Source organism: Cibotium barometz, chromosome 29 (assembly GCF_041138505.1).
Source record: "Cibotium barometz isolate CiBa-2024 chromosome 29, ASM4113850v1, whole genome shotgun sequence".
NCBI classification, from domain to species: Eukaryota; Viridiplantae; Streptophyta; class Polypodiopsida; order Cyatheales; family Cibotiaceae; genus Cibotium; species Cibotium barometz.
Genome location: NC_141074.1, coordinates 52158224 through 52230312, shown reverse-complemented (window position 1 = coordinate 52230312; position 72089 = coordinate 52158224). Strand labels below are relative to the sequence as shown.

The 72089-nt window shown below is 41.7% G+C and overlaps 1 protein-coding gene across 2 annotated transcripts; it reads left to right on the top strand.

Annotated features, from left to right (window-relative positions):
• The first annotated feature begins 14331 nt into the window (after positions 1 to 14331).
• Positions 14332 to 49518, top strand: LOC147622345 (14-3-3 protein 7-like). Of its 2 annotated transcripts, none has more exons than XM_086823451.1 (7): positions 14332 to 14527; positions 15023 to 15329; positions 15420 to 15507; positions 48095 to 48204; positions 48442 to 48590; positions 48902 to 48948; positions 49129 to 49518. In XM_086823451.1, the coding sequence occupies exons 1-7, from the start codon at positions 14455 to 14457 to the stop codon at positions 49129 to 49131; spliced, it is 777 nt and encodes a 258-aa protein (XP_086679577.1). In that variant the 5' UTR covers positions 14332 to 14454; the 3' UTR covers positions 49132 to 49518. The 2 variants fall into 2 exon arrangements, with proteins under 2 accessions (XP_086679577.1, XP_086679576.1); XM_086823450.1 differs by having other exon boundaries at positions 49126 to 49518.
• Positions 49519 to 72089: the final 22571 nt, after the last annotated feature.

The following is a 72089-nucleotide window of genomic DNA, read 5'->3' as shown; positions in this document are numbered from 1 at the left end:
GCGGCGGCAAAGAAAAAAAATCGGGTACGGTTTTTTTTCGGGAACCTGTTGGTTAGATGGACCTTAAGTTGTTGAAAATTCATGGAGGAATCGCCTATGTCTTGCGGCGGCAAAGAAAAAAAAACCAGGTACGGTTTCAGGATGAGCCGCTGGACTAGTCTCTTGCTGCCCAGACATTCGTGGGAGAGACCCCCGAGTGAGATGCTATAAACGTTGGTCTCAAAGAAAGGATCAAGGATCAATGAAATAACGAGGTGATCATCCTTAGAATGGCCGAGAATCGTACTGGAATGATGGCCGTGTTGTTATCCTCACTGAATGATCGAGAAACCACTTGGATCAAATGGAAAATATAAAGGGCTGATGTCGATGACGTGGTTGGTCAATCCTCTTGGGTTAAACGGATAGATATGGTGCACATCATGGACCTCTGATGTTGATATAGTAGCTCCTGGGTTGAAGGGAAAACTCGTAAGTCCATCCTCATGACCGAAATGCAAATCTGGCATCCATGGTGTTAACCAAATGTAGTCATCACTCATGGTCAGAATGTGGAATGGTCCTGGCACAGAAGAATCATCGTGTAGGCCAAGTCAAAGGTGTGTCGCAAAAGTGCATCTGAGTGTTGTGCCACATAATCATCCACCACCATACATCTCAAGTGGCATAGAACGCACCCAAAGATAAATATCCTGGATCTGAAGGACATAGGATCATGTAGACACCCATGGGAGCCAAATGAACTCATCTCAAGGCCGGCCTCATGTAGGATCAAATGGGAACCCATGCCATCATCCCACATAGCTCCACTTGAAAATTTGAAGGCACGATCCAATGCATCTATATGTGCATGAGTGTGATCCAACCCATGAACTATATTCTCATGTGCAAGACACTCTAGATGTGTGTGAAACCCTAAGACAACGGTATGGTCACTGTTAAGATGATCATTGAATACTGACAAAGTATCTACACATGAAAGATAAGTGGTATCCTCCATAAAATCACTATCCCCAAAATCTCAAAGGTCACTAACATAGGTAGGGTCTATCTCCATCAATACTAGATCTAAGAAAATGTCAAAGACAAATGCAAAGCTATCTAGATCCATATACAAAATCCTACCTCAGTAAAGTCATCACCATCCTCATGTGCATGTTGTGATGCACATATGCTAATGCTCTCTCACCAGCTCTGCCTAAGTCAATCTACTAAGTGCTCAACTTAACTCAGAGATGCACGCTGTGATGCGCATGGTCTGATGCTCTCTGTGTGCTGCAGTAATGTAGACACTCTTTGTGTGCTGCATTAAATCTGTGCTTAGAGCTAAACTAACAGGCACCAATAGTTTGATGATGCCAATTGAGCTGATTCTTTCATGTTATACTCCGAGCTGGCTTGCTATGATCTGGGCACCCGAACCAATCGATCGCCTCTACTGCTAAGCAGTGCTAGACGAATGGTAATGAAAGGCCGAACTAAAGTTAATAATGCTATGCTTTTGCACAATGATAGGATCCCGTCTCTTGTGCTGAGCCTTTGAAGGTGATGAAGTCTTAGTTAAGTTGAATTGAAATGAAGATCTTCTAAAAACAATCATGCAATGATTGTTAACCTTGCAAATGACGATGTTTGCAACCCTTTGTTGGGACTAGATCCTGGCCAACCATGATCATTCTACAGTGAATTGTGTGAGTTGTGGTCATCTAAGAGTATACTTCATCATGCCAATCTATTATGCAAGCTCCCCAATGTGATCAATGCAATGTAGATTCTAGAGTATGATGCACAAATTGCCTATGTTTCCTCTTCTCCACATCTCCTACCTCGAAGTCATGAGGTTGGAAATCTGTCTACTATTGTGTTAAAACCCTAAGATCTCTCTAGATAATTGTTATGCATAAACATGCATAAATCAAGCATAAACTCAACCACCCAACCACCCCCGAGCCCAAGGGATGCACACATGAATCATAAATGAAACACATCATACCTCTACCTTGATGTCCCATACCATCAAGAGGTATAACTCCAATCCAATAGCATGTAGCTATAGTGTGAAATGGTAGATGAGTAGATATGGACCTCTACACAAGAGACCATAGCATAAGCCTCCAAGCCCCCCAGCCCCCCTTGAGTGTGCCCCATGTCCCTATTATATAGGAGGGCCCTCAAGTGACTCTTGACTTTCTATTTCCCATGTGTGACCCTTGGATGCCTGACCCTAACCTTAACCCTCAAGGTTAGTCCTAACCCATGCTCTACTAGAGCTTGTTCCCATGCTCCCATGCTCACAAGCCTAATGTGGGTTAGCCTCCTAGTATATGCACACATAATGTGCATATAACATAGCACACATAATGTACATATAATATACTTCCCCTCTCTCAAAACATTGCACTCTTGCAATGAAAAGAAGGAGAATTGCGCTGAATAATCTCAACCGACTCCCAAGTCAAATCCACTATTTCCCTATCTTTCCACCTAATTTTAACCTCAGGGATAAGTCAACTACAAAGTTTCCTTTCCCTGAATTCATGTACCTTATCAGGTTCATGTGGAACATAGGATAAATCTTCAACTTCAACGAGTTCTTGAGGAGTAACTGTGTTATCCTCACCTCCCAGTTTCCCTTTCAATCTATTGATATGAAAGACTGGATGAATTCTAACATGTGGAGGTAGTTTTAAGTTCAAACGCAACCGTGCCAATCCGATGTATAACTCGAAAATGGACCACAATATCTAGGAGATAAATTCGAGCATTTTTCTATTGATGACAAAGTCTGAGAATCTTTAGGAACATTAAAATAAACCAATGCTCCTGGTTCAAAAGACCGAGATGAGCGTCCCCTATCAGCAAAAACCGTGCCCTATCTTGAGCACTCCTGATAGAATCCCGAGCTTTGGTCAGCATTTCCTGCATATCACGCAAGAAATCCCTCGATGCATCAAGCTCGATGTCCTTAAGACCGACATCAATAGGTGCCTTGGGTTGATACCCATACATAAGTATGCACGGACTAAAACCAATAGCCGTATATTTAAAACTGTTATAGGCAAATTCCATCATTGGAAGATATTTTTTTCAATATGATGATTTTCTAGAGACATATGCACGAAGCATATACACTATAATCTAATTCATACGCTCTGTTTTCTCGTCAGACTGCGGATGATCAGAGCAATTCACATTCAAAGTAACTTCCTCGTTGTAAACCATTTGGAATAAAGTAGGAAAACATGGCATTATAATAGCAGAAACCAGGGATTCATCGGCACCCCGACGTACCCACATCTGCATATGGAATAATCGACGTCCCGAATCACCCATATCAACATAGAGAGTCATCAGCGTCTCGATGAGTCACATATGTCCATCCGTAAACAATCAGGTTGCCTACCTAAAGTACGGAACTAGAGAAAGAAATGCCAACAAAGGAAGAATCCAAATTTCCTTATCCGAACACAACAAGATAAACTTGTTTGAACTCTAAAGAAAGAGATTTCAACAAGTGAAAATGCCGACGAGATTACCCTCACATCAAAACATGCAGGTTATAGATAAAAGAAGTTTATCTAGAGAATGCCCACAATATAACTTCTAGTGAATTTAGAAAATAAGATTGTCTTTGAATGTTAAGGTCAACATGCTAAGTGATGTAAGCAAAGCAACAATCTTGAGCCCAAATTATCCCATAAGATAATATATGTGAGGGATCACTAGCGTCCCATACCACCATAATACCACCCATACATACCTTAACAATTTGAAACTCCCTAGTATGCCATCTAGGAAATATGAATAAAATCCTGTATAAAAGGAATAAGATGGCCTTATCCAAACTTTCACATACTAAAACCTGTCTCTATATACCTGAGACTACATCAAAGAATAACCCTTATCGAGTACATCATTAGAAAAGAATTTTGAATTATTGGTGCCTTTCTAATGATAACTACCCAAAACACAATAAAGTTAGGGTAGAAAAATAACTCACCTAGATATATAAGCAACTAGGTATCTGAGTTGGAATATGTACAAGAGTACAAGGAACATAGTCCAAAATTACGTGCAAAAAATGAAGGCAAATGCTACCTTCAAAGCACATGTAATTATTCAAAAGATCAAAAGATCCTTATAAAACCATGGATAAAAGCATAGGAGCTCCTTAAATCCATGAAAACCATAGCTGATCATAAAAATCAATGCATACCATCTAATGGACATTAATCATGCCAAAAGAAGCATTAAAATTGGTGGCCAACTCATCAATCCGGAGTATATGAACATTGTGTCGTTCAAGCAAACTCCAAAGTAAGCAAGTGAAACACGTGTGTGTAGCACTTAATAAAAAACCCCTAGACACAAGTGATCTAGGCAGAACCTAATGAGCCCATATAAAACTTGGACATGAAAACCATAGCTGATCATAAAAATCAATGCATACCATCTAATGGACATTAATCATGCCAAAAGAAGCATTAAAATTGGTGGCTAACTCATCAATCCGGAGTATATGAACATTATGTCGTTCAAGCAAACTCCAAAGTAAGCAAGTGAAACACATGTGTGTAGCACTTAATAAAAAACCCCTAGACACAAGTGATCTAGGCAGAACCTAATGAGCCCATATAAAACTTGGAATACATCCAATAAAAATCCACCAAAACAAATCGATCAACTAACCCATGATAGATTTTGTCTTAGGCTTAAGAAATTAAGCACAAACCACACTTAAACAAGTGCAAAATAAGTTATCATGGAAAAGTGTCAAAGGTGAAACACACTTTGAACGCAAATTATAGCTATCGAAAGAAATTAAGGAACATGTCCAAAAATAATGGCTAAATAATGGTAAAAAATCATGAATACATCGTTTAGAATTAATCCAAACATAAATATTCATTAATACAAGGTATAATCATATTAATAATATACGAATAACCCGCATCTATCTAATGTTAGCACGAGAAAACGTACTTCAACATTAAATAACCCTCGAAAATATTAAATTCTTGAGAAAAAAATTATCATGATTTTTTTTCTAATTTTTCCTAATTTTATAGAGCCTCAAAATATGATAATTTTAAATTCCACCAAATCTATCTTATGGCATTCCAAACCTATATTTTTCCAGAATATTTTTAGCAATTTAATTTGCCAAAATACCATTGATATTTTAAAAATACCAATTTTTAGGATTTTTAAAAATAATATCTAGAATATTCCTAATTTTTCTTGAGAATCCCATTGTTCACGAAATTTTCAATTCCGCCCGACAATTCTCAAATCCAATGAAATTTTTTAATTTTAATGGATTTTTAAAATTTTTGGGTCAAAAAATATATTTTTAATGGAATTTGAATGGTCACGGGCCCTCGAATGGACACACCACATGCCAAACACCAACCCCACATTTTTCCAAAATTTAAAATAACCTTTATCTAATTTTCCACTAATTTTTAAGAATTTTTTGAAATTTTTAAATTACCCCGAACGCGTTTAGAATACGAACGGTCAAAAAATTTTGGAATTCCAACGGTTTTCCCAGAATACGGAAAGCCAAAAGTTTTGGAAAAATGAAGACCAAAAAAAAAATCAGAATGTGAAAGGTCAAAGGTTTTCGGAATACGGAAGGTCAAAAGTTTTTTCGGAATTCGGAAAGCCAAAAGGTTTCGAGAAAACGGAAAGCCAAAGGTTTTCCGGAAGATGAAAAGCCAAAAAGTTTCAAGGAGAAAATTTCAGAGATTTTTTATCTCAAATTTCACATTTTTTTGGCTTTTTTCCAAGCTTTTTTTGAAAAAGATTTCAAAAGCTTTTTTTTATAATAAAAAACTCATCATTTTTTTAAATTAAAAAAAAAAGCTTTTAATTAAGCTTATATCCTTTTGATTTTTTTAAGGGGGGTGTTTTTTTCCCGCCGGCTGCTGCGCAACCCCCCACCCCCGCCATCTGTGCGCAAGGAAGGAGAGAGAGAGGGAGTAAAAAAAAACTCCCTCCTCTCCTTCTTCTCTCCTCTTTCCTCTCCTTCTTCTCCCTTCCATTCTCTTTCCTCCCCTCTCTTCTCTCGATGTTAATTAGAGAGATTAACTTTAATCTTTGATTAAAGTTTGTTAATTAAACAATACTTAATCATAATTAACATTAATTATGATTAATGTTTAAAAAATCATTTTAAGAGAATTTCTCACGGAAAAAAGAAGAAAAAATCAGATTTGAAAGGCAGAGAGGACCCCACACTCACGGGAGAGCATTTCATGCATGAACACGCTGCCCCCTACTGAATTTCAGTGTGGTTTCCCCTACTTTGTAGACTTTCCTATCGACTCCCTTTGCAACTAAGGAGCCAGCAGAGGCTTTAGTGAAACTCCCTAGGGGAAAATCATTAGGAGCAGACGGACTTCCAGTCTCCTTTTTTCTTTTTCAATAGGATCTCATGGAAGGCGGCCCTAGAGTAGACTTCAATGAGATTATGAGTACGGGCACCATGCCAGAGAGGCTTTCAGAGGGTCTGACACACCTAATTCCCAAAGAGAGTGATGATAGATTTGAGATTCGGTAGTAAACACCCATCACCCTCCTCGAGAATGCTTTACAAGATTTTGGCCAAGGCCATCAGCTAGAGACTTTAGCCGAAAATCGATAGAAATTTGATCGCAAACCCGCGGAAAAACCTGCAAAAATGTATTTTTAATCATAAAAATGCTCAAAAAATTCCTTAAAAATTAGGAAAAATTTTCTAAAATTCTAGAAATTCAAGGAATACATTCTACCATAAATATCCACCATAAAATATGTGGTATTTTTGTTAAAAAATCCATTAATGCTTATTTTAAACCATAAAAATAGAGAAAAATATCATTAAACTCACGGAATTCCCCCGCAATGTCGATTCGTCCATTGAATTGTAGTAACACGCATTCCAATCGCCATATCCACGTGCAATTCATCAACACAAATCAACAAAATAATATTTTTGTTAGTAAATATTAAAATTTACTAAAAAAATCAACAACAATTAAATAGAGATTGCTCTGATGCCAATGTTAAACCCTAAGATCTCTCTAGACAATCGTTATGCATAAACATGCATAAATCAGGCATAAACTCAACCACCCAACCACCCCGAGCCCAAGGGATGCACACATGAATCATAAATGAAATACATCATACCTCTACCTTGATGTCCCATACCATCAAGAGGTATAACTCCAATCCAATAGCATGTAGCTATAGTGTGAAATGGTAGATGAGTAGATATGGTCCTCTACACAAGAGACCATAGCATAAGCCTCCAAGCCCCCAAGCCCCCCTTGTGAGTGTGCCCCATGTCCCTATTATATAGGAGGGCCCTCAAGTGACTCTTGACTTTCCATTTCCCATGTGTGACCCTTGGATGCCTGACCCTAACCTTAATCCTTAAGGTTAGTCCTAACCCATGCTCCACTAGAACTTGTTCCCATGCTCCCATGCTCACAGCCTAATGTGGGTTAGCCTCCTAGTATATGCACACATAATGTGCATATAACATAGCACACATAATGTACATATAACATATTGGACTAAGCTCCACATGTGTTTTTTTCTCGCAAACAAGTACATCATTATATAAGTGCACCATACCCCAGCAAGAACATGCACACCATTATATAAGTGCACCATACCCCAGCAAGAACATGCACACCGCCTTTTACCACACTACCTACGTGTGAACCAAACTCTTTATCTTCAATTCACACCACTTATAATCATTGCATTTGGATTATGCATCCTCTTGTTCAGCATCAAAGTTGATGTAGATTATTGCAACTGCATCTTGCACTTTGTTCAGTGTTACTTTGATGTAATTTTTTTTTCTATTCAGATTTCTTTCCAAAAATGGTTCTAACACTTTGTATTGTAGGTTAGGCAGCCTTGTAGGGTATGATGCATATTGGTCCAACTAGTTAATTATATAGTTCCACAATTGTATCGTGTTGTCTAGCTCTTTTATTATAATGGCTAGTGCAAATACACAAGCCTAGAAGAGATAACTAAGAAGGTTTTTGTATAAACCAAAGGCAATTACTTATAAGTTGAATGTCATTGAGTTTTCAAAGGGATTTGCTTCAATGTTGAATGCCATTGAGTTTTCAAAGGGATTTGCTTCAATGTTTCTCCTTTCCTATATTAATGTACGTGTTCTCCAAGGAAAAATTGTTTCGATCTTCAACCACCTTATAAGAAAGTGTTTTGCCTATGCACTTAACGGATAACTCAAACCATAGTTACCTTATCCCATAGGCCCTCCATTTGCTTGTACACATCCATTCAAGTTTCAAATATGTTAATGCTTGTCTAGAATGGGAGGGAGACATTATAGATGTCTTTATTCTTGTCATACTTTGTCCTTGGATGTGCTTTACCCCACAATCCCCCCACCACACACACACACACACCCCCACCCTTCCCACAAGACCTACTTTGCAATGGTTAGGATAATGTTGAGGATTGTAGTAGTTAATAGATGAGCAATATGAGTAGAATGTAGCACGATGCTCCTCAAATAGCACAAGTAGGATCTTGCAAATGGTTTTTTTAAGGCCAAAGCCCTTGTGATTAAATTGACTTTGTCGCATGATGTTTTTGTAGTGTGTGCGAAGGTGAGCCTAAGACTACAAAGGAACATCTAGATTGGATATGTAAGAATAATGCTAACATGTAGGTCTTCAAATTGTTGGACGGGTTAAACCACTCTCCTCTAGTTGGTGTCCCATGCATAGACTAGGATAGTTTGGAAACTAAAGGAGATGAATTAAATGCTCATCTCTCATTGGTTAATTTTGGCAAGACTCGGTAAGTTTCACCATTTGCAGCCATACTTTCAAATGGGAGATTGGCATTTATTTAAAGTTAGCTTTTTTTTAAGTCCCCTAAATCACACTATGGGGGACACATGCCTAAATACAACTAATCGGTTTCCACACCTAACGGCTTCCAATTCTTTTGATAGCAATGATATAATTGACAGAAGACAAAGATGCTATTTCTTAAAGACGATGTGCCTTTACTGTAGATTGTCTTATGGTGTCCTCATTTTTTATTTGCGACATCTTATGCATACACCCTATGTGGGTCTTTGTCCCACCTCGTTGTTTTTAATAGCATCTCGTGAGTGTAATGATAGAGGATTAAGTCCAATCAAAAGTCATATTCGCTATGCTAAGATTGTTTTATGGAGTGCTCCTTACCTTAGGCCTAGGGGGTCTCTAAAATATGACTTCTCAAATGGTGTCCCTAACTTTTTGCCTTAGAGACTCGTCTATAGACACCTTCCATGTTGGCCCACAACAAATACTGACTTGGACGTCCGCCCGCCAGAGCAAATTCAGTTGGTGCTCCTAAGTAGGTTAAACATGACACTCGCTCAGTGGGGTCAGAGGCAAGTGCATCCTCAAACAACCAAACTCAGGAGGAAACCACTTTGGTGAGATCCTTTTGATGATATGACTTGAAAAGTTGTTGTCCTCGGTGAAAATGGTGGAGGAAACTGCCTCCTGTTTGGCAAAAGTTTTTTTTTTTTGTTGCAAAGAAAGTATGACATTATATTATATAGAAGTTTGAGTTACAAAAAGGATGAAAACTTCCCGTGAATACATGTCCTTATTACCAGAGCAGGACTTTCTTGGCACTATTCATAACAATTTTGGAACTAAAAGGACTAGGAAGAACTCTAAGTTCAGACAGGAAATACTCCAGTTGCAACACCGGATGGTGGGTACTTGGACACCATTGGAATACTAAACCGATGCGAGTAGTCCATAGCTGATTTATGACATGAAAGCAAATCCATTGCCAAATACTCAGGAGGCCAGATTTAGGTTCTAGCTTTTCCCTAAAAGGGCTTGTTTCCATGTGAATCAGTCTTGCGTGCCATCCACCTTGAGGCACCTTTTAAGTCCATTCCATAGAGTTTGGGCATGGGAGCATGCCTAGAACAAGCGAAATGTTGATTCTTTGTGCATCTTGCAAAGTAGGCACAAGTGTAAAACTGGAGTCCATTTAGCAAGCTTGTCCCGAGTAGCTAGCTTTTGGTGTAGCACCCTCCATAGGAACATGTTGACCTTGAAGCATGGTGTGGCCTTCCAAACTTTAGCGGTTTGGCAGAACCATTGTGTCACCAAATCCTGAGTGCCACAACATTGGGAAACTCTGCCCAATTTGTATGGCTATTATAAGGTCCGTTCCTTTCATCATCGTTAGCAATTTCCCTATGGTGGCAAAGGCCCAATTTGCCATCCAATTTGATAGATTTAGATATGTTGCTATGGGCCATGCTGGTGGGGCTCTAGAGCGTATGTAACCCATTGAAGAATTGGCAGCATAGCTCGGTTGAACTCATATTGCACAGTGATGACATCCCAACGTGCCATGTGCGTATTCCTTTGTTGTGAAGCTTGTGGGCTTGATGCATGTTTACCAGTGCCAGGAGTCAGCCTCCTTTGGCATTGCATCGTGAGACCACCAACCATACACTTTCCCTAAGTGCTCCATCACCGGTATAAGCGGGCGTTGTCTAACCCACTGAAGAGAGTCAAGAATCTCCTTCCATCTGGAGACCAATTCGTGAACTAAGGGAGATTCTTTGATCTGGCATTTGCCTGCCATGGCTAGTCAGTGTCTCCAGGTTAGGCCCTGCCACCACTAGCTGGGAAGGCCCTTAGCCTATTGGAGCAAGAGCTTGGTTATTATGCCCCATGGACGATTTGTCTCACCACTCTGTAGCCATTTAAGGGCGAGAGCTTTAGCATGCTGAGCAAGGCTAGTTATCCCCAGCCCCCTATCTACTAGGGGGGAACAAACTTGATCCCATGAGATTGCATGCCAACTTCTTTTCTCACGATTTCCCCATAAGAAATCTCTGAATAACTTCTTTGCTTTATTCCAGTCAGTGCGTCTGAAAGTGCACATAGATGCTATAAATACCATGTAGGAAGTGCATATATGTTTGAGGATCACCAGCCTCCCTACGAATGAAAGCTGGGCTTTATTCTAGTAAGCCATCTTCCCTTGCAACTTAGGGTAAAACCAATCAAACCTTTGCTTATTTCTTACATCAATCGCTAGTATCCCAACAATCTGAGAGGTGTGCCACCATAAGGTATCCAATTATACCCATATTTGAGGGGCCATTGTTCTCGATCACCTCGATCTAGTAGGAGGGCTTTTGCTTTCGCAGTACGACCGACCCGGATAATCGACAAAACTCATCTACTACTTGCAAGAATGTATCAATGTTAGACTCTTCATAAGAAGCCATAATAAAACTATTATCATCAGTAAAAAACTATGTGGTCATTTCATGGCTTGTTCCCAGGAGAGGGAGTCCTCACTCTTGGGAGTACCGCACATTGGCAAGAAGGGGTTTCGTTACCTCCAAGAACAACAAGGGTGAAGGGGGCATCCTTGATGGACTGATCTCCGCACTAGAAATTCCCCAGCTATTTGCAACCCCATTGATAATGACCTTTAAGTTGGCATTCCCCAATAGGGCTCTGACCATCCTTATCAAAGTAAATCCAATCCCATCTTGTCAAGTAGTGCTAGCATAAAATCCCATCTCACCCTGTCATATGCTTTATCTAGATCTAGGTTAAGGAGCATATAAGGTTTATCTAGATCTAGGTTAAGGAGCATATAAGGTTTGTTAAGAGCCAAAGCATAATCAATCCCACATTAGATATTAAGTACAGCCTCATGGATTTTGTCTGCCATATACGAATCCGAACTAATTTGGGTCCACCACCTTTGGTAGGATGTATTTTATACGAAGAGCAATGGCCTTGGCAAAGATTTTGTATAGATGAAGTGTTTAACGTTGTAAGCGCGTCAGTCTCCAACCTGGGCCAGTTTGCTTTCTTGGGGGGACCAGTTTGATGTGTCCCCTATTGACTTTAGAGGAGAGCTCTGCACTGTGACACATTGCATTGATCATAGCGCACAGATCCTGGCTGACGAGGGGCTAGAAGTGCCAAAAGAATTCAATGGGGAGCCCGTCAGGTCTTGGGGTCTTGTTCTTGCCCATCTTACCATAGCAAATTTGAGTTCATCTACTATGAAGGCTCTTGTCAGCATGGGGATGGACGAGTAATCCACTTGTCTTTGGATCGGTGCCAAGAAAGTATCCAACCGCTCAGGGTACCTGTTCTCCAAGGGTAGAGCCATGTATTGCGAGGAAAGTGGGTAGCAATCTCCTTCTCGTCCTCTATGATGAAATCATCCCCCTTGAAGCTTACTAATTCTTTCTTGTTGGTGCTTCTCTTTTACTTACCTGAAGAAGAAACTGGTAGGCGCATCCCTTTTAGTAGAAAGCCACTTGACACGGGTTCGGACTCTTAGTGCATCTTCTTTCACTTGAGCCTGGGCGTGCAGGTATGTGTCTAGATCACACTAACCAGGGTGGTAACGATGGCGTCTGGCCCTTCTCGTTGAACTATCTGCATCAACATTTCCCTAAGACTCTTTGTAGTCACGCCATACATCTTCCTCTGCTGAGCTATTTCTCGGCCTTTTTTTTTTGCAAAAGTTGGAAACATAGCGTATGTATCTATCCCATTAATCAATGGGAGGCCCACCATGGGTCTTGGCACCACCCCAGGTCGTGACAATCCCTGCACCAACGTTATCCTTCACAAGGTGGGAGATGTTTCCCTAAGACTCTTTGTAGTCACGCCATACATCTTCCTCTGTTGAGCTATTTCGCGGCCATTTTTTTTGCAAAAGTTGGAAACATAGCGTATGTATCTATCCCATTAATCAATGGGAGGCCCACCATGGGTCTTGGCACCACCCCAGGTCGTGACAATCCCTGCACCAACGTTATCCTTCACAAGGTGGGAGATGTTTAACTTGAACAGGGGGCCCAGAGCTTCGAGGTATTGCGCCCGACAATGCAAGGGAGAGAAGGATGGGGACATGGTCTGAGCAACCATGATATGAGAGAGCTTGAGTGGCCCAAGGTGGGGTCGTCCACCATCCGCCCTTAGAATCATACCCACGGTCTAGGCAAGCTGCCCTTTATTCTTTGCCAGTCTGCATATTAGACCATGTGTATATGCATGCACTACTCAACTCGCCCATATGTTTAGTGTCTACCGAAGAGAACTTATAAGCAAAGTGTTGCCATGCATCTTTTTCCAACCGGCTCCTAGGGTGGGAGCTATCCTCTGATAGCTCTGTCATGTTAAAGTCCTCAACCAGGATGGCCTCTTCTCCCTCTAGGATGTCACTCATAGTAAACTCAATACCTTCTGGCGTTGAAAGAGAGAGGATATCGAGGTGTGTCCTAGAGAATGCAGCACCCATATTGGGCATTCATTTTGAAGCACATGTTCCAGCTTGAAAGCCGGGTAACACGGGATAAGGTGGACAAGGCTCCCATTATAGCCAGGGACTAGGGTGTAGATGGTGTCTCTCTGGGTTGGGAATTCTACCAACACTTGAAAGAAGCCCTTTCCCGCAAAGTGGAAGCGAACAAGTGTGGCTTTACCTTGGAAAGCCGCACCAAACCATCTTCAAAACTCTTTTTTTGAGGGTATGTGCCACGTGAAGTATAGGCAGCACCACTGTCAGCAGCTTTCTTGAATTTAAGGCATAGGGAGCGAAACACTAGCATTAAAGACCTTCTTGCTGGTCGAGGATTGTGGGTTAACCTAGTGATGTGCTTTGAGGTCTGTAGTCACTGCTTCTTGAAGGCTTTGCATGATGTTTGCATCCACACGATGAAAGGACAAGGTGTCAACATAGTAAAGCGTCAACGCTGTGCCTTGTCCTCTGTTCTTAAAAAGGGAGACCACCGCCTGTGATGTGAGAGCTGTCTTACTAAGACCTCTGCATGATGAACGAATCTCCCTGGATTCTCTACATGTGTAGAGGCCATGTGTCCAACCCTTTGCTCCAACTCTAACTCTAATGTGGCATTGGCACGCTTACCATAATGGGTGTACCTAACCCTCTCGGGAAGCATGTGCCACTAGGCAATGACACTCTTAACCCTAAGCCTAACCCTAACCAGTTCTCCGACTACCTCTTTCCTATTTGGCAAAAGTTGACGCAAACGCTCCCAACCTGTCCGCCGGCCAATTGTGAATGGCCCCCTAGAGTGCCCCGTATTGAGACAGCATATGCTAAATATCCTATGGAGCTGGCTTTTGAATTTTGTTTTTAGTGGAGGTCGTGGGCGCGAGAGTCGGTGGCCACTGCGTCCACGTGGTGTCACAGCTGGCCTGGGCCTTGGCATCCTGGCTGGACCTCGCTTTCCCCGTGGTAAGCCTTTTTTTTTTTTGGGGGGGCTTTTCTTGCTCTCCAGTTCAGAAGTCTCTACCCCTCCTCTCTCTCTCTCTCTCTCCGCACTGTCGTGTTTGCCCTATTTTTTTCTTGTCCAGCAGCAGCGAAGCTCACACCGCCATCGCCATGACCACCGAGAAAGAGCGGGAGTCCCTCGTCTACATGGCCAAAGTCGCCGAGCAGGCCGAGCGCTACGACGGTAAGCGTGCTCTCTCTTTCTCTCTCTCTCTGCATTCTGATCGCTGTTGTATTATACCTTGCTTTTTCTTGCTTTCTGCCATTGCCTCCAAGAACTTACATTGGCTTTCTCCATACCCTCACCTCCGCTTTTTGTTTGCTGCCTTTTGCCATGACGTTACATCCGAATTGGTGCTTTTTGCCTTAGCTTCTTTCTGCCATTTTGGCCACTTTTTTCTCACATCTGCTTTTTCTCCTTTGCCTCCTTTTAGCCGGTTGCGTTTAGTTTTTCGCAGCCTTTCTTACTTCCATTCTGCTTTTTGCCATTTCCTTGCATCCTCACCTTTTCTGTTTCTTGATCGTAGCCATTCCCACATATGCTTTTTTACCTTTTTGCACGCCCCCCACTCCCGGCCTCTCTTCCTCGCACTCTTTTTTTTTTTGGCTTCCATATCCATTTACTATAGGATCTCTAGCGTTTGCCTTTGTCAGCTGAGTTTCTTTTTCCTTTGAACAGAGATGGTAGAATTCATGAAGAACGTGGCCAAGCTTGATGTTGAACTCACAGTAGAAGAAAGGAACCTGCTTTCAGTAGGTTACAAGAATGTCATTGGTGCACGCAGAGCTGCATGGCGTATCTTGTCGTCTATTGAGCAGAAAGAAGAGAACAAAGGAAATGAGCAGAATGTGAAGCGGATCAAGGATTATCGAGGCAAAGTTGAGGACGAACTTACCAACATCTGCAATGACATCCTCACCATCATCGATGAGCATCTGATCCCATCATCAAGCAGTGGAGAGTTTGCAGTCTTCTATCATAAGATGTACCTACGTCTCAATCCCTTGTGCCGATAAGGTTTCAATTTGTGTTTTTTGTGTCATTTGAAATGTTTTGGTTGTCTTTGATATTATAGGAAAGGAGATTATTTCAGATATCTTGCAGAGTTCAAAACTGGGCAGGAGAGAAAGGAAGCTGCAGACCAGTCGTTGGCATCATATCAAGTAAATCTCTTATTAGGATTAGTTGTTTATTGACATTTTGTATGGTTAACAGTCTTCAGTACAATAGTATTGGGTTGCTTCGGGGTTCATTCATGCCCTTGATTTTCAGCCAAGATTGCTGTGGCCCCCTTTTGTCTAGTTTTCCTCCCTGTTTTGGTCTCATCCAAGCCTTTTATGTATGTCTTGTCCCATGATGTTTTGAAAACTGACGCATACTTCCATTTGCTCCATGGAGCATTTTTAACCAAAATGTTTTAGTTAGGCGCATCATTGAACCCAATTTGTGGAGAAGTTGGCCAAGACTTTCAGACATGCTTCCTTGCAAGGGTAGGCAGGGTCATCGCAGGCACCATATGAGCAGGTGGGTGTGGACAATGGAATAGCAAGGAGTCAAGAGTGTCTGAAGGGTGGCCATTGGGCTGTGGAGGATAACACAGGGTTCCACTTTCGAGAGCTGGTACTGCCAGTAGTCATTGGTTGACTTGAATCAGTGTGGCCCTTTCTTCTTCCGAGTTTTATTGCTACAATTAATGAGGGACTTCAACGGTGAAGAGTTTATGAAGTTCAGTGTGGATATGTGGTTTCTTTATCTTTATTTCCTTTGTGAAGTGACTTTGCCATCTTTCCGGTTAAAGTGTGGTGCTGGATGATGTGTCGTTGAGGGGGAGCATGGACCTTTGATTTAGAGGTGTGCAAATTAGATGGTTCATTGGTCAAAGGTTATTGGTGTTATAAAAGGAAAGAAGTGAAGGTGCATTTATGGGGCACATGGATCTAATGGGGTTACATGCTTTGTACTCATCACATGAGATCATAATTGCATCAAACTGTTACATAAAATATGAAACGGTAGGAAATACATACAAAAATGTTTTTTTTGGAGTTGTTTACAAATAAATAAATAAATATAATTATTATTTTTCATAGTTGAACTTTTTGATTTCCACTTATAGAGTCAAGAGTGCAGACATTGGTACATTTGTGATGCCTTATTGTCTATTATGGAAGAGAATAAATCAGCATGCCTTGGCATTTGCGGATGATGGACCATATTTCATGCTTCATGCACCTCTATGGTGTTTACTTTGAATCTAGTGTATTTGTAGCACTTTTAAACCTATTTACATGTTAGTCTTGTCAAAAATTGTTTAATTAAAACCTAAAACATGGGGTTTTTAAACTCCTTATATCTATGACACGTTTCTAAAGAAAAACAACTTATGAAACATTTCTGTAATCTGTTTTGTATGGGCCATTCTTGAAATGGCTGGAAACAGTGCATGAGATGTACCATGAAGTGCAAAGAATGTTGTGAGTCGTTAATGTCCTCTCAGAGCTAAGTATTGTACTTGCCTAACATTGGCTGAGGGGACGTGTGACTGGAGCAATTCAGCTCCATCCTTGCGAGTGGCCAAGCTTGGGTGATGGCACATCCATGATGCGCAAGTTGCCACGAAACTATGAAAAGTGGCTTGATCCCATATGGAAGCACTATCCCACTTCATTTTGGGGATCACGCTCGGAGAACTATGGTTTTACGGAGTGGAGCCATCACCTCAACATAGGGGCTTGTATCGATGTGGATGCACGTGAAAAAGGCATAGTTCACCAGGCATCCCATGATTTGGCCTTGGAAGGATTGTTTTTCAAGGGGTTCTTGGGGGAGAGAGTGGAGAGAAAGCCACGATCATCTTTATTGGGTCTGAAAAGCGCAAGGCCGAGTGGTACGGTGTACCCAATAGGTTTGGGGGGTGAGGGGTAGCGGGAGGACTAGAGGTGCAAAATGAAGAGGAAGTTGTTTGAGAGAGAGGTGGAAGGAGGGGTTGGGGGGAATGTAAGGATTGCAGACCTAGGAACCTTGTTAGCATTAGGTCAACTCACTTTAAACCCGAGATTGATGATCGTGATAGAATTCGGCTAGAAACTCTTCTTCTAGCCATAGTTGTGTTAGAAGTCATCTCCTGTCTATTTGTATACACCAGGGCCTTTGTTGTGGGTGTGCCCGCCCGTATATCATTTTTCCACACTTCCCGTATTTTTTCCCTATTTTTTCCATTTTTTCCTAGTGGTGGGAGGGTTGCCAGATGATGCCAGGAGCACCTCAATGTTGGTCGACTGGATCTTCTTTAGGCGTGGGCATGAGGGCTGCTGGCCGACTGCTTTTCTTTAGTCGTGGGCATCATGATTTTGGCCGACTGCAGTCGTGGGTCCTTTTTTCCAGTCGTGGGCACTATCTGCTGCTGGCCGACTGCCCTCTAGGAGTTGTATATATTGCCCCTCAGCCCCCACCACTTCCTCATTCAGTATTTCCGGGATCTTGTGTATAGAGAAGAGTTTACACACCTATCTCTCTGTGTTACTTGTGCTGATTATTTTCTGTAGTCTACTTGCTCTTGTCTACCCAAGTTTGGTTATCATTTCTGTTGCATATTTTGACATGGTATCAGAGCCCTAGGCTCTAGGAGATCTTGGGCGTTTTTTTGAGCAAGAGGGAGTCAGGTGTCACGGAGCTACCCTCCGAGTGGACCACAGAGGACGGCCCTCGAAGATCACATCGAGTCTGAGATAAAAGCAACACGGCGGAGCTTCTTCAGGTGAACTATGCTCTGATGTCTCGTATCATGCGGGATAAAGAGCCCACTTCCGTAAAGGAAGCCCTTTCACAGGATACTTAGAGGGAAGCCATGCAGGTGGAACTTGATGCCATCGAGAAGAACAACACTTGGGAGTTGGTACCGAGGCCGTCGAAGCGGTCAGTCATTGGTGTCAAATGGGTCTTTAAGACCAAGTACGCGGTTGATGGGTCGGTGGACAAACACAAAGCCAGGCTCGTGGCTAAAGGTTATGCTCAGCGGCCAGGCATCGACTACGAGGATACCTTGGCACCGACAGTGCGGATGACCACGATTCGGACCGTTCTTGTCCTTGCTTCTTCTCAGAGGTGGCCCGTGTACCAGATGGATGTAAAATCTGCGTTCCTTAATGGTGACCTGCAGGAGGAGGTGTATGTTGAGCAACCTCTAGGCTTTATTATTCCAAGATCAGAAGGGATGGTTTACAGGTTACGTAAGGCCTTGTATGGTCTTAAGCAGGCTCCCAGGACTTGGAATCAGAAGATTGATTTCTTCTTTATTCGAACTCGATTTCAGAGTTCGGTTGCAGATCCGAACCTGTATCTCTTTCGGGAACGCGGCATGGTCACACTCATCATCCTTTATGTGGATGATCTCATTCTCACCGGCGGTCATATGGAGCACATTGGAGTGACGAAGGTTGCCTTGTCAAAGGAGTTTGAGATGACCGACTTAGGCTTACTCCACTTCTTCTTGGGATTGGAGATTTGGCAGACCCAGAGGGGGTTTTTTCGTCTCTCAGCAGCGGTATGTTCATGAGTTGCTTGAGGCCTTTGGGATGGAGAACTGCAAGCCTATTACTTTGTCGATGGACCCGAACACAAAGTTAACCGTTACAGATCCTTGTGAGCCAGTTGATGCCTCGCTGTACACGGAAGTTGGTTGGTTCATTGATCTGGTTGCTGAACACCAGATTGGACTTGAGCTTCTCCGTGGGACTGTTGAGCTCTTTTATGCAGACGCCATTGAAGACTCATTGGGACGCAGGATTGCGGATCTTGCGGTATGTGCAGAGTACGAAGGATCTGGGACTCTTTTACACAGGAGGGAATGGAGTCAAGCTCCAAGGTTGGAGTGACTCAGATTGGGGAGGAGATCCAGACACGAGGAGATCTACTTCAGGATACACTTTTACCCTCGGCTCAGGAGCAGTTTCTTGGAGCAGCAAGAAGCAGCCAACTATTGCCCTTTCTTCGACAGAGGCAGAGTATCGGGTTTCTTGTGGTGCTGCTTGTGAGGTTGTATGGCTGCGGAGGCTGCTAGGCGAGATTGGGTTTCCACAGAGGGAGCCCACAATCATCCAGTGTGATAACCAGAGTTGTATAGCTATTGCTCGAAACCCGGTTTTCCATGCCCGGACCAAGCATATAGAGATACAGTATCACTTTGTACGTGAGAAGATCTTGGCGGGTGATATCTTGCTATTTTATTGTTCGACGGAGGACAATGCGGTGGACCTCTTCACGAAGTCTCTACCTCAAGCTACGCTCAGGCGGCACTCCAGCTCCCTTGGGTTGGTTTCACAACCAGGAGCTGAGAGGGGGTGTTAGAAGTCATCTCCTGTCTATTTGTATACACCAGGGCCTCTGTTGTGGGTGTGTCCGCCCGTATATCATTTTTCCACACTCCCCGTATTTTTTCCCTATTTTTCCCATTTTTTCCTAGTGGTGGGAGGGCTGCCAGATGATGCCAGGAGCACCCCAATGCTGGCCGACTGGATCTTCTTCAGGCGTGGGCATCAGGGCTGTTGGCCGACTGCTTTTCTTCAGTCGTGGGCATCATGATTCTGGCCGACTGCATTTATGCAGTCGTGGGTCTTCTTTTCTAGTCGTGGGCACTATCTGCTGCTGGCCGACTGTCCTCTAGGAGTTGTATATATTGCCCCTCAGCCCCTACCACTTCCTCATTCAGTATTTCCGAGATCTTGTGTATAGAGAAGAGTTTACACACCTATCTCTCTGTGTTTCTTGTGCTGATTATTTTTTGCAGTCTACTTGCTCTTGTCTACCCAAGTTTGGTTATCATTTCCGCTGCATATTCTGACAAGTTGTCACGCGCATGCCCGTGCCATGGCTAACCATATGCAGGAACAGTCGTAATCCTTGATTAATTGTCAGTGAAATTAGCATGTAGGTCCCCATTAGTAGCATCATCTTCATCCACATCATCATCAGTGGGAGCATCATCATTAGATCAATACAGCAAAGCGTCCACGCATGTAACATTGGTATCAAAGCATTCATGCTCAACCCACTATGTATAGTCCCAAGGAAGGTGCACACTTCCAGTAGGAATGAAGTAGGTAGCAGATGGAGTGGTTTGCAAACAGGCAAAGCCAGAGGAAGCATTCCTTGAGGGTATGTACGCGGAACCAGTACATCATCAAGCTTTCAGATCAATTCCAAAGGCCTAGCATAGGCATGATCAGTTCAAGCTTGTGACCCACTGTTGTGTTAAGGGTAAGGGAAAGCAGGCATTGGGACAACAGTTGAACAGATGCTTAGTTCTTTAGCAAGACTTGGAAGTGGAGATCAGGAGTGAAGGTGTTCAGGTAAAAATATCAAGTAAAGTCAAATTCAAAAAAGGAGAAGGTCAAAGTCAGTAGTAGTTTAGAGACAGTAGCAATCCAGGGAGGAAAGATGACAGAGTGTCCACCCCGTCATCAAGTTTAGCACAAGGAAATCTCACGTGCATGCTCGTAATCATCTGTAGGAGTAGTCTTAATCCCTGATTAACCATTAGTTAAGTTAGCATGTAGGTATCAATAGCATCATCTTCATCCACATCATCATCACTAGCATCATCATCATCAGATCAGTAAAACAAGGCTTCTATGCAGCTTCCTGTGGAACCACCCTCGGGCTCAAGGTCCAGATTGACGTGAGTCAACTCTGCCTAGGTAGCAAGCCCTGGTGTCCCGTACGACCAAACTGCTTGATCCCCTAGAGCTACTCCTAGTCATGAAGTCCAACATGCTTGGTAGATGTCTATATCTCAAGGATACCTTATTATATAATGAGTCCATAGTTACGAAACATCTCAAAAAACGTGTTTCATAAATGTTTCATGTCTTTTTCAGATGTATCATAAATTTTTCATACACAAGGGGGTAGAAGCTCCAAAAATATGTATATGCATTATTTATTGCTAGACAACTTGAAAAACATTCATGAATTACACTGACAACATGACTAGATTTTTCTGGTATCTAAGTTAGGGACTGGGCCTTCGATGCTGGCCCGTTGGCGGCACGTAGATGGCAGAGTGCAGTTGGTTGTGGTGATTTATGTCGGTCGTTTACAGGCAGACATGGCTGATTGGGTCTTTTGAGCACTATATAAGCATGCTGTGGAATAATGAGTTTCACATCTTAATTCTTTGTGTGATTGGAGCCTCTAGAGCATTTCTCTACGTTTGGGCTGATCTGAGGGTGATCTACAGTAGTGTTTGGGCCGAGATCAGGATCTACATGTTCAATATCATTTTGTACTTGGAGAGTACTGTTGTATCTCATTTTCTTGTACATGAATAGTTTAAGTAGTTGTGTTGTGCATGTGTCTGTCTATTCAAACGTTCCAATTTAGCAGTGTGATGCGCTTTTGCAATTTATGGACTCACATGGCACCTGTTACCAGCATAGTAGCAGGGGAACCCTGTTTCCCCCCATTGGGAACGGTGGAATGCGTTCCCCCATCGCCTGAACGAGTGGAACGTTGGAAACGGGGGTTGGAACGGTGAGGTGGTGGAAAAGACGTGGAACGGCAGGAAACGGTTGTGGAACGGGAGATGGAACGGGAGAGGGAACGCGAGCCTGTCGTTCCCCCACGTGGGAACGCTGATGACGTGGTTTTTTTTAAAAAAATAGAAGCCCGTAAGCCTTGCGCCAGTCGCTTTTCGGAAGTTCGCACCCGGGTCCCGTACGCCTTTCGCCCGTCGCTTTTCGGAGTTCACGCCTGTACCAGTGTACTGTAGTCGCCGTTGCTGTCCACAACTCCACTCAGCACTGCACGTACTGTCCTGCCCGTACGGCGTACTGTTCTGTACTACATAGTACAGTCGCCCCCAGCCAGGCCCCCTAGCCCTTGCAGACTTGCAGTGTACACACTAGTGACTACATTCATCTAGAAGGCAAGGCAGCAAGCTTTTCTCTTTCTTCTCTCTCTCTCTCTTTCTTTGTTTGAACTTTTGGTGTTTTAAAAATTACCTATGTCACAATCTGGACTGCACACTGCATAGTCTCTCCCCATTAAACACAAGAAAAAAAAGGACTCATTTCTTTGTAATGGTTAACTTTGAAAGCCTATTTAACTTTTTGCCCGAATTTACAGAAATCATGGCTTACTCGGGTTCAAAGCGACTGGCTTCGAATGCTACTTGGTGGGACGAGGTTGAAAGGCTAGAAAGGTATTCATCTAAGGGAGGTGCAACACGATGGAAATGCAAGCAATGTAACAAAGAGAAGTCAGGAGGAGCAAACCGTGTGAGAGCACATCTATGCCATGTAAACAATGAAAAAGCACAAGTGAACAAATGCCCAGGGACAACACCTGAAATGCGTAGAGAGCTTTTGGCAAAGTACCCAAGTGAAGAGGAGAAAGCATGTGCACGAAAGAAACCGGCAATTGATGCATCTTACTTCAGTAGACAAGGGGAAGATGTACACTTGGGAGATGGACAACAGTATGGAGGACTTGGGAGCTTTGCATTTTCCCAAGATTCGCAGTCTATGGGTGCAAGTTCCGGCAAGCAGCAAACCTTGGGAGCAGCTTGGGATCCCCACAAGAAAGAGAGGGTAGATGCAGCTGTTGCAAGGTTCTTTTATCATGATCATGTAGCATTCAATGTTGCCAGGTCTCCATATTTCATTGAAATGGTCCAGGAGATTGCACGGTATGGCCCACCATACAAGCCTCCTTCATATGAGACACTACGCACCACCTTGTTGCAAAAGGAGAAAGCTGCAATTGAATGTGCTTTAGAGTCTGTGCATGAAAGTTGGGCAAAGAATGGTGTGTCACTTATTGCAGATGGTTGGAGTGACACTCGAAAAAGGTCCATTCATGGCATGGTTGCTTATTCTCGAGGAAGAATGCAATTCATTTCCTCACATGATGCTTTTGGGACTGCAAAACCTGCAGATCAGCTTGTGGAAGAGTGGGCCGAAGGTATTGAGAAAGTTGGACCAGAGAATGTTATTCAGTTCTTAGCTGATGGTGAGGCAACAAATAGAGCAGCTGGTCTTAAGCTTAAAGACAGGTATCCGCATATCACATTTAGTCCATGCTTTGCTCATTGTTTGAGCAACTTATTGAAGGATGTTGACAGCTTGCCATGGGTTGATCCACACATTCAAAAAGGCAAGGAGATAATAAGCTTCATTCAAAACCATCAGTTTATTTTGAATGAATTCCGCAAGATATCGGCCAAAAAGGATCTCTTGAAGTACTTAGAGAGATGCTTTGGTTATAACTTTCTCATGATGAAGAGGTTATCCAAAGTGCAATTGCCTTTGAAGCAGTTGGTTGTATGCAATGAGTGGATGGGATGGGCACTTTCTCGGTCAAGAGCCGGCATAGAGGTTGCAAGAACCATACAAGACTTCACATTTTGGGATGAAGTCAATCCTATCAATGCTATGATGAAGCCGATCATGCGCTTGATGCGGTTTGCAGATGGACGGGAGCCATGCATTGGCAAGGTTTATGAGGGGGTTGACCGAATGATCGAGAAAATAGGGAAAATGAGCTTGTCTGATGAGAAATATGCAGAGGTTCGAGAATTATGTGAAGCACGATGGAATGGTTATCATTCTCCTATGCATGCTGCTGCGTATGTCTTGGATCCCGAGTTCCAAGGATGTGGACAAGAGGCCGATGATGAGGTGATGGATGGTTGGGAGACAGTGCTTTCTAGGCAGGTTCGTGATGCAGATAAACGAAGGTTGGTGAAAGACCAACTTGGATTTTATCGCAGCAAGTTGGGAAGGTTTGGATCGGCTGATGCACAGAGAGATAGGTTTAAGATAGGGGTTGCTTTATGGTGGGAGGATTATGGGGCTCGTACACCACAGCTTCAATCATTGGCAGTAAGGATCTTGTCTCAAGGTGCAAGCTCCTCTCCGATTGAGCAGCTATGGAGTGTGTTCGGCCATGTTGCATCCAAGAAGAGGAACAAATTTGGGACAAAACAAGTCAATGACTTGATTTTTGTAAGTGCTAATTTGCGCTTGCTTGGTGATATGGCATCTCCCAAACCAGAGAAGTTTATATTTCTTGATGAGGAGTCCTCGGATGATGAGGAGACACATGGACTTGCAGATCCTGGTCAGGATGGGATTAAAGATTTGGATGCTGCAGATGTTGGTCTTGATGATATGGCTTTCTTGGATGACATAGATGATAGTCTCCTTGATGGCATCATTGGCAGTAGCCATGCATGATATCTCCTTACTATTTGCATGTCACCTTGAGGCTTGGACTTTGGACTTGGATTGTTTCTTTTATCTAGGCTGTGCCATGTGGGCCACATTTTGTGCTTTTTGCCACTTATGTCATGTATGATGTGGGCTAATTTATTTTGACTTGTGAGATCTATTCAGTGTTAGTATCTAGCCATGCAAATTATGGTGCACTAGACTTTAGTGTGTCTCTGATTTGGTTATATAAATGAGCATTGTATGTTAAGATTTATCGTCATTTCTAGGAATTATCTAGGTCGTTCCCTGTTTCCGTTCCCCCTCGTTCCCGTTCCCCCTTTTTCTCTTTCTCGTTCCCCTGGTGGTGCTTTCGTTCCGTTCCCGTCCCCGTTCCGTTGCTACTATGGTTACCAGCCGGCAAGAGTTTGGTAGCAGCACATGGGCGTTGGGCAACAGTAGACATGTTGTAGGCAGCAGCAAGCAGGTCGCAATTTGACACGTGGTGGGCAGGCTGCCTAGAGTGCAGTTGGTTGTGACCTAGAGTGCAGTTGGTTGTGATTTATGCCAACAGTGGACCCCTTCTACAGGCTGATAGTCCATATACTGGCGAACTGTGTCTTCTGAGCACTATATAAGGAGGCTGTGGAATAATCAGTTTCACATCTTAATTCTTTGTGTGATTGGAGCCTCTGGAGCGTTACTCTACACGTTAGGGCTGATGTGAGGTGATCTACAGTAGTGTTTGGGCTGAGATCAGGGATCAACATGGTCAATAGCATTTTGTACTTGGAAAGAATTGTTGTATCTCATTTTCTTGTACATAATACAAAGTAGTTTAAGAATCTAAATAGTTTTGTTGTGCATGTGTCCCTTTATTCAACTACTCTCTTGTTTGATATTCACTTGTACATTAGGCACAAAACCACATTTGGTATTAGAGCCTAACCTTGCTTTAGCTAGATTTTCCGCGGATGGATTTGTAAAGCAAATAGCGTATACGGCAAGCTCATTCTTGAGCTCGACCGTTGGGATATGTGGACCCTCTATAGTTGGGTATCATATTGGTCACCATGTGGCTATCTAAGCATGATTAGTTGTCAAGTACATCATTGATTCCAAAAGCTCTTCTTCGGGATATAATGAATACTAGTGTGACTAGCCATTGTGTCCATTTTTAGCCATTGTGATTGGTAATACTTTGTAGCCAATACAATTGGTATAGCTTCACTATAGTGTGACTACAGTCTAGGGGGTTTGCGAGTGTGACTCATCTCCATTTTAGTTGGAGTTAGCTAGTGTGACTTAGCTATTTCTTCTCTCCACCTAGTGTGACTAGATGAAGGTCAATTTGACTAGAAGTCGTGTGTCACTTGTATGATTGGGATGTGTTTCCAAGGTTGCCTAGTGTTACTAGAGCCATGTAGATTGATACAAGATTAGAGAATGATGGATTTCCAAGTTTCATTTGGATACGCATAGCTCATGTATGCTTGTGTTGGTTAGTTGATTTGCTAGAAGTACGACGTGTTTGTGTGTTGTTGTGGGTCAATCTTGTAGCGTTGGGGATGCTTGGAACTACTTGCTACAAGACCATGTGAGTGCCCTTGTTTGTTTACTTATGATTGGTATTTCACAGGGCTTTATGGTGGTGCCAAAATTCAGCCTAGAAGGCATGTTTTGGGACTTAGACAAATTCTCAATCTAAAGTGTTCACACTCATTGAGTGGGAACATCTTTAATGTGGGCATTGGGCAATTGTGAAGGCTAGGCCCCCTCTACGCCCACAAATGCCAGGCATCCTCTTTATGGCCATATGGGGGTGGCCATGACCATTTTAAGCAAGGTGCCTCCCTTGTGGGCTGCCTTGACACTTGCCTTCATGGCTACCTCTCTCGCCTACCTCCTTGAGTGAATCCTTGCCTGAGATCCACGTAGGAGTCTACGTGAAACTAGGCTCTGCCTGTGAGATCCACACATGCTTGGTGTGAAGCTTGAAGCACCCCTTCTTTAGTGGCTTGGGGGGAGGACTCGATTCCCTTGCTTAGTGGCTTGGGGCTTGGGGTAACTTCTTTCTTGGATTTCATATTGTATTTGGAAATCTAGAGTTAGGCTCCCTCTACCTTGTACCAGAATTCTCTATTGGAATATAGTACCGTTTTGGCCCTTAGAGTGTGGTACATGCATATGTTTAATTTGTGTTGTGTGAATTGGTTAAGTGTTGTTTGGCGTTTTTTCTTTATTAGTTAATTAATTGCAAGATCATGGCTCTTCGTCCGCCACATTGCATTGGTATTAAGTTGAGGTTGCCTTCCCACCAATGTGGTGGAAGAAGTCCTCTCTTTTGCTACGTAGCTATTAACGGGGTTAGTTAAGGACATGTGAGTGCCTCTCCTTTGATCACCATCTCAAGTGAGTGTTTTTGTCAAAGCGCACATGGCTGTCTAATTGGAGGTGGACCTGCAACAAGCTATAGTGGGTAAGGAGCAAGAGATGGAGAGACTACGGAAGTGGATTGAGGAGCAAGGGACCATTATCAAGAAACTCAAGGATGACCCAAATGCCAATGGGCACTCAAAGGTAAACAATTTGCTTCTAAATCTCAAGTTGATCAAGAATTCACTACATTTTTAGATTTGGCCAAGGGAATGAATGCAAAGCCCCGTGAGCTTGCCTTAGCTTATCTCATCAAACGGGATGGTGTGATGAGCACTGATGACAAATAAGGCGGGTGATCTCACTGTTGTGAAGCTACCGTGCTTAAATTCCAATGGGGCTGTTGCCTAAATAGCATCATCTCTTAAAGCGACCTTCCCATCGTACATGCATGGCAACTAACATAAAAAAAGAAACACCTTTAGCACCACATGATTCCTTGCCGAAAGGGTTGTTGCAAGGTGGTCCTCAAGTAGTTTGAACCTATGGACTACCAATGTGAGGTACTCTGGCAATGTGTAGTGCTTTGCCTAGAAGTAGGGTGAGTAGGTTATTGACTATGTAGCCTTGTTTATGGAAGCTTATGCTCACGCTCTGGAGGTCAGTCTGCGGCAGTTAGAGCAAGTAGAGTGTTTTGTGGATGGTTTGAACCTGTCCATATTCACATGGGACGCAAAATGGGGATGGGGAACATGGACGGAAAAGATTGAGAATGGCCATTCCTTGTGACTATAGAGTGACATGGGAAGATGCTGCCATCCCCAACATTCTTGAGTCTAAAAATGCCCATTCTTTGTGACTATGAACCTGTCCTTGCATATAGATGTTCATGCACATCGGTCCCGTGATCTCTTGGATGCGTTTCATCTTGTTGTGACTCGAGATGCACGAGAGTTCCAAGTCTTGGACCCAATAGGAAGTCCAACAACAGAAGTGCAAGGAGATTCCTAAAGATGAAGTTGTTGAGGCTTGTTGATGCGGAAGCCTTGCTACACTTGATCCACCGGGCACCCCTAAGCCTATTGATTAGGAACATGCAATGAATAGATAGAGAGAGATGAACTGTATTTTCAGTATATTGATATGGTATAAAAAGATGTATATGTTTGTACAACTTCCATGGCGCCTTTGGCCTGCCAAAAGTGGACTGATTTCTTGTCTGCACTCCATGGCCTTTGGCCTTCCAAAAGTGGACTGAATTCTTGACCAAAAGACTGCATAATGACTAACTATGAGCTAACCCAGAAGGGGGATCAGATGAATAAGACTATGTTTGGGCCTAGCCTTTTATAGGCTCAATATTCACAGGCCGGCGAGAATGATCTTTGTCCACTGCTTGTGAAAAATGCTAATAAATCTTGAATATGCTTGTCGGCCCACTTAATGATGCCCATGTTTGAGTACCTACTATCGGGCATCGTCATGACGCCTAGAAGAGCAAAGCGGTGGCCATTGTACTCATGTGTGGGCTGGTTATAGGCTGTGCCATGGTGATTCTTGTGGACTTACTTGTTCTTCCTTGCTTGAGCCTGCAAGTGCCCTAAATCTACCCTAAGATTGCTGCCTAACTAGGGATTGGCTATGCCTAACCAAGGATTAGCCATGTCCATGTGTATCACATGCACATGAGTGCTATGGCATAATCTCAGCATATTTCTATCAGAATGCACAGCGGAAATGAAGACAATTGTTGTAGAGAGCAATACACAGATGACAGAGAGAGAGAAGCTAGTGTAACTCTGCTATATACACCAATAAAATCGTGAAATACAGAATGAAGAAGTGTGAGGGCAAGGGGCCATTTTATATGGCCCCTGGCTGTTGGTCGGCCAGCCCAAAGCGAGCGGATTGCTGCCCTGGTGCCCACAACCTGTAGAAATACCCAGTCGACCAACAGCTCTGTAGTCGGCTAGCAGTATGGTATAGTTGGGCAACACCAGATCACACGGGCAGCACAAACTCAGTCGGCCAGACACCTGGGGGCAGCTGACAGCCCATACAGCGCTCCAAAAACATACAGAGAGTGAGGAAAAATGGAAAGATAGCAAATATGGGCGAGCACACCCACAATAGAGGCCCTGACATAGTGTACAAACAGGAGATGATTGCTAACACCCCCTCTTAGCTCTTGCTAACACCCCCTCTCAGCTCTCGGATGTGGAACCAACCCCAGTGAGTTGGAGTGTCGCTGGAGCATAGCCTGAGGTAGAGACTTCGTGTGAAGAGGTCCGTTGCATTGTTCTTCATCGAACAATAAAGAAGCAAGATGTCACCAGCCAAGATCTTCTCACGAACAAAGTGATATTGTATCTCTATGTGCTTGGTCCGGGCATGGAAGACCGGGTTCCGAGCAATAGCGATACAGCTTTGGTTATCGCACTAGATGATCGGGGGCTCCTTTTGTGGAAACCCAATCTCGCCAAGCAACCTCCATAGCCACACAACCTCGCAAGTAGCACCACAAGCAACATGGTACTCTGCCTCTGTTGATGACAAGGCAATAGTTGGTTGCCTCTTGTTGCTCCATGAAACAGCTCTTGAGCCAAGGGTAAAATTGTAGCTTGATGTAGATCTCCTCGTGTCTGGATCTCCTCCCCAATCAAAGTCACTCCACCCTTGGAGTTGAACTCGTTCCTTCGTTTCACCTCCAGTGCTGTAGAAGAGTCCAAGATCCTTCATACCTTGCAGATACCGCAAGATCCGCAATCTTGCGTCCCAATGAGACTTCAACGGCATCTGCATAAATGACCTCAATAGCCCCACAGTAAAGCTCGAGTCCAATTTGGTGTTCAGTAACCAGATCAATGAACCAACCAGCTTTCGGTACAGAGAGGCATCAATTGGCTCACAAGGATCATTCACTGTAAGTTTTGTGTTCGGGTCCATCGGTGACGTGATAGGCTTGCAATTCTCCATCCCAAAGGCCTCAAGCAACTCATTAACATACTCGTTGCTGCTGAGAGACAAAGAACCCCCTTTGGGTCTGCCAGATCTGCAATCCCAAGAAGAAGTGGAGTAAGCCTAAATCGGTCATCTCAAACTCCTTTGACAAGGCAGCCTTTGTCATTGCAATGTGCTTCATATGATCGTTGGTGAGAATGAGGTCATCCACATAAAGGATGATCAACGTGACCATACCGCGTTCTCGAAAAAGATATAGGTTGGGATTTGCAATCGATCTCTAAAATCCAATCCGTAGAAAGAAGGAATTAATCTTTTGATTCCAAGCCCTAGGGGCCTGCTTAAGACCATACAAGGCCTTCCACAATCTGTAAACCAACCCCTTGATCTTGGAATCTCAAAGCTTGGAGGCTGCTCAACATACACCTCCTCCTGCAGGTCACCATTAAGGAACGTAGATTTAACATCCATCTGAAATATGGGCCATCGCTGAGAAGAAGCAAGGGCAAGAACGATCCGAATCGTGGTCATTCTCGTTGTTGGTGCAAAGGTATCCTCATAGTTGATGCCAAGCCGTTGAGCATAACCCTTAGCTACAAGTCTGGCTTTGTGTTTGTCCACCGATCCATGTGACGTATACGTGGTCTTAAAGACCCACTTGACACCAATGACAGACCGTTTCGACGGCCCCGCCACCAACTCCCACGTGTTATTCTTCTCTATGGCATCCAGTTCCACCTGCATGGCTTTCCTCCAAGTATCTTGTGCAAGGGATTCATGTTTGGTACTGAAGTAGTTGGAGAACGGTTGAGGATATGGACAGTCGTAGCCACAGCCTCTCCCCAAAGTGGACGAGGAAGATCACGATGCTCCAGCATCGTCCTCGCCATCTCCACCACAGTCTTGTTCTTACGCTCAACTCCTCCATTCTTTGACAGCGAACCTGTATTGGCCAGCTCTCGCTTGATGCCATCTTCCGCACAAAACCGCACGAATGCATTGGAAGAAAATTCTCCTCCCTTGTTAGCCCTAATCTGCAAGCCAAACTCTTTCTCCACCATCACATGCCACTCCTTGAACCGAGCAAAAGCTTGGTACTTCTGAGAAAGAAAATGAACCCATGTGAATCTGCTACAATCATCAACAAGCAGCATAAAGTACAAAGTACCTCCCAAGGATGTTGTCTGCACAGGCCCACACAAGTCAGTGTGTACGAACTCCAAAGGTTTTGAAGCCCGCTTGGAAGCCTGCTTCGGAAAAGATTCCATGTGTTGCTTACCACGAATGCAAGAACTACAACGTCCTTGCTTGCTACCAACATCTGGCAAGCTAACCACCGTTTGGTCTCGGAAAGCTCGCCCCAGCGCATCCACATTCAAGTAGCTAAACCGAAAGTGCCACAAATCACCAATTTGAGAACTTGTCAAAGAGGAGAGTGCGGAGAGTTTGTATATACCATTTTCCACGCCGCCTTTCCAAACAACCTGGCCAGTCTCGTGGTCCTGTAGAGCAACAGAATGCTCCTTAAACTCCACTCGAAAGCTGTCGCCTTCCCAAACAACCTGGCCAGTCTTGTGGTCCCGTAGAGCAACAGAATGCTCCTTTAACTCCACCCGGAAGCCAGTCTTGCACACCTCATGCATTGACAGCAGATGAAAACCAAGTGCGGGGATGTAAAGAACACGAGAGGAATGCTTCCCCCCTCTGCCATCGGGAATGATCTCCATCTGGCCCTCAGTGCGAATTGGTATGGTGGAATTGTCGCCAATGAAATGCGACTTGACTGTCGTTTTAGATCTTGAAAAAAGTCACGGGAAGGAGTCATGTGCTTGGAAGTGTCACTATCAAGAATCCATTCCCGAGTATCCTTGGCGGTGAAGCCAACTGCCTCCTCGCTCGAAGAAGATGAAGCATTGGTGTCCAACGTGCACAGAGGCTGGAGTCTTTGCAGCTGAAGTTGAAGAATCAACACTCTTCCCAATCCGCTTGGGACACTTTCTCCAATAGTGGCCTTTCTCGCCACAATCATTACAGGTCCTCTCGGCCTTCACTTTCTCTCGTTCTGAATCAGGCTTCTTCTCAGAAGACTTCTTCGATGAAGACTTCCCTTATCCATTGTTGTTATTGTTGTTACGGCCTTTCGATCGTTGGCCAGCCAAGGCCTCAGAACCTCTGTCTTGTGGAGGGTTCGTGAATTGCTCTTCCTGGTCCAAGACCATGGGCACAAGCTCCTCCCATGTGATGGTGTTGAGCTTGCCAATGGTGATCAAAGAGGAGTAAAAGGCTGATTATTGAGGGAGCAAATGTGACAACAATGCTATGGCCATATCCTCTGTTGATATCTCTTTCCGTGCTTGGAGAACTTTCTGCTGAAGAGCTTGTAGCTTGTTGATGTGTTCTCGCATCATCGATGACTTTGCAGGATTCATCATCCGCATTTGAACTTCCAAGGAGATTCTCTTCATGGGTGATACCTTGTTGTAGAGAGAAGCCAAATACTGTCAAATCCCTCTGGCCAGCGTCATATGCTTTATGTGATTGATCACCTGTCGTGTGCAATTGAGGAAGATGAAAGAACGGACTCCGACATTAACACGATCCCATGATTGTGCCTGTGCCTCCCGTTCCTTCCGAATAGAGGGTAACTCCCCTTCTTCCAACTCCGGCCGTGGAACCCCAACAACAATGAAATCAGCCAAGTCATAGGACTCCAAAACAGATTCCATCAGTACCTTCCATGATGCCGTAGTTGTTCCCGTCCAACTGTTGGTCCACCGGGAACGTGGGGAGTGTCGGGATCTTCATGTGCTTCTTAGCCATCTCAAGGGTTCACAAGGTCTTGTGAAGGGAGGGTGGGTGGGAAAAAAGAAGAAGAGGTTGCAAATAGAATGCAAGGTGACTGTCCAATGGTGATGGCCGCCTTCTACTTGATCTCCAAGTCCCGTACAGCCCAAACAGTCTCCAATCAGCACCTCAATCAGCAAAGCCTCGACGTCCCACTGTCTCCAAGCTTCAAGCCACCTGGGGCTCTGATACCATGTCAGAATGCACGGCAGAAATGAAGACAACTGCTGTAGAGAGCAATACACAGATGAAAGATTTAAGAGAGAGAAGCTAGTGTAACTTTGCTATATACACCAATAAAATCCCGGAATACAGAATGAAGAAGTGTGAGGGCATGGGGCCATTTTATATGGCCCCTGGTGCCCATGACATGTAGAAATACCCAGTCGGCCAATAGTTATGCAGTCGGCCAACAGTCAATAGGAGGACAGCCAGGCAAGCAATCAACCATGATACACTAATCAATCAACTAGTAGATTTGGGCAAACAAGAAAATAAGCACAAAATTTAGGTAGCATTTTATGAATATGTTGTTGTCCACATTAGACTAATAGCATTTAAGTGGGCCAACCAGCACCTTCAATCCATATATAAGCATAAGTCATCATTAGCATCAATATCTATTATCAACACCTTTTGAAGAAGTTTACAAGTCAATAGAAACATGTAGAAGACCAAGGCAGTAGAAACATGTAGAAGACCAAAGGTCACTCCTATGGATAGACCAAGGGCCTAAAGGATGTACAGACATTTATGTCATCTTTTTGTACTATAATACAAATAAAACCCTGACAGCAACTCTCTCTCTCTTCTCTCCTGTGTCTTCATCATGTTCACTCAGCATCTTGCTCTTAATCAAGCTTAAGGCTATGGATTAAGCACTAAAGCTTCCACACATGCAACATTGGAAGCTTTACTACTTAATCCACAACCCTACGCCTGATTAAGAACAAGATGCTAAATGAGCATGATCAAAAAGGAGAGAGAAGAGAGAGAGAGAGAGAGTTGGTGTCATAGTTTTATTTGTATTATAGTACAAGTGACATGAATGATTGTACATCCTCTAGGCCCTTGGTCTACCCCATAGGGGTGACCTCTGGCCTTCTACATGCTTCTACTGACTTCGAAACTTCTTTAAAAGGTGTTGATGTTGATGCAAATGATGACTTCTACGTATATATGGACCGAAGGTGCTAGTCGACCCACTTAACTGTTGTTGGCAAGTTGTGGACACCAGTATATTCATAAAATGCTATCTAAATTTTGCGCTTATTCCCTTGTTTGCCCAAATCTGTTGGCCGACCGATTAGTGCTTGGCGGATTGCTTGCTTGGATGCCTTGTTGAGTGCCGACTATTGTATGAGAGTATTTGTGGCTACCGACCGCTGATTCATGTCCTCCAGGATGCATATGATGCTGTCCTAAAAAGGGATTATGCTGAAATTGTTGGCAGTCATCTCCTATCTGTACACACTGTCAGGGCCTCTGTTGTGGGTGTGTCCGCCCATATTTGGTGTCTTTCCATTTTTCCTCACTCTCTGTATTTTTTCCTATTTTTTCTAGAGCTATGTGTGGGCTGTCAGCTCCCCCCTGGTGTCTGGCCAACTGAGTTTGTGCTGCCCGTGTGATCTGGTGCTGCTTTATGATGGTCCTAAACGGGGATTATGTTGAGATTATGCAATGGCACTGCTGTGCACGTGACATTCCCTCTTGCTGAACTTGATGATGGGGTGGACACTATGTCATCCTTCCATCCTTCTTGGACTACTGACTTTGATTTACTACCAAGGTTGCATCATTACGTACGTACCTTATCATAAGATACGTTTTAGTGTACAGTATGGTACAGTACCGCACTATATAGATCCGTATATGCCCCCCCCCCTCCATTGACCCCTTAGTCCAAGATCCTCCCATAGTTATCGATTTTTCTCTGCTCGTATAGGCGCTTGGCTGTAGAGCCGCTTATTTATCCACCCATAGGCGATGCCATTGAGGAAGCACCAAGGGGGGCTTTGAACCCAAGATCTCTTGATCCTAGGCAAACACCTTCACCACTTGAGCTATCACCTCATTGGCAAGTATGTGGCAGTTTTTAAAAACATAGTGGGCCAAAAAAACCCTAGGCTGCCGTCGTCGTCACCGATTTTAGTCAACTTATGCAAAGTGCAAACATAGCCATGAGAGATGATGATGATGCGGTGCTCGTCGCCGCGGTCATTGCCATTGCAGAGCTAGAGCTGAGAGTATGATAGCGAAGAAAACATGTTGACAGATGGAGCTCTCATTTTGGTAATTGTCTTGTTGAATGTTCAAAAATGAATTGTTTTTTCATTCATTTCTCTCTCTCTCTCTCTCTCTATATATATATATATATATATAGAAAAAATATATATATATATATAGAAAAAAAAAATATATCTATATATATCTTTTATATATATATATATATATATATATATATATATATATATATATACATATATATATAGATATAGAAAAAAAAATATATATATATAGAAAAAATATATATATATATCTATATATATCTTATATATATATATATATAGATATAGAAAAAAAAAATATATATATATATATATATATATATTATATATATAGATATATATATATCTATATATATATATAGATATATATATCTATGTATGTATATATATATATATATATATCTATATATAGATATACACACATACATACATACATACATACATACATACATACATACATATATATATATATATATATATATATATATATATATATATATATATATATATATATATATATATAGATAGATATAGATATAGATATATATAGATATAAAATACTATATAGGATATTTTTTTTTTATGTTTTTACAGATCTTACGTAGTTAACGTACCTCTTGAATGTGTACCTTACCATACCTTTCCACCTTGCTTACTACTCCTTTGACTTTTACGTTCACTTTGACACTTTGCCTGAACACCTTTCACTTCCGAACTCCACTTCCAAGTCTTGTTGAAGAATTGAGCATCCGTTCCACTGTTGTCGCGACTCCCCATGCCTACTATCCCTTTTTCTTAAAACAGTGGGGGGTCACCTGTCGGAACTAATCGTGCTTGTTGTTACTAGGCCTTTGGAACTGATCTGAGAGCTAATGATGTACTGGTTCCGAGTACATAACCCCCAGAGAATTATTTCCTCTAGCTTTGCTTGTTGCAGACCATTCTATATGCTACCCTTGCCACATTCTTTTGATGGATTTGTGCACATTCTTGGGACTATGTAGTATGCTTAGTGGCTAAGCTTGAATGCTCTGATAGCAATGTTGCATGCGTCGAAGTTTTACTGCTTAATCCATAGCCCTAAGCTTTATTAAGAACAAGATGCTAAATGAGCATGATTAAGACAGAGGTGAGAAGAGAAAGAGAGTTGGTATCAGGGTTTTATTTGAATTATAGTACAAAAAGGTGACATGAATTTTTGTACATCTTCTAGGCTCTTGGTCTACCCCATAGGGTGACCTTTGGCCTTCTACATGCTTCTATAGCATCTTCGGTGGTAGAGGTTGACTGGGTGTAATGTCACAAACCCCTATATTCTAGGGACATGCGGATGCGTGTCAGGCCTAGAAACATGCGGATGCATGTATGTATTATACCTGGGCATGTGTATGGATCATATGAGTGGATGCATATGAGTCCAAGGACATGGCAGGACATTTGTGGACTTTCGGGCGGTGCCCGCGTGGATTCCGGCCATGCACACATGGTGTGTTATGATGGCAGGTGGAATATTTTCAAGTACAAGAATGATGATAGGTGGTTCTCCAAGTTTACATGTGCACAATGCATAAATGATGCATGCCATAACTTTATTTTACTTTGTGTGACATTGTCTTGCTGCCTGGACAATGCTTGTTATTTTGGCTTGTGAAGTCCGAGGGACCGGGGACGCCCGGGCACCTTGTGGACACGTGTCTGCACTCCTGTTTGGGCCTAAAACTGTGGGCTTATGGGTTTTGCAGGTGGTAAGTGCGTCCACACTCAATTTACAGCTTACTTCATTTACTACTAAGGTTTATTGGTTTGCAGGTGCACACTCATTAATAAGTGGCCGGACAACTTATAATGCGTTCGCATTTGGTTGGACCAAAATTAATGAAGTCCGGACAGCTTATGGCCATTTCCCATTTGGCAATAACCAGAAATTGCAGGTTTGAAATTTACCAACCAGCCCTTTAGAAGAGTGTGGGGATCGTTGTCCAAGCTTGTGTGAGTCCGGGAAGCAAGCAACCAGCCCTGTAGCAACTCCCAAAGCTCCAACCAGCTCTCCAATATGTTGAATAATGAGTAAAACAGCCCAAAAGGGCCTCTTGAGGGACACGCCTTTTTCAGGCGCCACCTCAGGGGCCTGGTGGGAACACATGCTAGCTGACATGTGTCCCCATAAGGTGTCCACGTAGGTGTCCAGCCCATAGTGTTCCATTTGTCCTGTTTCTATAAGTTTAGGTCCAACGAGTTTTGGGCTGGTTACAGGTGTCCAAAGTCAACTTGGACAGTACAGGACAGCTCTAGGGACCTCCACAGGGCTGTAGGACCCTTTACAGGTGGATTTATCGCGACAGAAAGTTGCTGTTTTGGACTGGTTATTACACAAAACAGGCCGGACAGCAATGGAATATGTGAGCATGGATGTGTCTCAAGGATTCCTGGTATAGCAGGTGCTTAGGGCAAGCATTGGGGACACTTGCTCGCGGAGAACACAGGTTTCTGGATCAGTTTCTCGCGTGGAAACAGGGCCTAAAGATCCATTTACATCTTGTGCAGGACGGAGTACCTGTGAGGATTGTGATACTCTTGTGCAGGGCGGATGTGCTTGTGAAGACCTTTGTGTAGGGCGGATGTACCTTTGTGTAGGGCGGATGTACCTACAGATTCTCTTGTTTGAAATGTATTCATTCATAATGTATTTGGAAGAATCAGGTGCAGGCTGGTGGTGAATCCCCAGGCACCCGTAATCTTGTACTTTGCAGACTCTTTTGGTAATATAACCTAAAGGGGGGGGGTCCAGCCTATCATCGACCCCTTTATGTGGTGTACTGTCGTTTTCAGCTTAGTGGTTGTAATGCTCAAGTGTTAAGTGCTCAGAATCTTGTTCACATTTATACGATTCCAATACACGCGTCCGCCTCCCGTTACATAATCCAAGTCTCTTGAGTGTATCGTTGCCATGAATCCTGTCGAAGGACTTTGTTCCTCTCACTGTGAGAGAGCTGGATGTGGTGTGCATGTATATCATAGTGGAAAGGTGGTAGGTGATCTATGTTAAGACCATGCTGAGTTAGCCACTGTATCATCTGTGAATACCATGATCTCCTATCTCCACTCTCTGCGAGCTGCCTGGATGCCTCAAAAGCTCTATGTGAGAGTCGATCTGATGGCATATCTTTGATCCTCTATATGAAGCAGATCGTCTGGAAGAGGACTAGCATAGGAGGTGCAGCAAACTCCGTCTGAACAATGTCATGTGGAACGGAGGGTTTGCTGCGGATCATCTGTGAGAGCATGAGAATCTGAGGCCTCTCTATCCGAGACCATGTGGAGGTGGCGAGCCCAAGTGCCCATACTGCTGCAGCATACATCAAAGTAGGGGTGACTAGTGTGTCAAACAACCACCCCTTCGTGCGGGGCTCCTGGAAGTGTGCCTGGTGACACTATCTCTCTAGCATGGCCAGAGCTGCATACCCTCGTGTGAGTCTATCCCTGGTTGCCTGTGCCATAGTAAATCTTCCTGGCAGAGTCGTACGTGTAATCCCCAGGTACATATACGAGTCTACCACCTCTACTTGTCCTCTTGCTAGTGTAAAGATGGCGTGTCGTCGAACCGGCCCTGAGGTGTGGAAAATGATGGCCTTGGTTTTCCCAAGGTTCACTGTAAGCCTCTTTTGTGTGCAGAAGTCATCGAGTGTATGGAGATGGTGCTGTAGTCCCGTCCGCGACTCAGAGACCAGAATAATATCATCCGCGTATAGCATAATGTGGATTGTGGTACCTGAGATGTCTACCCCGTCCCCACCACCGTGACCAATGAAGTCAGCCACCTCATCGATGTATAGCCCAAATAGTGTAGGAGAGTGGGCATCCTTGCTTCACACCTATGGTGCTAGCAATAACATCAGATAGCCCCCCCGGGGCATCGTATGCGCCCGAGGACTTGCTCATATAAAGCATAGATGCCCCAAACCATCTCTAATGGGATCCCCAATGACTGTAGGCATTGGAAGAGTCTCTCTCGTGGTTCCGTGTCAAATGCTTTGCGGAAATCCACAAAGCAGTAGTATAATCTCTTCTCCCGCGCCCTAGCTTGGTCAATCAGACATCTCAAAGTGAATATATGGTCAATAGTGAAGAAAGCTCATCAGAATCCAGCATGCCCTGGTGCTCGCAGTCCCTCCTTCTTTGCATATGAGCTCAACTTTGCCTCGAGTAGTGCGCCATAAAGTTTGGCCAATGTATGACCAATCATGATAGTCGTGTAGTTGCTGGGGTCTAGCATGTCTCCCGCTTTGTGGAGAGGCACGATGGTGTGCATAGTCCACTGAGCTGGTAGGCCCTCCACTAGTGCCCTATTAAAGAGGTGAGTGTGTTAGCTGCATAAATAAGATGCTCACTCTGTATACCTGTGTGGTCAGCCGATCTCCCATGCTGTAACCGGCAGATAGCTCTCTCTACCATCGAGGCGGTAAAGAAAGTAGAGGTGGTAGGGCGGGACTTCCCTGGCTGTGGTATGGGCGGCTGTTGAGGGATATGGTAGAGGCTCTTTGCATATGTGTGCCATGTGTGTGGATCCTCAATCGGGGTACGAGGGCGAGGCTCTCTCATCTTGCGCCATGCAGTGGCTGCATCTCTGCTCATGAGTAGGTGGTATATATCCGAGTACTGTGCCTCCTCATATGCACGCCTCTTACGGCGTGTGAGGGTCCTCATTTGTCGGCTCGCCTGTCTTTGTGTAATGGTCCCCAGTGCTCTCTGGGCATGGAGGTGTCTATATAGCTCTTTGCACTCATCATCATACCATCGATTCTAGGACATGCTCCCAGATCTATTTGTGTGTGCAATGTGTGTATGATGGGGGAAGCTGCGGGTGGCGGTCGTATGTAGTAGAGATGACAGTTGGGTGGTGAGTGTGTCTAGAGGTGACAGGGGATCCATTTGGAATAGCCCATCATATACATGATGCTCATATATGTCTGCCAAGTCATGGGTGAAGTAGAAAGTTGTATGAGATGCCTGTGTGGGTGCTGGTGTGGAGCTCGCCAGTGACAGTAAGAGGTACGTGTGATCCGCACCAATAGGACAGGGGGGGATGGTGAAAGATGTCACTGCCTGTGTGGTCTCCATGGACCCCATGATGCAGTCCACTGTGCTACCCCCCCGATCGTGGAAAGCATGTCAGAGCTTCTGAATCTTGCCGTTGCCTCATCCCGTTATAAATAACGAGATGGTGTCGCGCTCCCAGCTCAAGTAAGTGATGACCATATATGGTGTTATCCGGCCCCATGTCCTCTGACACCCTGCAAGCTCCCGTGTCCTCCACCTCTAGTGTGTGCATCACCTCGGGGTGCTCGAAAACATAAATGTTGCACTGTCGGCCCTGTGTCCGTGCATTGAAGTCCCCCATAAGGAGGACTTCCCCAGGTTGAAGTAGTGTATGATCTCGTTTGAAAGGGCTGCATATGGTGACTCTCCCAATGGCCCTATGTCCTCCTCCTCCTCTCTACTCTCCTCCTCTGCTGTCATGGCATCTCTCTCTCCTCTAGGAGAGAAGTAGCATAGAGCAATGTATAACACCCTATCTGCTGAGAGCTGCAATCTAATCCACATGTATCTAGCCTCTTGGTCACGTGCTACCACCTGTAGGCGCTCGTGTAGCTCTTGCTTGAAGAGTACCGCTATACCTCCAGATCCTCTCGATGTGCTCTGTCGTGTGGTCCCCTTGAATGTAAACTCCCACTGATAGCCCTCTACTTTGGATAGCCCCCTCTCTGGGCTCTGGTGTGTCTCTGTAAGTAGTAGAAAGAAAGAAAAAAAGAAAGTTATATTAACGTCCACGGGAGGCCGAATCCGACCTATGGGACATATCAGGTACATCGATTTACATTCCACTCTGGGTGTCGATGCCAAAGAGGCATAAAAAAAAAAAAAACTCAAAATGAACTCTTAAGACTCTTAAGAGTTTAAATTACAATGGGTTCCGCATAAGTGTAGGTAGCTTGTTGTCACGCAAGGTGTCAATGAGCCAACACAGAACTCTATGCGAGTCGTAAATGGCATATTTATTAACTGCTCTTGCAAATTCTTAACACGGTTGAGAAATTCATCCATAGAATCACTCTCAAGTCATATGCTCCAAGTCAAGCTTTTTCGGTAGATAAGCTACATGAGCTTCATTGCAGATGTGATATAAAGAGGCAAGTATATCCCATGCACTTTTAGAAGAAGTACATGAACGGATATGAGGTATGACTTGCCGTTTACACGAGAGAGTAATCAACGCATGAGCTTGTGTGTCTTTAGCATCCCATTTGAGTCCTTCTTGTGTAGAAGGAATAGGTGCAAGTGGTGCACTTTCACGGGAACCAGAATCACTTGTTCCAATAGTGGATCCCCTTGATGTGCTAGCTGCGGATGCGGGACCAACAAGCCTTAATTTAGCACCAAATACATGCACCCACAAATTCTTTGCGTATATGATTAGCCAAGCCCGAGCCAAGCTCAAGAGCTTCACCCTCCCCTATGCAGCTCCATTCGTAGCGTCTCACCATTCTTTTGTCACATTGTTGCAATTCCTTGTCCAATGGGGTTATGTAATGGTCCTCTTTGAAGCTTGGAGTGGCAAACCTCAAGAGGTTCCATTGCTATGCTATGCCTAAAGGCTCAAGAGGAAGAGGAGAAGGAGAAGAATAGGGAGAAGAAGAAAGACATGTCCACCAAGTAAGCATGCCCCAAACCCTCAACATTAGCAATCCCACACTATCTAGACTAGGGTTACAATAGAGGAGGTGAAGAGAACACTAGCTCTATTGCATGAATGGGGAGAGCATTGAGGAACAAGAATTGCCCACATTGGCTCCATGTAAACAGTGAACACCATGTTCTCCACTAAATATGAGATGCACTATAGAAAAGTTATCTGAATATAGACTTGATGACCAAAACAAACCCCAAAGATGGGTGTCAGAATGTTGTATTTCAATGCCCAGTGCATTGAGAGAGAGCATGATGAATGTCGGATTTAACCCAGGGTCTGTTTTTGGAGAAGCTGAAAATTTGCAGAGGGTTTTTGATGACCTAAACGGACTGTGATTTTGGAGTTCTTTGGCTTGGGAGACTCCAGAAATCATGAGAAACATGGTTGTGCAAAAAAAGGAAAAAATTTTGGTCTAGAAAACAGGCTCTGGAACGGTGGCGGCGGCGGGCGAAGCAACTTGTTTAGCCGGTGGAATGGGTGCCTCTATGGTGGTAGAGGCGGAAATCCCCAAATCAAGAAATTGATTTGGGGGTTTTCAAATTCCTTGTTGGGCGAAGCCTTTGCAACAGGTGGCGCTCAAGAGCATGTGGCTATTGGTTGATGCTCTGCAGATTCGTATGGCGGGCACTTAGGAGGCAGTTGTTGGTTGTTGTTGATATGAGTGGCGACCAATACCACAGGCAGATCCGTAGATTCGTACGACAGGCAATGGCATCCAACACAGAGGCTCTGATACCAATGTTGGATGGGGAAGTACATGCTCTGCATGCGCGCGCGTGCACATACACAAAGTCGAGAGAGAGAGAGAGAGAGAGAGAGAGAGAGAGAGAGAGAGAGAGAGAGAGAGAGAGAGAGAGAGAGAGAGAGAGAGAGAGAGAGAGAGAGTGAGTGAGTGTTGTATTAATGTCTCAAAAGGCCAAAATGACCTATGAGACCAAAAGGTTACATCATATCCATGAGGTACATCATCCTGGGTACAAAATCCATGAGGTACATCATCCTGGGTACAAAATAGTAATAAAGAAAGATAACAAAAATCTAGAACTTTAAAATCTGATCTAGGTACATGAGCAGAGAGCTCTCATATCACCCTAATACATCCCTCATGGGCCGCTGTGACATGGTGCTCAAGGTGGCAAAACTGAGTTGGCGCGAGAAGGTTTTGATGATGGGAGGTGATGGCCCGGATCTTCTTGTGGTGGGGTGGCCGTGGGTGAGGGCCATGGAGTCTGGGGTGTTGAGCTTTGCATAACTCAGTGGCTCTGTCGAGTGTCACACCTCTCAGCCGAGCTCCTACACTAGCTTGTTGTCTGGGTATGATGGGTGGATCGGCCCTTGGAGTGTTGGTATGGAAGAAGTCGGTGAGAGCTCTCTGTGCTGGTCCTTGAGCAAGTACAGTTGATCTGGATCTCACTAAGAACTCCCTGTGTCTATGGAGCTCTAGAAGAAAAAGTCCCAGGCATCTTTGATCCGAGAAGTCCATGTTCTTGGAAAGTGGTCCGAACCCAGCTCGGAAGAGGCAGTGGAACCTCCCCCGAATCTCATAGTATACAGGGCATCGGCATATGTAATGGTCCTCTGTCTCGGGCTCTGTGTGAGAGAGCTGGCATATCCTGTTCTCTGGTGCAGTCGCCCTAGGCCCATATCTGGCAGTCTCCACTCTCAGTTGGTGGGACGAGGTGCAAATTTGGCCTATTGCACATCTCACCCCAAAGGATAGGTGTATGTCCATGTAGCGTGGACGGATGATGAACCCATCCTGTCAGGCATCTGTAGAAGGCCATCTTCGTTCCCAGTGGACGACTAGGTGAACTCCATGTCCTCTGAGTATCCAGTCCGACAATGTCCTTCCTGATAACCCTGTTCTGCTCTGCGGCTGAGAGCAAATGATGGGGCCTCTATGCTGTATTGGAAGGGGGGGAGTGCCTCCATTTGCGTACCGTGCATGCCAAACCAAGTGCCTACCTGTGCGGCTGAGAGAGAGAGAGAGAGAGAGAGAGAGAGAGAGAGAGAGAGAGACTGTTCATAGCAGGACTTCCCAGAGGCCAAAGGCTAACAATTACGTTGGGTGTGGTAGCTTGAGTTTTTGATTTCATGGCAACACCACACGAGGGCATGTCTTTGGATGTGTATGTTAGAAAAGTAGTAGGTAAACAACTCTTATGACTCTCATGCGAAGGAGAGGATGAGCACATGATTCTCACATATTAAACTTCACTAATCTTGTATTCATTAACGTGTATATTTACAAAGGTATGGACTCTTTATATAAAGCCTTAGAACTGTCACTCAATTTGCATGCTAACTCCATGTATCATCTCCACGTTTCCTTACTAGAAGTACTACCACAAAGGACTTACGCACGACTATCTCAAGGCCTTTATCTCCATCATATCTAAGGTTATAAACACTAAGGTTTTTAATCACTAAGGTAAAGACTAATGTTTGCTAACACACATAGGCTTGCTTGATCACATTATTTCTAACACCCCCCCTTGATCAGGCATCCATACTTTGCAGGGTGTGCTCATAGTTGTCAGGTACGAAAAGTTCGATTTGGTACGGTACGTTCAAATACGGTCTCGGAACACCGCTAAATTTTGAAAATAAAAATACGGTGGAGGTACGGTCCATTAAAAAATATTTGAAAATATAAATATAGATGCAAAACTTAGAGAAGTTACAAGTTACAAGTTACAACTTACCCAAAACATAAAAATTTAGAACTTGTGAGGATGGGGTTGGGGGAGAGCCTATTATATAGATAATAGGGAGAGCCTAGAGGCTCAAGGCTCAATAGTCAAGCCTCAAGCAAAGGCAAGTTGGCAACCAAAGGGCCAAGCCAAGCCTCAAGCCTCAAGCCTCAAGCCTTAAGGCAAGCAAGCAAAAGCTCCAAAAAACGCCCATAAAACGGCTCACCAAACGGTCGTAAACGGGCAAAAAACAGCGACCAAAACGGACTAAAAACGGGTAGGAAAAAACGGCCAGAAAAAAACAGTCATTTCAGATCCGGATCGCACCACACCGTACACTATCGAACCGCATCAAACCGAATTGTATCGAACCGAACTCATGCGGCGGTGCGCAAATCAGGTGCAACTATGGGTGTGCTTGACTTAGACTTACACAGGACTCACCCTCTCACTAGCTTGGACATTTCCAGTGTGAAAAGGGGTTTGGTTGCCTCAATATGCATTAATGTACAAGCTTTGGGAATGGGGGATTATCCCGCACAAAATACCAAGCGCCTGAAGCTTGCTCTAGGCACCCAAGATAGTTTCTTCAACACGGAAATGGGCATTGGAACTCAAGTGTGAATGGGAAAGCATGTATGTCGAGCTCTTGAGGTTTTGGAAGAGATCTAGCATCGAAACATGTTTCTACATGGTGTTCACACACATTTCTAATAAGGTGGAATACAAAGGAATAGATTCCAAAAATCTAGAAGGGTTACTATTTTTCGACAACCGCCAATGGAAATTGTGATCACGTCATTACGTCCGTAAGCTAAGAAAATGGGGGGACTTGCTGAAGCATCTTTAATAGAGTGTCTACAAGTTGAGATATTTTTAGAGATGAAATTTATCGGAGGGAACCATCTCTTAAATTGGGACATGTGGCAAGACAATGGATCAAAGTGAGACAAGTGGCCTCACACTTGTCAACTCAGCTCTACACTTGTCTTTAAAGTTTTTGCTTGCCATTCTAGCTCCAAATCTATAAATTGGAGCCCTCTCTCTTCTTTTGAGGAGGCTCTATTGCTGCAAACTAGCGTCTACCATGTTGGCTGCTCGGATTCTTGTCTACAACACTTTATGACGTCTGCTCTAATGCTACTATGGTTGTGTAGTAAGTCTTCCGTTGTTTCCTTTCTTACCTCGCTTACAATTTTTGGGGTATGGGTTGTTGCGCTCAGTTGGGACTTGACCTTCAATTTTGCAAACAGGTCCTTCCAGCCATGTGATTTGCTTCAGTAGGTATGTGGTCAGCTAGTTTGAAAGTGGTGGGGGACTTTGGTGGTGTTGCTAGAGCGGTCCCAAAAAGCTTCTCAGCATTTTCTCTAGTGCATCTTATATGAATCTTCTCTTAAATGATCAAATAGATAAGGTTTTTATTCACTTGCAGGAGAAAAAAATGTTCCTCTTTGGGCGCCTGCAACACAAAGAGCAGAAAAGAGAGAGAGAGAGAGAGAGAGAGAGAGAGAGAGAGGTAATTTACGCCTACGAAAGACTTGAAGGGTCTATGCAATCCGTTAGGAAACTGGATGCCAAAACAACATGAAAAAAGAAAAACTAGCTGCTGAAAGAAAAATACAGGGCCAATGTCCTCTACATAGGCCTCGAAGTACAATGTAGTGGGGAGCAAAAGAGCCTCATGTGTCATCCTTCTCATGGGCGGAGTACCTGGCCTCGTTTTGCTGTTCACTACTTGTGGGGTGTGCTTCTCTTTCTTGCTGAAGCAAGTCCCAGATCTGGAGCTCTGTCGGGTGGAGGGTTGGGGTCTCCGGTAACCAAGGTTGCATTTAAAACCCGTTTTTTATTATTTAGTACTTTTTGGACTTCCGAACGTTTCCAAACGTTTCAAACTTAAAAAACGTGTGTTTTGGTTTCTTCGCCCGTGTCCTTTTCCTATTTATTATGTTCGGCGGTCACTTTGTATAGCCCGTTTGCGCTCATGACATCAGACAGATGTGGTGTTGTCATTTGTTTCTGATTTATCATTTGTTTCTACTATCTACTTGAATTGTCAAATTCCAATCATGGTGTGTTTGGGTATGTAAAGACATTGTTTATGTTGTGAGTGCTAATTTTGAAATTCTTAGATAGTCTGAAATGCTAGAATGTGACATGTGTTGAGACATCACTCCTTGTCTATCAAAGGATATTAGATATAGACTTCAAGCTTTCTTGACCAATCTCTCACAACATATATATGATTTTAACATTGTAAAGTACGTAACATTTTTGACGTACTTTATCGGTCGGCAACGTTCTATACCACGTACTAAACTCGTGCCGTTTCGTACGTTTGAAACTACCTTGCTGGGAATAGGGATGTCTGCTGAAAGAAAAATACAGGGCCAACGTCCTACATAGGCCTCGAAGTACAATGTAGTGGGGAGCAAAAGAGCTTCATGTGTCTGAACTCATCACGTGTCGTCCTTCTCATGACTGGAGTACCTGGCCTCGTCTTGCTGTTCACTAGTTGTTCACTACCTGTGGGGTGTGCCTCTCTTTCTTTCTGAAGCAAGTCCTGGATCTGGAACTCTGTCGGGTGGAGGGTCGGGGTCTCTGGGAACGGAGATGTTGGCTGAAAGAAAAATACAGGGCCGATGTCCTACGTAGGCCTCGAAGTACAATGTAGTGGGGAGCAAAAGAGCCTCATGTGTCTGAACTCATCATGTGTTGTCCTTCTCATGGACGGAGTACCTGGCCTCGTTTTGCTGTTCACTACCTGTTCACAACCTGTTCACGACCTGTGGGGTGTGCCTCTCTTTCTTGCTGAAGCAAGTCCCGGATCTGGAGCTCTGTCGGGTGGAGGGTCAGCGTCTCTGGGAACAGGGATGTATGGCTCTCTGGAGGACATGTGCTCTCTTGGAGGACCCTTTGAGAGCGTGGGGTGCTCACTTGGTGGGGACATCTAGCCCTATCCTGGTCAATCTGTCCTGGTGGATCTTGTGTGGGCTGAGAGTCAGCCGGGGCTTGCCAAAAAGTCAGTAATAGATGTCCGTGCGATATCTTACCTCTCAGGATGCTGCCTCAATGGTCTGTCTTGGTGGTGCCTCAGCCCTAATAGGTTTATTCCCAAACATCTCTGATCTTTGTAATACATCACGTGTGACAGGGGCATGAACCCCTCCTTGAAGAGACAGTGTAGCATCCGTGTATCTCATAGTAGATCTAGTGTCTAAGTATGTAATTTACCCCCCCCCCCCCCCCCCCCCCCCCCAAGTGTGCACAACCGTCTGTCCTGTGGGATGCCCTCTGATCTCCCCATCTCAATCTGAAGGCAATGTGATGACAATCCTCATGGCATGGGACGTGTGGAGCTAACTGGGCCTCTTAATGAATCCATCTCTAGTAACCCTCAAGAAATTCCCTCTGTAAGACTGGAGCTTCGGGGAAAGTCACGTTGGGGATATCTTTATCTGCCTATATGAAGCCAGGGGGGGAGAGCATATTACTGTCTACTGAGGCTGAATACAACCTATGAGACCTAGACATGACATGTCGTGCACACAGAGAGAGAGAGAGAGAGAGAGAGAGAGAGAGAGAGAGAGAGAGAGAGAACGATGATGATGTTTAAATGGCAAATGCTCTTGTAGGCTGCTTTGAACACTGCCACAACAGATTTGCCTCCAACTCATCCAATAAGGCTTGGATTGGCACTGAACTTTTCAGTATTCTACTACGAGATCTTAAACTCACCAGAGCAGTAAGTAATGTTCGTAACTTTACGTTTTCATGTCTGGTGGATGGTTTACAGTGTGTACAAATAGGGATGTGTACTGAACAGTGGGGACTTTGCAGTCTTTCTCATATGACAGTAGTGGGATATTTAGGTCTTTTCAACTAGTTTCGGGATATTTAGTTTCTTTGCAAAGTTGGTTTTTTGTAGGAAGTAGGAGCTTTTCTATCATTTGAAGATTTTTTTTTAAATTAAAAAAACCAGGGCGTGCCATCTTGCAAAACAAGCTTTCGATGAAGCAATTGCTGAGCTCGACACTCTAAGTGAGGATTCCTACAAAGACAGCACCCTGATCATGCAACTCCTTAGAGACAATCTCACACTCTGGACATCTGATTTGACGGATGATGGAGGTGGTTATCATTCTTGGGTCCTGTTTCTAAGTGTGTTAGAAAATTGTTTAGTTGAAATGCTTTAATGGATTTCCAAATTTATGTGCACCTTTTTCTGCTTGTGATAAATGCAAAAAAATGTATTTATGCATGCATGCATGCACGCCCGCTTGTATGTGCCCTTGCATCTAAGTACGTCTGTGTGCGTGCCGTGCGTTTATGTTTGGGAGAAAAGAAACGCTGGGGAGTCTAAATTCCTCACTGGCAGGCTGGCTGCCTGTGGGGACCCTATTTGATTATGGGTATGCTAACATGGCTTTTGATGATTGCAGGGGATGAGCAACCTAAAGGGGAGAACTTCAAAGAGGAAGACAAAGAGGTGAGTCACTCTCTGCATAGATTAGGTGGAACATAAGAAGCCCTTCATTTGAAGTTTTTCGCACACTTGTATTCGCCTAGTATATTTTGTACTCTGTTTTCCTCTTGCATTTTGTGACTGTCGAGTTTAAAGACTGAATCATGCCTCTTAAATGTAATAATGCATTCTTCTTTGCAGTAGTGAGTCTCGGCATGTTGATCAAGTCAAGCAAAGGCATCCAAGGATTGAGCCAGGGGCCATAATTGGCAGTGCCATAGTAGTGTTGGATCATACATCACAAGCTTTCTCTTTAGAAACTGTTTTTTTCTGTTCTCTACATTCCTGGTCTGTTAATGCTTTTGATCCAGTTCTCTTGTAGTTCACGGAGGTTTCCAAGGATTTGTATGGAGTAATTCAAGTTGTTGACTTGGGCTTAATTTTTATGGGTCTGGCTGGGTATCAGTGAGTTCTCACTAATTGGATTTTTGTAGTGACAGAGGAATGACTAGATTCTTCTTATATAGGCTTATATGATGTGCTCTTTGCAATCATTGTTTAAAAGTCATTAATCAAAGTGGTACAAATTCAGCTTGGACTGCGGGCTATCTAGGCATCACGTTAAGTTTGATTTGCTTATTCTTTCTATGTTTAGCGGTGCATTTCCCTATCAACTACTTATTTGCTGTACTAATTCTTTCTATTTGCTACTACCCTTAGTGCTAGGCTTCATTATTGTTGAGTCTGCCTTGCATCTCCGGAGGTTTGACAAAAACTCAGTACGAAGGCCTTTGTGTGAATATATGCTCTTATGTGTGTGTGTGTGTGTGTGTGTGTGTGTGGAGTGCGTGTGAGAGTATATCTTGATACAGAGTTCTAAAGCCACTATTGGGCATTGATGACGTTAGTGGGGATGTTGTAGTATCTAGTCTATACTATGCATAATGGAGTTGATAGTTATATAGTCTTGTGGGTTGACTACCATGAGTATATAACATGCATTATTCTTTAAGCCCATCATGAAACATCTCCTCAATTGAACATCGTTTAATTTTTCCCACGACGACTCACAACGCAACGTGAGTCCAAGAGTTTTATTCAAAGGATAAAATCTCTACTGGATTCATTTGGTTGACGTTCAGTTGAATAGAGTTGTGTTGTTGCACTCCACTGATCACCTTGTCTGGAAAAGCCATGTATAAAGGCTAATTTCAAAGTTTTGAAGTTGGTCTTGATCGCTGGCATCAATGCGATGAACCATCGACTAGCTTTTCCCTCTAAGCATAAGTTCAATGCATGTACCTTAGTGGGACAGTTAGGATTTTCAAAGGCTTCACATCTATGTTCAAACTTTTGAATGAATTGAATAGGGTCTGTTGTTCCATCATATTTGTCCATAATTTTAGAAATTTGCACGAACGTATTTTTGTATGAGTCATTGAGGCCGTATGTGAGTGCTCTTGTCAGAGGAGACTCACTGAGTCCTTGGGACACCCCCCTTCCTAGACTAGTCAGTATGTCCAAGGTGTGGGCATCCAGGAAAGGGTTGGTACTTATAGGATTTGCAGGAATGTTAGGCAAAGGACTAAAGCCTAGTGGGATCAAAGTCATAGGGTTTGTAAAACCCGATGACACGCTTGTTATAGGCATGGTCAATGGCATGGGGAGGTGAATTGGTGGCATGGATCTCAATGGCCATTGGATTTAGTCCTTGTGTAATTGCAGGCAATCCTTCTATTGTGGCCATGTCAGAGTGCCTAAATGCTCCTTAATGAGCAATCACAGTTTTTTTAAAGCTTTTTATACTTTCCCCCAGCCCACCGTTATAGCCTCCAGAGGCTTGGTGTACTCTTCGTTGGATTAAACGGGTGTCCGTTTGCCTTAATTAGCTTAGGCGCTATATGTACGTGAACCTTAGAGATATTTTTTTGAAAAAAGCGTATGCTAGGAACTTCCCAGATGGAAGAGGAGGTCCTAAAACCTGTTTTCCACCATCACTGTCTCAAGATGATTTTTTTGGAGAAATTTTTCCCTGTTTCGCAGCACGTTTTTTAGGGTGTTCCAAAAGGAAATTTGAAAAACTTTGTAGTATTTTTAGAGTACTAAAACTTTGTTTCCTTGAGCTATCCGTGATTTTTTCGTTTAGACCCTCAAAAAGTAGCCCAAATATGGCTCATCGTCGTTTTCATGATGTTTTTTAACGATTTTTCGTGGTTTTTAGGCAGTTTTTTACCTCGATTTTCGGGTCGAATTTTGAGGCTACTGGTCAGAGACCGAAATGATCGATTTTGACTTCAGACGAACAAGTCCAAAGTCGAAGAGCTCGATGTCAGCTTTTTGATGAGCCCTAAAGCTCAGATACACAGTTTAGGAGATACGGGTCTCTAAACAAGGGTGGTTTCTAGAGTCTTTTTTTTCCCGCGTGTTTTTTTTCCCACGTGAACTGTTTCACTCCATGAAGAACTCTTCATGCTTGAACTGGACTTCACGTGAAGATTAAATTTTGATTTTATATTTCCCGCGTGAACTTCTGTTTCACGTTGTGAGTGAAGTACTCTTCACGAGTGAAACCGGACTTCACATGAAGATTAAATTTTGATTTTTTTTCTCACGTGAACTTCTGTTTCACGTCGTGAAGAACTCTTCACGCGTGAACCGGACTTCACGTGAAGATTAAATTTTGATTTTTTTTTCTCGCGTGAACTTCTGGTTCACACCGTGAAGAACTCTTCATGCGTGAATTGGACTTCACGTAAAGATTAAATTTTGATTTTTTTTCCTTCGTGAACTTTTGTTTCATGCCATGAAGAACTCTTCTCGCGTGAATTGGACTTCACGTGGATTAAATTTTGAAATTTTTTTCCTGCGTGAACTTCTGTTTCACACTGTAAAGAACTCTTCACGCGTGAAGAACCGGACTTCACGTGAAGATTAAATTTTGATTTTTTTTTCCCGCGTGAACTTCTGTTTCACACTGTGAAGAACTCTTCACACGTGAACTGGACTTCATGTGAAGATTAAATTTGATTTTTTTTTCGTGTGAACTTCTGTTTCACATCGTGAAGAACTCTTCACGCGTGAACCGAACTTCACGTTCATGCGTGAACTTCTGTTTCACGCCGTGAAGAACTCTTCACGCGTGAACCGCACTTCACGTGAAGATTGAATTTTGATTTTTTTTAAAAGTCTAGTAGGAAATACGAATTTTCCTTTTTGGGGGGAACATTTTTTTGAATTTAGAATGAAAGGGATATGGGCATTTTCCTTGAAAAGGTAAATGGAATAAAAAAAGTCAACCCTTTAATGACACACCTTACACCCTTCATAAATGACCCCCAAAATGGACAAATTGATAACTTATGAGCATCTTCTCATTGAATGCTCATTAGCCTTAATGAGTTATGCAAAAAAGTGATTAAGAATTAATCTAAGATTAATCCTTTCACTAATCTTTCCTTTTTTTACACTAATCAAGGACTCTAATTAACCACTAATCCACACAATTGAGCACATCATTGGATAGAGCAAGGAAAAACTAATCTATGTGCATCAACAATTGTATAAATTAATCTAAATTAGGAGATTAATTAGACTCTTAATTATAGTCTCCTTTTTAAGATAAAATTAAGCAAAGAGAGTCAAATTTCTCCAATTCATCAAACAATTGATGTGATTAGGTGTTTTAATGCATCTAGATGCTCTCAAAACACTCAAAAACCTCAATTTCGACTACTTATATGATTAATTTAGACCCCAATTGACACATTTTCTAATGTTTTAACCTCTTGATCAAGATGAATCACTCTTAATGACAAAAACTAGTCCATTAAGAGAAATTAGTCAAATTCAAGGGTTTTTTGATGGTTTTAAGAAAGTTTTTGAAAGATTAAGCTACTCTTAATGCTTGCTAACACTCTAATGCAAACAATTTCAACAAAAAACACATAATTAAACTACAATTAATGATCTTAGATTCTATGTTTAAACTAAAGAAAGCTAACATTCACCTAAGAAATGCATTCTCTTGCATTGTTTGATGCAATGGATGCAAACTAAAGCCTAGTACACACTCTTTGCAAGCCCTAAGCATATGAATGCAAACTAAGCCTAGTATACACTCTTTGCAAGCCCTAAGCACATGATAAACCATAAAAACAACAAAAACAACAAATTAATTTAAAAATTTAGCAAAAAGCATTCTTTTCAAAAACAAATAAGAGAGCTATTCTACACTAAATCTCACATAAATCACCATCAAATCCACATCTTTTTCAATGAAAACCACTAATCAAGATAATGGAAAATGGGCTATGTGTAGATTAGAGACAAAACGATGGAAAAAGCTAAGGGATGGCTCCTCGGTAGCGATGCCAAAAATGTTAAGGCTCACCCTAACCCTCCTCTTGAAACACATCCAAAAAGAGCTTACCTGGTGAACCGCAACTGTCGTGAGGATCTTTCCAATGGCCGAGCTTGTAACCCTTGAGGACTCCAAGATCTACAACTCCTTGAGAAGCAATTCCACCGCGTCCGCCGCCGTGTGCGTTGTCACACTGTCGTGTTGCACTACGGGTCCTTGTCCCTCCTCTCACCTCACTTCACTCACACACACTCACTACTAGCATGCATTAGGGAGAGAGATTAGCAAGAGGATTAGCAAGAGCAAGACTCAATTGCACAATGGGAGAGTATATTGTATTATGAGAGAAATTCACTTATATACATGGTCATAAGTGTTTACACTCACTTAAACTATGGCCGGCCCACCGGGCACTTTAGGCTCATAAGAGGCCTAATGCTATTACAATGACTACTCTCATAATATATCCATGAAGTACATCACTTAGGACTTTATCCTAACTTGCTACCACACGTTCTTGAAGCAAGAATTACCATAAATACTCCGTCACACCATTACGGGCACCCATCCAAGTTGTAGCTTTGGACACTTTTGCTTGATATCTTGAATGTATGACCCTTTGGTGTATCTACCGTGACTCTTTGATGTAAGATAATGGCGGTAGCTCTTGTTAATCCTAGAATTGGATTAATATATATTGTTGCCATGAAATTCTTATGTCCTTTCAAATGTTGTGGTTTTACTTTATATACTTTTTAGCTTCTATATTTTTCACTAGTTATGGTGAAAAGTAGTAAAAATAAAAGAATATAAAAATTAAATAAAACTTTAAAGAGAGGAGGTAGAAGAAGATCAAATGATATTGGTTGTGCCTCTTAAAGAGAATGCGAGGGAGAGGGAAAGCTTGAGTTCAAGCAAACACACACACACACACACACACAAGAGAGAGAGAGAGATGGATGGATGAATTTTCTTCTATCTTCTTCTCTTCTCTATAACTATAAAATAAAGAGATTAGAGTACATACTATAAGGGAAATTACTCTCTTACTATAACATACAATGATCGGTCCATAGTGTAAACTTGACCATACGAATTGATGCTATAACTATGCTATACTCTAGTGATCCAAATGTGGCTCTTCACACAACTTGTCATCCATTGGTGGCATACCAACCATTATCTCACCAACCATGCCAGTGACATAAGTGCAAAAGCTATCACCCAGGCTGGTCATCAATGTCCGTAGCACCAGTTGAGCTCGATATCTTGACACTCCCCCCCCGAGCTTAACTCCACATGATGCACTCTAAGTAAGCTCCTAAACCTATAGAGATACTTTGTACTACCCACCAATGCCCTTGTGAAGATGTCAACCACCTAATCCTTAGTGTTGACATATACCAAATCCACATCACTTAGTTTGCTGCTAGAACCTTTTCCCTCACAAAGTGATAATGTATCTCAATGTGCTTCATTCTAGCATGATAGACTAGATTACTATGGCTAGCTATATACTACTCATGTTATCATAATAAATAATAATGGACCTATCTCAGAGGCTCACTCATATCACTAATTAGCTTCTAAAACTAATCTACCTCTTGCACTAAACAAAAAATTGTACATACACAGTCAAAAGTGACACTTTCATAAAGTGCACATGGAAAAATTATAGAGCCAAAATGGGCCTTGAAACGTGCTTTAATCACATTAAAATGCACAAAATAGCTGTTTATTACACATAATAAGGTCTTCTTCCTTCGTCCAAGAGAATGTCTCAATCCAACAGTGACTTCCTTGTAGCTCTCACAAGTACCAAGGGTGTTACTCCGAAATAAAAAAGAAAAAGAGATGTAAATACCCTTACCTATGTACCCCTTCCTTGCTTGCCTCTTTCTTGCCTCCTTATCTCTCTCACATGAATAGGAAATCTAATACCATAAAGAGAATGCCAGGAAGAGGGAGAGATTGAGTTCCTTAAAAGTAAACACACACACAGAAGAGATTCAGAAGTATGCCGCCATAGTGGCATTATAACTATGCCATACTCTAGTAATCAAAATGTGGTTGTCACATAGCCTATCATCCATTGGCCGCATATCATAATCTCACCAACCATGCCAATGGCATAAGTGTTGAAGCTATCACCCAAGTAGGTCATTAATGTCCACAACACTAGTTGATCTTGATATCTCAACACTCTTTGAGATTGCTATTGATGGTCTCAAGCATGGGAATGTCTCCTCTCACAAGTGGGACACATTGGGAAGGAGACCACATTGGACTATATGTCCATGAAATAGGAGTTAGAGGGGATAGTGAGCAACATCCGATATCAATATTCTAGAGCCTAATTTGTTGATGATAAATTGTAGTTTTCTAAGAGTGAGGATGTGATTTTAAGATATAGAGTTCTTCATTTCTATGATTATCTTAAGATCCCTCTCTATTTATTGACACCCTTTGAAAACTTTAAAGGATTGAGATTTAATGTTTTTCTCAAAACAATCTTATAATTAAAGGGATTTATGCCTAATAAGGGCACGTTTATAGTGTGCATTGTCATCGAAGAAAGGTGAATTCATGCACTTTATTTCCCAATGTTCATTCATGTATTAATGTATGGGATGATTTGTATTAGCTTTTTAATTCTATAATTTCTGGGCAATATAATAGTTCATGACATAAGATGGTGGTTGTCTTACAAGGTTATCATTGTTGAACTTTTAGGCCTTTAACATATTGAATCTTATGCATGGAGATGATTGGAAGAGGAAGCTATTCACATTGCAATGGGATGACAAGAGCTTTGTATCCTTGGAAAAATTAAACATGCTTATTGTAGCTTGCAAAGTGCTTCCCAAACATTTTCTTGGTTGACCTTGCTAGAGGCAAGCAAGACAATGAAGGTAGGGTATCCTTGGCTAAGGAAGTGCTATCAAGCACTCTAACATTGCAATAGGCCAATTAAAAATTTTAAATCATTTTTTTGTTATTTTTACCTTTTGTTGAGTTTTAGTATAGCCATAAAGCTAACATAGATGAATTTTAATGATGCTTGGTATTGTAAATATAGATGGATATCAAGTGAGGTGAAATTTGGGAATGTGCAGTAGTATACACATTAGCTATTCTAGATGAAATCATAGCTTTGCCAGAGAGAGTTAAGCCAAATAACTTGCTAGAGGATTATGGATTGAAGAATTACTTCAAGAGGAGATAAAGATTAAAGGTAAAAATTTCATTGAAGAATCTCGAAACTAAGGGACAATGGAAAAGATAAGGATGAAATAGATAAGGTGCATCAAGCTACATAACACTATGTATGTAGGGTTTAAATATAGTATATAATTAGATTTACTTGATTGTGTATTTAAAAATGTAGAGGATATAACTTGTTTGTTAGATATCTCATGCATCTTTTCAAAGAGAAGAGAGTCTTAGGATAATGATTTTTCATCTTGTTTGTTAGAGAGTCTCATGCATCTTTGCCCCTTCAAGTGGTCTAGGTCTCAAAGGCATCTGCGTTTATATATTCATCAAGTATATGTTCACTACTATCATAGTGAGAGAGTTGGATAATTAGCCTTAGTGGATAAAAATGTCAAGAAATGAGGTACTTGTGCATGAGAGGGAGTGCTTTGAGCAACAAGGTAATGAAGGACGCATTAGGGCCCTCTACATTGGTTATTACAAGAGTGCATGTCTAGTATGTTGGGACCCAAGTTGGTTATTGAGTGCATGACTAGTATGTTAGGACCTAATTTGGGATCTCTATAAGACATAAGATTTTTCTCTTCCCCTTCTGAGTTGAAATGAGATCAATGGTAGTAGTTTGTTTTTAGCTCATGTCTTATCTCTACAAGACATAAGCTTTTTCTCTTTCATTTTTGAGTTGATATGAGATTAATGGCAATAGTTTGTTTTCAGCTTTGAATTTCTTTGCATGTTGCGTGAGAGGAATGGCACACTTGGAGGATGAATTGGTGGAGGTGCAAAAAAATGTAGATGGTGAGGTTTTACGATTGGGATCAATACTAGAATGGTCTTTTAGTATGGTTGATTTATATATCTCTATTTTGCATTAAGTACAATGTTTATTTCTAACTAGATGAAGGGACACAAGAAATGACTATTTCTAAAAGAATTTATCAATTTGTTTACTTCTCCCCAACAAGTCATTAAGTCCTTATCACAAAATAGATATGTATCACGATGAGTCCTCACACACTATTGCTAGAAGAATATATCAATTTGTTTTCTTCTCCCCAATGAGTACTTAGACATGAGCCACAACGGCTATTTGTCCATTTTTGGTGATTACATTACTATAAGTAGGAATTTTACAAGTGCAATAAAGAATAACCACTACACACTCATTCATGAATTCTTCCTAAAGATAAAATCTAGTTACATGGCTTTGGCACAACTCTAGTAGATCCTCAATGCCAATTTTGAGGGCTAAATTTGAGGAGAAGTAATGAGACTAGGGAAGCGGTAGGTTAACCAGATTGGTTAACATTACTCATAACACCACATGACATCACTTTTTTGTCACATTTTTTGTACCCACGTTACATGTAATGTGCTTCATGTAATGATTTTAGGATATCACCAAGCTTACAACTTGTGTAATGCTAGTACTTACCAATCTTACAACATCTATAACATTGGTAACTTATACAAAGCCTAGGAAATTAGCTTATTTTAGCTTTTGGCCCCTAAGACATTCCTTGGCAGTTGTACATAAAATGCTTGTATATAAGTCATTTTTGGCTAATGAGAAAACACATTTTCCCAATATTATAATTGACTCTAGTTTTGGGCTCTTGTGGGTGAGAGAGAGAACAAGTGTTGTACACCTTCTTTTTAAGAGGATAGAGAAGGATGTGGCTTTCCAAAGAGTTTTTGAGATGTGATCCACCATGACTAAACTAAATTTCCTAAAAAAATGAAAATGAAATAAAATCATTTACTACAAAGACACATGGGCCCCAATGAAATGGGAGCTCATCTAGTGTCACCCTCCTACAAACCTCGTGTGACACTACTCTATGGTGCTAAAGTATATCTTGAATCTAGAACTGGTGGGTGGAGGGTCTGGGTCTGTGAAGAGACGGAGGCATCTAGTTCTCTAGAGGGAATGCACGCTCTTTATTAAAGCCACATGTGGAGAGAAGGGTAGTGCCCAAGCCATATGGCTTCAAGTTTTGCATGTACTCATAACTCTTCACTCACTAGGTTCTTATCTTTAGATGATGGGTGTTCTTCAAAAGCTTTAAAGACCTTGGCATTAAGAAAGCACATGAATCCTACTCTCTAGGGGAATTATCTTTACATTTAAAGTATTGCCCTCTTAAAGTTTTGGTTTAATTTTAAAAGATTTGGTTTTTCTAGATTTCTAGTAAGATAGGCTAATATATTCGTGGGTTGATTGATTTTTTAAAATTTAGGCATAGATTTTATGATGGTGTACATGTGATGCATTCAGAAGTATGAACCTAGGTCTCCACGAGACATAAAATCAAGGATCTTGCAATAATTGAAATTTAATGTCCTTGATTCAATCATCCAACTTTTATTTGGATTTCTTGGATATATGGCTCATCTTTACTTTTCTTTTTGTTGCTAAAATTTTAGAAAAAAAAGCCAAGGACCCATTATAACAATCTCACGCAAGTGTAGGTATCATATCAAAGTCATCATTTAATGATGGTACACATTACACATATCCTCTAACATAGTCACTATAGTGGTCAATTTCCTCTATAATCACATCATTGATATGAAGCTCATTATATTTTAGCTATTCTTTTAAACATATTCTAGTTTATATCCAAATGTCTTGCATGCTACATACTCATCTAATTGTAATCATATTCTTATTTATCACCAAAATATACAAATCATGTAGGACTCATCTATAAAGCATGGGCCCATATTATACATTCATTTGGAGAATAATATGTGCATTGCAGCCTATAAACTAAATCAAAAGTTGTCAACTTACAAGCACCAAATTCCAAAATAAATTAAATCAAAAGTTGTCCACTTACAAGCACCAAATTTCAAAATAAACTAAATCAAAAGTTATGCACTAAGTTCCAAATAGTGTCGATAGAATTCTGATTACCATATCATTTCCTCAAGGGCATCATTGAAAAAAAGTTAGGATTTCACTTGAATGCCAAGATACCATCTTTAAATCAGTTATCCTTAAAGTCTTTACATGCACAAGAGGTGTATCATTTATTGCCTCATTATAAATTTGACTTATAGTAGGGGTGTAAATATTTATCATCTTAAAAGAAGGTATACATGCAAGAAAGAATATATATATATATATATATATATATATATATATATATATATATATATATATATATATATATATATATATATATTCATTAAAATCATGTTTCCATACCTATTTTTATATTATCCATGCACATGATATTGGGATTTTCTTAGAAGTGAGCACCCCATGTTCATTGCATATGTGGTGTTATTTAAAATGAAAATCACCTTGAGAAAAGTAAATAGAAGCACACTATTTTGGACTCATGAAAATAAGTGTATGTGGGGTGCAGACATGCATACTTGCCTTTTCAAGTGCATGTGTGCAATGTATGCATGTGTACATATATTGCACACAATGTATGCACGTGTGCAATGTATGCATGTGTGCATTTGTACATATATTGCACACAATGTATGCATGTGTGCAATGTATGCATGTGTGCAATGTATGCATGTGTACATATATTGCACACAATGTATGCATGTGTGCAATGTATGCATGTGTGCATATATTGCACACAATGTATGCATGTGTGCATTTGTGTAAGTGTACCTATGTGTGTGCATGTGTGTGTGCATGCATGTATGCATGTATGCATGTGTACATGTCATGCATCTGTGTGTGCATGTGCATGTGTATGTGTATGTGCATGTATGCATGCGCACATGTGTGTGTGTGTGAAGACTTGAAGAGGGCATTGCCTTCATAAACCCTAAGTAATAACATGCCTACACACACACAAATTTCAAGAGAGGTAATGAAAGAAATTCCATTGTATTAAAAGCCTTTAAAGAATAAACGTACATGTATACATTCATACATGTGTGTGTGTGTGTGTGTGTGTGTGTGTGTGTGTGTGTGTGTGTGTGTGTGTGTGTGTGACCCCATGTTGAAAATTAGGCATATGTGATCAATCATTCTCTATAGCTTGACACATGAACCATCTCTAATTGCTTTAAGATAAAATATTTTGTTAAAGTCATTATTACTTGGTGTAATATCTAGGTAAAAGCCTCTTGATTCTAAGTTACATTTGATTGATCTAGAGAGATAGAGAGAATGTACGAGAGATGGAGAAAATTGAGGACATTAGATATTTTCTTCGAGGCCTAATACCTTTTTGGTTCACCACTGTGTTGTAGTCTTTTGGTTATTGATAATGTGAGTGCTCTATATGTACTTTGCTGTAATCTACATTGCAAAATATGTGTCTTTTCAAGCTTAAGCTAATCATTATCATTAGAGGATTATCAACATGCATTATTAACATCTATTATGTTTATCTTCTTTAGTGAAAACCCTAATTTTTTAGTTGATATCAAAGTGACATGACATTATATTTCACGTGCATATTGATGCATCTACCTTTGCAATTAGTTGCATGCTAGCCTACCCTATTGGCGAGCATAACATGGACTTTCTTGTTAGCTTTAGCCACAAGGGAGAGGAAAGGCCTTGCAATAGTGCAGCTAAGAAGTATTGCTTTTACCTTCTAGGCGACAAAGTTTATTTTCTTTGTAGAGACCACTAAGTCTTTGTAGAGACCACTAAGTCTTTGTATATATTGTAAACAAACCATGTGATATAAGAAGGATCACCTGTGGCTACTAATCCTCATGGAGTTCACCTTCACAACAGTCATTATGTGGAAAGACTCTCAACATATACATGTTGAGTCACGCATAGATAATGGAGAAATGTTGGTTGGTATCAATGATGATCTACCAGATACTCTATTATTTTGAGTATGCCTTGTTTTTGAATGGACAGAGGAGATTGTATTTGAATGGATAGAGGAGATTGCTAATTATTTAGCAAATGGTTCCTGGCTTTCCCCAGGGACAACCACTTAATCAAGACCACGATACATGCCTTATCAAGAGGGAAATCCCCTATCGATTTGATAGTTGGGCTACTATACAAACTAGGCCAAGATGGGATAATGCGATGATGCCCCCAAGCACATGAGTATGTCAATATCCTAGAACAAGCTCACTTTGGTGTGCATGGAGAACATTTTGCAGATCAACACGACCATTAAGAAAGTACTATTAGTAGGCTTGTAGTGGCCTATGTTATTCGGTGATGTGGCCAAGTTTGTGAAACATTGTGTTGGATTCCAAGTAGTTCATTATCATGCACAATAAGGATAGTATGCCCTTATACTCGATCATTTATCTATAACCCTTTGAGAAATGGGATATTAATTTTGTTGGACCAAATAGTCCGATTGCTCGCGATATAAAAGCACGTTATATCATAGTAACCATGGACTAGTGCACAAAATATGGGATATTAATTTTGTTGCACCATTTAGTTCGATTATTTAATCCGATTACTCACAATATGCAAGCACGTTATATCATAGTAGCCATGGACTATTGCATAAAAAATGGGTTGGGGCCCATGCCAAAAGAAAGATTGATGCAAGATCTATGGCTAAATTCTTATACGAGAATATAATCAATAGATTCGAGTGTCCACTTGGAGTATCAGAGAAACACACCTGATCAATGAAGTCATGAAATTACTTCTGAAAGATTTCATGGTGACACACAAAGAGTCTGCATCGTGACCAAGACCATAGAAGCTAGATGTAATGACTGGGAGTAGAAGTTTACAACAACGCACCTATGGGCATACAAAATTGCGTATGACATAGCAATCACATAACCCCATTCAACCTAACCCCACAATTCAAACACAATCATGACAATGGAATTCCTAGTGCAAACAAGCCTAAGAGTTGTTGTCAAGGAAAGGTTGACTCGAAATTTTCTCACCAAACATCTTTTTGAGCAAGAAGATAGATGCAAATGACTCTAGAACATAAGTTGCCATGATCAAAGAATTGATAAAATAACAGTCAATACGACCCCATTCAACCTAACCTATGGTTTAAACACAATCATGCCAAATGAAATTCCTAGTGCCAAACCTAAGATGTCCTATAGACAATGGACCCCCTTCATCTGTAGACTCAAGCTTTTATTGAATCTACAATGAACTCACTATATCACAGACTACACGCCTTCCCTAGACAAACCCAATTTAGCACCCATTTGACTTACGACAACAACAACTGAACATGTTTCTAGATAAAATCACGTCTCTAAAATAGAGAAGCCTCACAGAAACCGCTAGGTACACCGCTCTTGAACAATTCTCTGGATCCTAGCACCTTCACTTCTTTGACTTTTTGAAATACACCTTGATTTTTTACTGAACCTCTCTTCTGCTCCCTTTGAAAACTAGATGAGCTCTTGTTTGCAGATAGATTACTTCACTGTAGATACTTCTCTTGCTTTACTCACTGCTTCACTTGTTGTAACTCCTCTGTCTCTTCTGAACGATTCTCTGGATCCTAGCACCTTCACTTCTTTGACTTTTCCAAATCCACCTTGATTTTTTACTGAACCTCTCTTCTGCTCCCTTTGAAAACTAGATGAACTCTTGTCTACAGATAGATTACTTCACTGTAGATACTTCTCTTGCTTTACTCATTGCTTCACTTGTTGTAACTCCTCTGTCTCTTCTCTCCCTATCTATCTAATCGATTGTCCCAAAACCCCCTTTTTCCCTGTTGTCTCCTCGTCATCTTCTGGACCCTTTGTGCCATCTCTCCCCTTTAACCATACACCTTCTATTTTGGTTTTCTAGCACCTGGTCTTATCCTCCATGCTGCCATGCTGTCTTTGCCACCTTGGAGCCTTTACACATCACCATATCTTTATTATGTATTGGCACTCTCCATATTTGTTTTGAGCCTTGGGTGCCTCTCACAAATTGCCCCAACCCTGCAGTGAAACAATTTCAAGTGTTTCACATTCTGGTTCTTGCTTTCACATTACTCTGATGTGATATGGCCTCTCTCAGGCCATTCACCCTACTTGCATGCATCTGGCCATTCAAATCTTGCAATTAATAAGATCCATTAGAAAAAACTTCATGAATGATAAATTCTCCTTCCCTTCTGACCCTAAAATTGGTCTGAAAAGTGGTATCTAAAGCATTATTATAGCTGAGGACCGACATTACTTTTTTCAAGTTTTTGTTTCCCAGCTTCTCATTGAAAGTAATTGAAGACAACTCCTACACCAATGGTGGACATATCTATTCATGCTCTGATGTCAATACCTTTCTCTTTGTAATGTAAATCCCATAGTGGCCACCACAACCCTCCTCATGATAAGCTTTCAGTGGACATATCTATTCATGCTCTGATGTCAATACCTTTCTCTTTGTAATGTAAATCCCATAGTGGCCACCACAACCCTCCTCATGATAAGCTTTCAGATAATCTAGAATCCCCTCTTGAAATAAAACTCTTCTCAAAACATCATTCCCCTTATGGTACAATGTGTGCTCCAATCAATACATACATTAAGCACCTATACACCACATATGTCTCTAATAGAATCTGGTCCAACTCTATGTCAACTCATCTTTGGGAATATTTGGCTTCACATTTTGAATACCAGCTAACTCTGTTGGATGGTTAGTCACCTGTACACCACACATGTCTACCTCTCTAGTTCCTAATAGACTCTAGTCCAACTCTAACTCCCCATTTGTCTCAGATGAGCCTGTAGATGAGTCTTCATAACTACCAGCAGAAGTTGAATTAGCTTCCCTCTCTATTTCCAGATTCTCCCCAATCTCCAATATTTTACCTATCTTCATATCATACCTTATTCTTTTCCCCTTGAGTCTATCAAATAGGTCTATACACCCTTTGTACCAGTCTTGTCTGGACTTTAGCAAATGAGCCAGGGCCTCCCGAATATGATAGGGTATGCCCCAACCCTAACTGGCATTATATGCATGTCAATCACAACCTTCTGCTACCCCCCATTACCTTGATTTTCATAGCCTCAATCACACCCAGGCATTTGACTTTAGAGCTATTAGCTATTTTAACACTAAAAATGGACTTCCATGTCACTTTCAAAACCCAGGTCATGAACTGCTTCCTCTGTCATTACACATAATCTTCCCCTTTCTCACCTCTGAAGACATCATATGTAGGATCAACCATTTGTCCTGAGTTGATATACAAGTGATCTCCAACCTACAAATCAAAGCTTTAAACAAGAGCTTTCTGGTCCTTAGTGTGGGGGCACCAAAGCATGTGTGGTGGTTGGGTGATGGCATCTATAACACCACTGGCAGACACACAAGAAGAATATGTAGGAGGATCATAACTTAGGGACTCTATGATCCTAGCTCAAATGACAACAATTAGCTCAGGCTCTATCCTTGACCTCTGGCTGACACAAATAGGCACCTTTACACCTTCCTGTGTCCGACCTGACCACTACTTCCAACTATCCTCCACCGCCAGGCCTAACCTCTAAGACTTCACACCTTTTACCCAAAAGCCTTAGCCGACCCTTAGCTGACCACCACAGTTGATGATGAGTAGCTGACCTAAATCTTTCTCTACTACCCCAGACAGATTTGATATCCATTGTTACCCGAAACAAATACTAATTGATGACCCCAAACCAAAAAATGTCTGCCAACATCAGAACACCTCAAAGACTTGCTTCGGAACTCCATAGCACACATTAGCATCCTTCAACTGACTAGAACTCACTTTAACTGATGCAATAATGATAGAAAACTACCTTCAAATCCTTCCTTTATGTTTCCAGTCCAAAATGAATCTTTCTGGATACTCTGTGATCCTCCCTTTAGCAAACCTTGCACAATCACTTCTACTCCCTTGCTGAGGATAGAAAAAATTGAGAAAACTGTCTCAGATGACTAACACATAAATGAGTCCAAAATGAGTTTTTCTGGATCCTCTACAATCCTTTCGCAGAAAACCTTGCAGTCACTATACCAAGAAACTCCTCTGTCTCCTCTCCCTATCTATCTAGTCAATTGTCCCAAAACCCCCTTTTTCCCCGTTGTCGCCTCGCCATCTTCTGGAACCTTTGCCCATCGCTCCCCTTTGACCATACACCTTTTATATTGGTTTTCCAACACCTGCTCTTATCCTCCTTGCCGCACCGCTGCTGCCATGTTATCCTTGCTACCTTAGGACCTTTACATATCATCATATCTTTATTATTTATTGGCACCCTCCATATTTGTTTTGAGCCTTGGGCACCTCTCACAACATGTAGAAACAACAACAATCACCTTGAAATAATATTTCAATTTCCCTATGTACCAACTTGTGAGATCATATTTGAATATGAGCGACTATATGTGTGAATACACTCATAGATGTGCATATGTTTTGTTGGGATGAACACTACTATAAATATGTATGTGTACATGTGTGTGGGTTCACACATCTTTCTCTCTCTCTCTCTCTCTCTCTCTCTCTCACACACACACACACACACACACACACACATTTCTCTCTCTCTCTCTCTCTCTCTCTCTCTCTCTCTCTCTCTCTCTCTCTCTCTCTCTCTCTCTCTCTCTCTCCATTCATGTTAATGTATGGTTTCCAGTCGAGATCTCCTGTGGGGCCGGTCTGTTAAGGATTTCCTTGAAGACATACAAGATATACTAAATTAGCAAGAGATAGCATTCATAGTGCACAAGGCCATGCAAAAACATATGTTGACAAGAGACATGGAGAAGTGACCTTTGAAGAGGGTGACTTTGTTTTCTTGAAAGTCCTTGTTGCGAAGTCGGAGACTCTCAAGACAAGAAAGCATCAAAAGCTTTCTCTTAGATATTGGAGTTTGTTTAAAATTGTTAAGAAGATTGGTAGCGTAGCATACACACTTGAGTTCCTAGAGAGCTCTTAAGAACATCCTGTTTTTCATGTCTGTAGACTCCAAAAAACCATTAACCATAAGGAGAACGTAGTTACTCCTAACATTTTGGTGGAACTTGTTGAACCATTGTCTCTTCCACATAAACCCGAGAAGATTATTGAATTTAGAGAATGGAAGACCAGACATACTGTGTACTAAGAGACACTTGCTAAGTGGAAGGATAGAGAGGATGCAACATCCACATGGGAATGCTTGATCATCAGCCGTACTCATACTTAGAGTAGTGTCCAACTTTTTGAAGACTTCCCTCCAAAAGTGACTATCAAATTTTCTATCCCTATCTAAAACTATATGTACTGGGCAGGCCATATAGCTTGTAGAGATGTTTGATAAACAACCTAGCTAACTCAGGAGTTTTCACCTCCTTTTTAGTAGGTATAAACTTGACCATCTTGGTCAATCTGTCAACTACCCAAAATGAATCGTTCCCTCAAGTTGTTTTAGGTAAACCAATGATAGAATCCATGGAAATACTCTCTCATTTCCCTTTGGGAATATCCAGTGGATGTAGCAAACCTCCAACCTTGAGGTGCTCATGTTTATTGACTTCACACTTTTTAAATTTTAGCACAAAGTCCTGGATGTCCTTAAACAAACTTGTCTAATAAAACTATCTTTTAACTAATGCATAGGTCTTATGTATCCTAGGATGACTAGCACTCAGTCTATTATGAATTTTAATAAGGATTTGGCTCCGAAAGTCACCAATAGTTGGTACACAAGCTCTACGCTTATAAAGTAGGTACCATCATCAATGGTATAGTGTCTATACTTTTCCTCACGATGAACTTTATCACCCCCAAATGAACCAATGTCAAGTGGTTGTGAAGGGTCTCGGGGGGGTTCACATAAAAATATGTAAGTGTATCACGTGAGCTCATCAGGAGGGGTATATTAATCCAAAAAGTTAACATAATTATATTTACAAGAGGCCCCGTTTTTAACCAATTTTGGAAAAAACTATAAATTTATGAAGAAAAAGGGGTCATTTTATTCATAAAAGTATGTAAGTGTAAGGGGTTTTTTAAATACTTCTTGAATGCACGTGATATATATAGGATTTATTTGGTAGTGGACCCCCTAGGTGAAGGGTCTCTTCGTCTTGGTACACAACCCAAGAGACTCGCCTAGTCTCTCCAGCCTACTTTTCGCTCTCCTTCTTGTCGACCTCGGCTAATAGCTCTAGATTAACACTCCTTTCGAATGAGGAAGGTAAAGGCTACTGACAAGTGTGGCTGTGTACATCAACCATACCTTTGAAAATATTGGATCATGCTCGCACATACCACATAGTGACTCTAAGAATTTACTCTTGACTGTGGTGAAGCTCAACTCGTGCACCATCGGCATCATGTGACTCACTGCATCCGCTACTATGTTAAATTTATCACTTTGGTAAACAAAGCGATAAATTTAAACTCACTGCATCCGCTACTATGTTAAATTTATCGCTCTGGTAACGGAGCTACTGGTTAAACTCTTATAGGAACTCTGCTCATCAAGCTTTTCTATCTTTCAACTTATTTTGACTAGAAAGGCATTTTAGACCTATAGTCTTTCTGGACCTCAAAAGTAGCGCCATACAGATAATGTTGCCACTTTTTTAGAGCATGAACAATAGCTAGTAACTCTCACTCATAGGCTGAGTAGTTACGCTAGGCGCGGTCAAGCTTTTTGCTTTCAAATGGAACAGGGAATCCCATTTGCATTAAAACTTCCCCTCTGGCCTCCCCACTCACATCTGTTTCCAATACAAATGGTTCATTGGGATCCACAATACTCAAAACAGGTATCGTGGGCTATGGCCACCTTGAGTTTTTCAAAACTCCTTTGTTGAGCCTAACGAATAGTTTTGTCGTTTATTCTTAAATGATCCGCGTTAAGGGGACTGTGGTCTTAGCATAGTCCTTGACATTATGTTGATAAAACCCCAACAAGCTTAGAAAAAATTACAATTCTTCTAGGTTCTTTGACTCCGGCCATTTGAGAATGGATTCCACCTTCTCAAGGTCTATTCGCGTTCCCTTTGTGGATATAATATGACCCAAATATTGAATTTCCTTAGCGAAAAATGTGCATTTTCTTTCCTTCGCAAATAACTTATTTTTCTTAAGTAATTCGAACACCAAGCATAAATGTTGTAAGTGTTCCGCTGTATCATCTAGAAAAACTACTATGAATTTTCCTAAGTATGGACATAACACATTGTCCATCAATGTAAGATTCCTCCCTAGCCCCTCAAGATGTCCAGTATCTTCCCCTGTAATAATCAATCCCCTTTTTTGAATAATAAAAGATCTTGTTTTTACTTGTTTTGGCCTAGAGAGAGAAAATATTCTAGAGAGAGATAACTCAGTTTTTAGATATCTTTGGATGGAAAAATATCCTTTCTTATTAAAATAAATTCCCCCAAGATAGAATTTTAAAAAGAATTTTCTAAGGTGCATTAGAAATAAATTATAATCTGCTAAAAAGACCTTAGCCTAAGGGTCCAGATTTTTTGAAAATTTTAGATTAAGGTTGTGAGGGGCCAATCCGATTAATCCAAATGTAGGGAGGAGATAAATTGAAGAAATAAAGAACCCCCCCCCAAAAAAAATGAGTAAATACTCACATAAGATGATGAAGAGTGGACTAAGGACCAAGGAAAATAGTTAAAAAACTGATTTTTGACACCTCAGAGTGGGGATTCCCCCTCATGAAGGAGGTGCCTTTTTTTATCATCATTGCTTTCCATTTTAAATCCATAAAATGAGATATTTCATCTCTCCTCTCTCCTAATTCAAGTCTAGTTCCAAAAAGTAAGCTGAACTGACCAAAAATGGTCAAAAATTGACCAAACTGATCTGGAAAATTCTAGAATCAGTTTGCTTGGTTAGAGGCTCACTTTTTCCTATAAATAGAAGCCTCCCCCTTTGTAAAAGCTTAATAGTGTTTATCCATTGTTACTCTACTCCTCCCCAGAGCCAAAAACATTGAATTCACTTGATAATTCACTTGTTTTTGACTAATTGCTCTACAAAGAATTGGTGGCCACTCTTGATCCAAACAAGAGTAGAACTCTCAATCCCTCAAACCAAAGGAAAGCTCACAAAACTCCATGTAAGTTAAAAATTCTATTTTTTTTAATTTTAATCTATGGTTTTCTGAATTCTTTGCTTTTTAATGTGAATATGGATGATAAGCCTTGATGAAAAGGCTTCTCCCTTCTCTTCATTAAGAACTTCAGTCTTTCTTTATCCTAAAATGAGAAGCAAATAAATTGAGTTAAACTTTCCCTATTAATTACTCTTTAGAAGTGAAAATTGATTAGATTAGAGTGCTTTATTTCATCTTGGGATAAATTTTAAAGTAAATTTAGAATGTAAAAATTGAAAAATGGTCAGCCATACAAAGGAGTTTATGGTAAAATTTTCTTAAATTTTGTGGAAATAAGTTTTATCTTTATGTTATTCTAAAAGAATAATCCCCACCATTTGTGCATTCTAAAAGAAATTCTTTTTATTTTTAAAAGTGTTGTTTTCATTAGATTTAAATTCTATTCATAGAAAGATGCATATTGGATTTTTTAATTATAAAAGTATTATTTTCATTAGATTTAAAGTTCTATGCATAGAAAGATGCATATTGGAAATTTAATTATTATAAAAGTGTTATTTTCATTAGATTTAAATTCTATGCATAGAAAGATGCATAAAAGAATTTTGTATTATTATAAAAGTGTTATTTTCATTAGATTTAAATTCTATGCATCGAAAGATGCATAAAAGAAATTTTTTTAATTATAAAAGTGTTATTTTCATTAGATTTAATTTCTATGCATAGAAAGATGCATAAAAGAATTTTTTTAATTATAAAAGTGTTATTTTCATTAGATTTAATTTCTAAGCATGGAAAGATGCATAAAAGAAAATTTTTTATTATAAAAGTGTTATTTTCATTGAATTTAATTTCTATGCATGGAAGGATGCATAACAGAAATTCTTTTTATTTTAAAAATGTTATTCCTATTAAATTGATTTTATGCATAAATAGATGCATAAAAGGATTTTTTTATATAAAAGTGTTATTTCTATTGAAGTTGGATTTTACGCATAAATAGATGTATAAAGAATTTTAATATCAAAATTAGAGCTCTCTTTAATTCTATGTTTAATTTCTATGAGTATTTGATAAATAAAGAAGTAAATACTCTAAGAGAGAAATTTCTATCATTTTATATTCACTCGGATTGTAATGAGAAAATTCAAAAAATCTATCGAAGTCGGAATTTCAGATAAATGATTAATTTATTCCTCATCAAAATTCGTGATTAGTTTAGAAATTAGTTAAGTGAATATTCAATAAATGAAATTCAATAAAATAGTAATTAAAATATCACCCCCTTTTTTGAGAAAGATAGTTCAAGAAGAACCTTATCGGAGTTCAGAAAAATTCACTCAAATCTCCCACCAAATCAGAAACTAAGTTGAGACCCTTTGAATTGATATGAGGATCAAGGTTACAGAATTCGAGGAATTCTGTTTTGGAATTTAGACCTTTGATCAAGAAGTTTTGGGGGGACGTGGATTTAAGATATACTCATTGTATTCAAAAGAAAATCAAAACTAAAAACTTGTATAGAAACCTTGTTTTCTTAAAGGACTGTCTTACGCCAGATTGTTGGAGGGAGCATTTGGTATATGTGTTTTTCTAAGGGAAGTTCGGTTGCAACAGCTGGCGGGGAGTGTTCAAAGGACACTCACGCGCGACAAAGTCTGCCCAAGTCTTGACCAGCCTCGGTATGGTTAAAATGGTGCGCTTCTGGTACGATGGACGAGGGCCGACGAAGCGGTCCCTAAGTGAAGTGCCAGGACACCTAAGGAGGATCCTGGAGGGTTCTGACCAAGCAATGCACGGGCTCGCGGTGCCGAGGACACCCATGCATATGTCGAGGAAGATATTGTATGATGGACCAATGTTTATTGCAATCTGTTACTGGATCTCGTTGACCAGCTGGTCTCAACGGAGAGTCCAGAGTGATACTATTTTTGTTGAGAAACAAGGATTGGATGGAAATTTTGAGTTATGACATCTGTAACCAAATAATTGTTTGTCAATGGATTGTTTTATAAGTAAAGTTTAAAGAGGAGTGTGTGCATATCTGTATTCTAAAGCAAAAGTTAAGAAAGGGATTCAATGACGGGTGGGTGAGTACTTATCTGTTTCTACCAATTCCAGTGGTTGGGCAGTGGCTAACTCATGGGCTGGATGGGGTTAGGCTGGAATCAGTAGAGTTTTAATAATAAAATTGATTAATAGGAATACGCTTAAAACTCGAGTAGTTAAATAAAAGCCCGAAGACTTCTCAAATGAATAGATCAACGGCTGTGCCTGATTCAATTTTTAAGTCTGTAATAGTTTTCCTTCTATTTGGTTTAATTAGATGAAGGTTAGTTTAGTCTTTTGACCCCATTAGAAAATTCGTTAAGAAATTTAAAAAGGTGGAATCGTCCCCGTTTTTTTGGGCAAGGGAAATTTTCTCAGTTTTGGATTCGGAATGACCACCAGATTAGTCTCGTGCCCGGACATTCGAGGGCGAGGCCCCAAGTGGGAAACCCTGCCCCGCGCAAGAGGAAGCTACTTCCGCCAACCGGGAATCCGGTGCGCAGAGGGGGTAGTGGGATCTCAGAGGTATCAGAGCACTGTTGTAAACTTA

Excerpts from the sequence above, each read along its gene's own strand:
- LOC147622345 (XM_086823451.1), top strand. The coding sequence starts at position 14,455 with ATGACCACCGAGAAAGAGCGGGAGTCCCTCGTCTACATGGCCAAAGTC. Across the intron at positions 14,528-15,022 it reads GCAGGCCGAGCGCTACGACG|AGATGGTAGAATTCATGAAG; the intron begins GTAAGCGTGCTC and ends TCCTTTGAACAG. Across the intron at positions 15,330-15,419 it reads GCAGTCTTCTATCATAAGAT|GAAAGGAGATTATTTCAGAT; the intron begins GTACCTACGTCT and ends TTGATATTATAG.